The 52,025-nt window shown below is 43.5% G+C and overlaps 1 protein-coding gene across 1 annotated transcript; it reads left to right on the top strand.

Moving 5' to 3' along the window:
* Window positions 1-23,946: 23,946 nt before the first annotated feature.
* On the top strand, window positions 23,947-49,379 carry LOC121572337 (5-hydroxytryptamine receptor 3A-like). The gene is made up of 10 exons (XM_041884401.2): window positions 23,947-24,258; window positions 32,861-33,015; window positions 33,151-33,195; window positions 33,284-33,393; window positions 42,222-42,391; window positions 44,521-44,678; window positions 44,807-45,017; window positions 45,156-45,257; window positions 45,553-45,641; window positions 48,817-49,379. Exons 1-10 carry the CDS (start codon window positions 24,036-24,038, stop codon window positions 49,042-49,044), a joined length of 1,491 nt encoding a protein of 496 aa, XP_041740335.1. The 5' UTR covers window positions 23,947-24,035; the 3' UTR covers window positions 49,045-49,379.
* Window positions 49,380-52,025: the final 2,646 nt, after the last annotated feature.

Below are 52,025 nucleotides of genomic sequence, written 5' to 3'. Positions count from 1 at the left end.
AAAGAAGTCAAAGCATAGGGTAGGGCAGTGTGAGCAGGACCAGCAGTGTCATTTGACTTAACAAACGAGGATCGGATGTCGTCAACCTTCTTTTCAAAATGGTTGACGAAGTCATCCACAGAGAGGGGGGGATTCAGCAGGGAGGAGAAGGTGGCAAAGAGCTTCCTAGGGTTAGAGGCAGATGCTTGGAATTTAGAGTGGTAGAAAGTGGCTTTAGCAGCAGAAACAGAGGAAGAAAATGTAGAGAGGAGGGAGTGAAATGATGCCAGGTCCGCAGGGAGTCTAGTTTTCCTCCATTTCCGCTCGGCTGCCCGGAGCCCTGTTCTGTGAGCTCGCAATGAGTCGTCAAGCCACGGAGCAGAAGGGGAGGACCGAGCCGGCTGGGATGATAGGGGACATAGAGAGTCAAAGGATGCAGAAAGGGAGGAGAGGAAGGTTGAGGAGGCAGAATCAGGAGATTGGAGGGAGAAGGATTGAGCAGAGGGAAGAGATGATGGGATGGAAGAGGAGAGAGTAGCAGGAGAGAGAGAGCGAAGGTTGCGACGGCGCATTACCATCTGAGTAGGGGCAGAGTGAGTAGTGTTGGGGGAGAGCGAGAGAGAAAAGGATACAAAGTAGTGGTCTGAGACATGGAGGGGAGTTGCAGTGAGATTAGTAGAAGAACAACATCTAGTAAAGATGAGGTCAAGCGTATTGCCTGCCTTGTGAGTAGGGGGGAGTGGAAAGAAGGAGGCAGAGAGAAATGCGTCAAAGGTGGACGTAGGGAGGTTAAAGTCACCCAGAACTGTGAGGGGTGAGCCATCCTCAGGAAAGGAACTTATCAAGGCGTCAAGCTCATTGATGAACTCTCCAAGGGAACCTGGAGGGCGATAAATGATAAGGATGTTAAGCTTGAATGGGCTAGTGACTGTGACAGCATGGAATTCAAATGAGGAGATAGACAGATGGGTCAGGGGAAAAATATAAAATATATTTTGACTTTTTTAACACTTTTTTGGTTACTACATAATTCCATATGTTATTTCATAGTTTTGATGTCTTCACTATTATTCTACATTGAAGAAAATAGTAAAAATAAAGAAAAACCCTTGAATGAGTAGGTGTGTCCAAACTTTTGACTGGTACTGTATATTTTTAACCCGAATAAAAATAAGAGAAATCCACACAAAAAATGTGTATTATCTCCCCTGATTCAGAATATACCATTCTCCATGTCATGGCGTGCTTGGTTCAATAGCTATTGACAATAGATAACCGAATATCCAATACAAAACAAACTTACCTCAGTGCCGAACTGAACCATATACCTACCAGCTCTCTAAAAAGTAAACAATACTTTCCTGTGGATATTTGTCCCAAAAAAAAAGGACAAACCGCACAGACAACCAGTAGAGTAAGTTCAAGTGTAATTTTATTCAACATTCTGGCTTTTTGCACTCAAATGTTTCAGGCTGTACACAGTGTACAAAACATTAGGAACACCTGCTCTTTTCATGACATATACTGACCAGGTGAATCCAGGTGAAAGCTATGATCCCTTATTGATGTCACTTGTTAAATCCACTTTAATCAGTGTAGATAAAGGGGAGGAGACATGTTAAATAAGTATTTTTAAGCCTTGAAACATGGATTGTGTTTGTGTGCCATTCAGAGGGTGAATGGGCAAGACAAAATACTTGAACAGGGTATGGTAGTAGGTGCCAGGCGCACTGGTTTGAGTGTGTCAAGAACTGCAACGCTGCTGGGTTTTTCACGCTCAACAGTTTCCCATGTGTATCAAGAATGATCCACCACCCAAAGGACATCCTGCCAACTTGATACAACTGTGGGAAGCACTGGAGTCAACATGGGCCAGCAACCCTGTGGAATGCTTGACACATTGTTAAGTCCATGCCCCGACGAATTTAGGCTGTTTTGACGAAAAAAGGGGGTGCAACTCAATATCCTTGACAGCGTGCGAACTGATTGAGTTATACAAAGGGTACACTACATGACCAAAGTATGTGGACACCTGCTCGTCGTACATCTCGTTCCAAAATCATGGGTTGGTCCCCCATTTGCTGCTATAACAGCCTCCACTCTTCTGGGAAGGCGTCCCACTAGATGTTGGAACATTGCTGAGGGGACTTGCTTCCATTCAGCCAGAAGAGCATTATTGAGGTCGGGCACTGATGTTGGGCGATTAGGCCTGGCTCGCAGTCGGCGTTCCAATTTATCCCAAAGGAGTTCGATGGGGTTGAGGTCAGGGCTCTGTGCAGACCAGTCAAGTTCTTCCACACCGATCTCGACAAAGCATTTCTGTATGGATTTCGCTTTGTGCATGGGGGCATTGTCATGCTGAAACAGGAAAAGGCCTTCCCCAATCTGTTGCCACAAAGTTGGAAGCACAGAATCGTCTAGAATGTCATTGTATGCTGTAGCATTAAGATTTCCCTTCACTGGAACTAAGGGGCCTAGCCCGAACCATGAAAAACAGCCCCAGACCATTATTCCTCCTCCACCAAACTTTACAGTTGGCACTATGCATTGGGGCAGGTAGCTTTGTCCTGGCATCCGCCAAACCCAGATTCGTCCGTCAGACTGCAAGATGGTGAAGCGTGATTCATCACTCCAGAGAACGCGTTTCCACTGCTCGGGAGTCCAATGGCTGCGAGCTTTACACCACCTCAGCTGACACTTGGCATTGTGCATGGTGATCTTATGCTTGTGCGCGGCTGTTCGGCCATGGAAACCCATTTCATGAATCTTCCGACGAACAGAAGCTTAAAAAAAAACAGCAATATGTGTATCAAATCTTACAGTAGTGCTGTAAGATTTGATACACATATTGCTGTTTTTTTTTAAGCTTCTGTTCGTCGGAAGATTCATGAAATGGGTTTCCATGGCCGAACAGCCGCGCACAAGCATAAGATCACCCTTATTTCTTAGTGTTAAATACCTACAACATCTCCACCGGTGGACTTCTGGGTTCAACAGAAACAAATAAAACACGGGTTACAATGGAAAACTATTACTTGTGGTTTAATTTCTCCTGGACCAAGAGATGCAGCCAAGCAGTCACAAAGATTCACTCTGCGTTTTTATTTCATTTTTTTTCGCCCTCTCCAGACACATACAGATGCCCCTGGGAATACTATTGCTTTCAAAATAAAAGTCCCCAGGGAACAAAATAACAGTGCCTCAATACATTACGCCATAATAAAAGTAGTAAAAAAAGTAAAGCTACAGTGCATTTCTTTACGTTACAGCCTTATTCTAAAATTGATTAAATAAATAAAAAATCCTCCTCAATCTACACACAATACCCCATAAGGACAAAGCAAACACTGGTTTTTAGACACCGTAGGGATGGTGCCAGGTTTCCTCCAGACGTGATGCTTGGCATTCAGGCCAAAGAGTTCAGTCTTGGTTTCATCAGACCAGAGAATCTTGTTTCTCATGGTCTGAAAGTCCTTTAGGTGCCTTTTGGCAAACTCCAAGCGGGTTGTCATGTGCCTTTTACTGAGGAGTGGCTTCCGTCTGGCCATTCTACCATAAAGGCCTAATTGGTGGAGTGCTGCAGAGATGGTTGTCCTTCTGGAAGGTACTCCCATCTCCACAGAGGAACTCTAGAGCTCTGTCAGAGTGACCATCAGGTTTTTGGTCACCTCCCAGACCAAGGCCCTTCTCCCCCGATTGCTCAGTTTGGCCAGGCGGCCAGCTCTAGGATGAGTCTTGGTGGTTCCAAACCTTTTCCATTTAAGAATGATGGAGTCCACTGTGTTCCACTATATTGTCCTTCTGCATGTTTGATGTCTCGTTGGAGGTCGTAGCGGGCTTTCTTGTATGAGTTCATGTCCGTGTCCCGTTCCTTTTAAGCGGTAGCTCTAGCCTTTAGCCCAGCACGGATATTTCCTGTAATCCATGGTTTTTGGTTTGGATACATTCTTATAGTCACTGTGGGGACGACATTGTCTATGCACTTATTGATGAAGCCTGTGACTGTTGTGGTAAACTCCTAAATGCAATCGGATGAATCCCGCAACATATCCCAGTCTGTACTAGAAAAACAGTCTTGTAGCTTCGCGTCTGCTTCATCCGACCACTTCCGTATTGAGCGCATCTTTGTAAACAGGAAGCAGGAGAATGGAGTCATGGTCAGATATGCTGAATGGAGGACGAAGGAGGGCATTTTATGCATTTCTGTGGGTGGAATAAAAGTGGTCTAAAGTTTTTGCGCACCTAGTGGCGCAGGAGACGTGTTGGTAGAAGTGAGGTAGGACGGTGTTAAGTCTCCCTGAGTTAAAGTCTCTGCCCACCAGAAAACACTGCCTCTGGGTGAGTGGTTTCTTGTTTGTTTATGGCCCCATAAAGTTTGTTGTGTGTGGTGTTGGCTTGGGGCAGGATGTAGACAGCCGTGATAATTATGGATGAGAACTTTCTTGGTAGATAAAAGGGTCTGCAGCTTACCATGAGGTATTCAATACTGAACCAAAATATAACTGCAACATGTAAAGTGTTGGTCCCATGTTTCATGAGTTGAAATAAAAGATCCCAGAAATGTTCTGCACAAAAAGCTTATTTCTCTCAAATTTTGGCACACATTTGTTTACATCCCTGTTAGTGAGCATTTCTCTTTTGCCAAGATAATCCATCCACCTGACAGGTGTGGCATATCAAGAAGCTGATTAAACAGCATGATCATTATACAGGTGCACCTTGTGCTGGGTCCCGTGTGGCTCAGTTGGTATAGCATTGGCACTTGCAACGCCAGGGTTGTGGGTTCGATTCCCACAGGGGACCAGTTCAAAAATGTATAACTCACTACTTACTGTAAGTCGCTCTGGATAAGAGCGTCTGCTAAATGACGTAAATGTACAATAAAAGTCCACTCTTAAATGTGCAGTTTTGTCACACAACACAATGCCACAGATGTCTACATTTTGAGGGAACGTGCATTTGGCATGCTGACTGCAGGAATTGCCAAATGTTCATTTCTCTACCATATGCCGCCTCCAACGTCATTTTAGAGAATTTGGCAGTACGTCCAACCGGCCTCACAACCGCAGACCACAGACCCAGCTTCTTCACCTATGGGATCATCTGAGACCAGCCACACGGACAGCTGATGAAACTGAGGAGTATTTCTGTCTGTAATAAAGCCCTTTTATGGGGAAAAACGAATTCTGATTGGTTGGGCCAGGCTCACGCATGGCTAGTCATGTGAAATCCATAGATTAGGGCCTAATGAATGTATTTCAATTGACTGATTTCCTAATATGAACTGTAACTCAGTAAAATTGTTGAAATTTGAGCATGTTGTGTTTATATTTTGGTTCAGTATATATCAGGTGAACAAAAGTTTGAGATTTCCTTCACACTTGAAGCCGCACACCAGTTGTTATTTATGATAAATCACACTCCACCTCCTTTTGACTTCTCCAAAGTTGCTGTACGATCCTGCCACTGCATGGAGAATCCACCGCGTACTACATGCATAGCGTCATCATCCAGCCACATTTCAGCAAGACATATAATATTGCATCTTTTCAAATCTCTCTGATAGGAGACTCTCGAATGAAGCTCATCCATCTTATTCTCGAATGACTGGACATTTGCCAATAGAACGGAGGGGAGCGACGTTCGGTTTTCTCTTCGCCTCAATATCACCAGGACGCCACGTCATCTCCAGCGTCTACACCTTCTACGTTTTGGTAGCCCATGGAACAAAGGAATAAGGTATGAACAGTGGATCAGCTGAGTCGGAGTTGAAGTCGTATTTGAAATCGAGGTTAGTAACTATCGATCTGATCTCCAGAAATGCTTGGCGGTCATATGTGATAATAGTATGAACTTTCTGTAAAAAAAAAAGTAAAGATAAACACGATAAAAGTCACTATATAGCAGAGTGCCTTCAAAAAGTATTTACACCCCTTGACTTTTTCCACATTTTGTTGTGTTACAGCCTGAATTTGAAACGGTTTAAATTTAGATTTGGTGTCACTGGCCTACACATAATACCCCATAATGTCAAAGTGGAATTATGTTTTTAGAAATGTATACAAATTAATTAAAAATAAAAAGCTGAAACGTCTTGAGTCAATAAGTATTCAACCCCTTCGTTATGGCAAGCTTTAATACATTTAGGAATAAAAATGTGCTTAACAAATCACATAAGTTGCATGGACTCTGTGTGCAATGATATTGTTTAACATGATTTTTGAATGACTACCTCATCTCTGTACCCCATACAATTATCTGTAAGGTCCCTCAGTCAACACAGATTCAACCACAAAACCAGGGAGGTTTTCCAATGCCTGTCAAAGAAGGGCACCTATTGGTAGATAGGTAAAAAGCAGACATTGAATATCTCTTTGAGCATGGTGAAGTTATTAATTATACTTTGGATGGTGTATCAATACACCCAGTCACTACAAAGATACAGGCATCCTTCCTAAATCAGTTGACGGAGAGGAAGGAAACCGCTCAGGGATTTCACCTTAAGGCCAATGGTGACTTTAAAACAGTTACAGGGTTTAATGGCTGTGATAGGAGAAAACTGAGGATGGATCAACAACATTGTAGTTACTCCACAATATTAACTTAAATGACAGGGTGAAAATAAAGAAGCCTGTACAGCATAAAAATATTCCAAAACATGTATCCTGTTTGCAATAAGGCACTAAAGTAAAACTGCAAAAAATGTGGCACATAAATTAACTTTATGTCCTGAATACAAAGCATTATGTTTGGGGCATATCCAACACAACACATCACTGAGTACCACTCTTCATATATTCAAGCATGGTGGTGGCTGCATCATGTTATGTGTATGCTTGTCATCGGCAAGGACTAGGGAGTTTTTTAGGATAACAACAAATGGAATAGAGTTAAGCACAGGCAAAATCCTAGAGGAAAACCTGGTTCAGTCTTTTTTCCAACAGACACTGGGAGACAAATTCACCTTTCAGCAGGACAATAACCTAAAACACAAGGCCAATTATACACTGGAGTTGCTTACCAAGACGACATTGAATCTTCCTCCTTTGTGGCCTAGTTACAGTTTTGACTTAAATCGGCTTGAAAAGCTATGGCAAGACTTGAAATTGATTGTCTAGCAATGATCAACAATCAACTTGACAGAGCTTGAAGAATGTAAAAAATAATAATGTGGAAATATTGTACAATTCAGGTGTGCAAAGCTCTTAGATACCTCTGTATTACATTTTCAATAAATTTGCAAAAATGTCTAAAAACATGTTTTCACTTTGTCAGTATGGGGTATTGTGTGTAGATAGGTAAGTAAAAAAATAAATGTAATCCATTTTGAATTCAGGCTGTAACAACCAGGGGTTGGAACCAGTTCAGGGAACAGAACAGAAAACCGGACAAGAACAACATTTTTCAAAGAACAGAAACGGACCCTGGAATGAAAATGTACCATAATGTTCCGGAACAGAACCTTTATTTTAAAAGCATGGGAACCGGTTAATAAAGCTATTTTACATTCCTGTCATTTTTTTCTAGTCCCACAACAAAACCCAACAAAGCGCCTATGCAAAGCCCTCACTCTGTCACTGAAAATCTTTGCCAGTGTGTGTGCGTGTTTAGGTTGCTTGCCCCTCCCCCCTCCGAAGCATGGGCTACTGTACTGACGTTACAAGCGTGATTCAGAAGATAGGGAGATATTTTTAATTAGCTAGAGAAGAATGAATTAACTTTTTCAATGCTAATTAAGGATCCAACCCCTGGTAACAAGAAAATGTGGAATAAGTCAAGGGGATGAATACTTTCTGAAGGCACTGTAACTCTCTGTGTTGCATATTTTTACTTGGCCTGGATGTAACGGTGCCTGTACAGCACCTTTGCAATGGTCCCTACATACCTTGCATCATACTTTTTCTTTACAAAACCATTTTCTTAGTCAGAGCACAGCCAGTCATATCCCCATGACTCAAGGGTACGGGTGTAGTTTGACTGGCTTTTGTCTGGCTCTGTACTACTGACTGGTATGTGGCTGACTGAAGCTGACTCCGAGTCTGGACCCCTGACTGCTGGTGCAGGAGCTGCTCTGATGTCTGGCTCTGTACTACTACTGACTGGCCCTGTGCCTGACTCCTAGTCTGGACCCCTGACTGCTGGTGCTGACTTGCCTGGGACCCTGGCTGAGGCTCTCCATGATCTGGCTTGCTCTGACTGGAAAATGTCAAGGGATAACTAAGTCCACTCAAAAATACAACCTTTCATAACTTTCCTACTTTTTTAAAGTCTATTAACCCTTTCCAGCCAGAATGTTATAATTTTTTTGTTGGATCATGACCTCTGTGTGCATTAATTAGTATAATTGGCTGGTGTCAAACCATATATGAAAACATGATACAAATCGATGTTTTCTTCCCAAACAACTGCCATTTACACAACTGCACCTAAACAAATTACAAATAGCATTGAGTCATACATATGTTAAGGAAAGACATAAATGAGAAGAAGGCAGTGGGAAGGTAGGCCCCTAAATGGCATGCAATCCAAAGAAAGAAGACGAGTAGGCGGCTGGTAAGTTGCAATAAGCTTTAGTGAACTATTAACATAATATATTAACAAAATAATACATATGGGAGCAGTCAACCTAGTACATTAGGACACACAACTGCAACGCGTTTTGACTACTAGAGTTTTCCCCTGGCAGCTTGTGACATAAACAAGCAATATAATATTAATAAAACAATAACTTGATTGAAAGTATAAGGTTAGGGGAATACATTGTCTCATTCAAACCTGGAAAAAAGTTACATGATCGCTATCATAGCCATTACATTATATACATTTATCTCAATGATATTGCAGTGGCTAAGGTTCCAACTTTCTATAGAGGCTTTTACAGGTAGGTTCCAAAGTGTTTTCCCCATTAAAGTACTTGAGAGCAGCAGCTAATGTTAGCTAGCTAGCTAGCTGGTAACTATCAAGTGAATGTCATACACTCTGGAAATAATTTCATTGATTACATTTGAGTAAGCTAACTTGAGCTAAAATAGCTAGAACAACAATGAAAGCACCATAACGTAATGATAGCTTATAATGTTAGCTAGGGTAAACTAGCTAGCTAGCTACAACTTTAACAATTGGTGCCTCTGTAGCCATCTAACGGTAGCTAGCTTTGGTTAGCCAATTGCAAATTAAGTAATTACAGAGCATCATATAAACACTGGGTCAATACTGTGAGTCAAAGTTTTTTTTAAAAATCTATGATAATACAAGGTACTCGTTGCTTACCTTCTTGTTTCTAGTGTAGCTTTTGGAAGTCTTATCGAAATTCAAAGACGGTCTCGACTGTCTTCGGAGCTGCAACTGTGAAGACTCGACTGTGAGAAGGACCCAAGTTACAGTGCCTTCGGAAAGTATTCAGACCCCTTTACTTTTTCCACATTTTGTTTCATTACAACCTTATTCAAAAATGGATTAAATAAAATAAAATCCTCAACAATCTACGCACAATACCCCATAATGACAAAGCAAAAACAGTTTTTGAGATTTTTTTGCAAATGTATATATATATAAAAAACTGAAATAGCTTATTTACATAAGTATTCAGACCCTTTGCTATGATACTCGAAATTGAGCTCAGGTTCATCCTGTTTCCATTGATCATCCTTGAGATGTTTCTACAACTTGATTGGAGTCCACCTGTGGTAAATTCAATTGATTGGACATGATTTGGAAAGGCACACACCTGTCTATTTAAGGTCCCACAGTTGACAGTGCATGTCAGAGCAAAAACCAAGCCATGAGGTCGAAGGAATTGTCCGTAGAGTTCTCAGACAGGATTGTGTCGAGGCACAGATCTGGGGAAGGGTACCAAAAAATATCTGCAGCATTGAAGGTCCTCAAGAACACAGTGGCCTGCAACATTCTTAAATGGAAGAAGTTTGGAACCACCAAGACTCTAACTAGAGCTGGCCGCCTGGCCAAACTGAGCAATCGGGGGAGAAGAGCCTTGGTGAGGGAGGTGACCAAGAATCCGATGGTCACTCTGACAGAGCTCTAGAGTTCTTCTGTGGAGATGGGAGAACCTTCCAGAAGGACAACCATCTGCAGCACTCCACCAATCAGGCCTTTATGGTACAGTGGCCAGACGGAAGCCACTCCTCAGTAAAAGGCACATGACAGCCCGCTTGGAGTTTGGCACCTAAAGACTCTATGACCATGAGCAACAAGATAATCTGGTCTGATGAAACCAAGATTTAACTCTTTGGCCTGAATGCCAAGCATCACGTCTGGAGGAAACCTAGCACCATCCCTACGGTGAAGCATGCTGTGGGGATGTTTTTCAGCGGCAGGGACTGAGAGACTAGTCAGGATTGAGGCAAAGATGAATGGAGAAAAGTACAGAGAGATCCTTAATGAAAACCTGCTCCAGAGCGCTCAGGACCTCAGACTGGGGCGAAGGTTCACCTTCCAACAGGACAACGACCCTGAGCACACAGCCAAGACTATGTCCTTGAGTGGCCCAGCCAGAGCCCGAACTTGAACCCGATCGAACATCTCTGGAGAGACCTGAAAATAGCTGTGCAGCAACGCTCCCCATCCAACCTGACAGAGTTTGAGAGGATCTGCAGAGAAGAATGGGAGAAACTCTCCAAATACAGGTGTGCCAAGCTTCTAGCGTCATACCCAAGAAGACTCGAGGCTGTAATCGCTGCCAAAGGTGCTTCAACAAAGTACTGAGTAAAGGGTCTGAATACTTATGTAAATATTTCCGTTCTTTTTTGTAATGTACACTACCGGTCAAACGTTTTAGAACACCTACTCATTCAAGGGTTTTTCTTTATTTTTACTGTTTTCTACATTGTAGATGAATAGTGAAGACATCAAAACTATGAAATAACATATATGGAATCATGTATTAACCAAAAAAGTGTTAAACAAATATATTTTATATTTGAGATTCTTCAAATAGCCACCCTTTGCCTTGATTTCAGCTTTGCACACTCTTGGCATTCTCTCAACCAGCTTCACCTGGAATGCTTTTCCAACAGTCTTGAAGGAGTTCCCACATATGCTGAACACTTGTTTGGTGCTTTTCCTTCACTCTGCGGTCCGATTCATCCCAATCCATCTCAATTTGGTTGAGATCGGGGGATTGTGGAGGCCAGGTCATCTGATGCAGCACTCCATCACTCTCCTTCTTGGCAAAATAGCCCTTACACAGCCTGGAGGTGTGTTGGGTCATTGTTCTGTTGAAAAACAAATGATAGTCCCATTAAGCCCAAACCAGATGGGATGGCGTATCGCTGCAGAATGCTGTGGTAGCTATGCTGAATATGTGTGCCTTGAATTCTAAATAAATCACAGACAGTGTCACCAGCAAAGCACCATCACACCTCCTCCTCCATGCTTCACGGTGGGAAACAGATATGTGGAGATCATCCGTTCACCAACTCTGCATCTCACAAAGACACGGCGGTTGGAACCAAAAATCGCAAATTTGGACTCATCATACCAAAGGACAGATTTTTACCGGTCTAATGTCCATTGCTCATCTTTCTTGGCCCAAGCAAGTCTCTTATTCTTATTGGTGTCCTTTAGTAGTGGTTTCTTATCAGCAATTCGACCATGAAGGCCTGATTCACGCAGTCTCCTCTGAACAGTTGATGTTGAGATGTGTCTGTTACTCTTACTCTGTGAAGCATTTATTTGGGCTGTAGTTTCTGAGGCTGGTAACTCTAATGAACTTATCTTCTGCAGCAGAGGTATCTCTGGGTCTTCCATTCCTGTGGCGGTCCTCATGAGAGCCAGTTCTATCATAGCGCTCGATGGGTTTTGCGACTGCACTTGAAGAAACTTTCAAAGTTCTTGAAATGTTCTGGATTGACTGAACTTCATGTCTTAAAGTAATGATGGACTGTCATTTGCTTATTTGAGCTGTTCTTGTCATAATATGGACTTGGTCTTTTACCAAATAGGCCTATCTTCTGTATACCCCCCCTACCTTGTCACAACACAACTGATTAGCTCAAACGCATTAAGAAGGAAAGAAATTCCACAAATTAACTTTTAACAAGGCACACCTGTTAATTGAAATTCATTCCAGGTGACTACCTTATGAAGCTGGTTGAGAGAATGCCAAGAGTGTGCAAAGCTGTCATCAAGGCAAAGGGTGGCTATTTGAAGAATCTCAAATATAAAATATATTTTGATTTGTTTATCACTTTTTTGGTTACTACATGATTCCATGTGTGTTATTTCATAGTTTTGATGTCTGCACTATTATTTTACAATGTAGAAAATAGTAAAAATAAAGAAACTCTTGAATGAGTAGGTGTGTCCAAACTTTTGACCGGTAGTGTAAATTAGCAAAAAAATCGAAAAACCTGTTTTTGCTTTGTCATTATGCGGTACTGTGTATAGATTGATGAGGGGGGGGGAAATCAATGTATTCAATTTTAGAATAAGGCTGTAATTTAACAGAATGTGGAAAAGGTCAAGGGGTCTGAATACTTTCCGAAGGCACATATGAAGGAAGGACACAATGATCAAGGACGGGCATTGGCCAATAAGAATTGAGACATCTGAGTGCCTACCAGTGAGCGGTGCTTCGGAGCGCAACGATTGGAAAGAGTAGTGTGAATTTCACTGGCAGCCAGCCATGAGAATTATAATTTTTACATTCAGCCCAAGGGCACAACGGTCACTTTGGCCACAAGGAATACATTTTTTGGAGAGGCATTAAGGCCACATAAGAGGGCGGGAAATTCGAGGCCTGGTCCTCACTGACCATCCCTCACCAGTTGTCCTATGGGCAGAAGATTCCTTTGAACTTCGTTTAACTTCGCCAGTGCCATTCTCTGGTCGTACTCTGTAGACGGGTAGATCAGGCATCTTGGTGACTACAACATGCGGTTCAGGTTTCCATCTGAGATCTTCGTCTTCCCTGGTCCTCCCCAGTATCGGATCAGCACTCTGTTGTCCACCTGGAGCAGCATTCTTCAGCATGATTTTTCGACGAACGCACCGCACACAGGTTTCAACGTAGTTTCCGATTTCTTGGTTCATCTCTGGCCAGTAGATCCCATCTTTCACCAGAGTTGTTGTTCTCCCAATGCCCATGTGCCCCATTTCATCAGGCAGTGCTGGCATGACCAGGGTAAGGTATTTTTCAGGTAGCACCCAGTAACCCAGTACTCTACTTCCCATTTCAGTTCATATCAGTCCCATTCCTTCAAGTACAGAGGGAGATCATGGAGGTTCCTCTGTACTGAGCTGTTGGGTGCTTGGTGGAGGAGTGCCTCCCACACTGTCTGAAATACAGGGTCACTGTGTTGTGCTTGAATGAGGTCTGCTTCCTTCCAGGGCACCCAGGAACCGGGAATGGAGTTTGGCGGTACCCCAAGTAATTTTGCCACATGTGCTGGCAGGTCTTCCTCATGCAACTTCTGACAAACTCTGGTGACTTCCTTGGCCGGTACTGACACCTTGTCTTCAGGGCTGGATAGTGAATTGGTTCTCTTTGAAAGGATATCAGCGTCAATGTTGATCTTGCCAGGGCAGTACTGGAGACTGAAGTTGTAGTTGGCTAGGCTGGCCAACCACCTGTGCCCAGTGGCATTGAGTTTGGCTGTGGTCAAGACGTAGGTGAGGGGATTGTTGTCAGTACACGCAACAAAACTGGCCCCAGAACATGGAACTTGTCCACCACCGCCCAGGGGCGGACTGGGAACAGAAATTGGCCCTGGCATTTCTAACACACCAACCCATTTTTTCCCTTGAGGCCTACACACCAGTCAATTATTTTCCTCAAGGCACCCATTTAGTCAGATAATGATCATTTTGAGTAAAAACAAAACAAGTTGGACAAGTTGGTAGTTCACACACACCCTTATGGCACCATTTTTCTTTCTGGCCACCACAATAGGAGAGGCATAGGGACTTCGTGACAGAAATTATTCCAGTCACCAACAGCTCCTTCAGGTGCCTTCTCACATCCTCAATGTTCGCTAGTGCAAGCCTTCGAGATCGCTCTCTGAAAGGCCTGGAGTCTGAAAGCCGGACGCTATGGATCACATCCTTGGCTAGTTATAGGGGAATCTCCTAAATCAAAGTTCATGGGGTTCACGGCAGGCTGAGACACTGAGGATGGAGGTGTGGAGGAGGGCAGAATTTCAACGGTTAACACATTGGCCAAAACTGTCTCTTTGCCAGTACTATTTCTTTCTTGGTAGCATTACGTACTCTGATAGACAACACGCTGTCACTCCGGTCCTCCACTTCAGTAACTCTTGGCTGAACTAAAAAAAAAACGGACAACGTGTCTTCTTCTGTGGCCTCAATCAGTAGACACCCCTTATCTGGACAGGATAAGAGCCCCACACTGCAGGGAATGTCTACCTCGGAGTCAGTTGGAATAGTTAAAGCCTCTGGCCCCACCCACTTCACTTCACCATGCTGGCTCGTCATACAGTCCCGGTTTCTGAAGGGCCTTGGAGAACATAGGGAGGATGGTCAGTACGTTGACATACTCTCTTCCTGCGGTCTCTTCACACAGCTGACTCAGGCCCTTAAAGAGATTGGTCTCTGGACCCCAGCTACCTCCTCAGGGAATTCTAGCTCAATGACTACATAGCCACGATAAGGGTAACTACTGTCACTGAGTCCCCATATAGCTAAACCCTCTACTGGCTTCCAGGCAAGTGCCCCAAGTGTGCTTGGAACCAGTCCTCGAAAATTATAGTAACTTAGGAGCCACTGTCTAACAATGCTTCACAAGACTATGACTACTATGACTATGACAAATGACTCAAATGTAAATGTAAAAAGACTACCCATTGATTTTAAATGGAACGACAGTAGCTGGCCCGACAAGCCCCTGGGGCAGCGGAGCTGAAGAAGTCAAACTGGGAGAGGCCTTCAAGGTGGAGCAGTTTTCTACAGTGGGGGCCACAGTCTGCTCAGTTACTGTGCCCCATTGGCATTTCCCAATGTTATCCACACACAGTGGCGTGTATTCATTGATACCAAGGGAAGCCAGGCGTCCCCAAAAAATTGACCAAGAAAAAAACCATATAAAATCATTTATCTTTAGTCTCTCTGTGTTTTCATAGTTGTATCTCACTGGAGAAAGCATCCGAGCGAGCGAAACAGCGCCCCTCTGTCTCTGTATGTGTAGGCCATCTATCTGATGCTGTCTGGTCATAAAGAGTATGACATTGTAGCATTGAATGCAAGGGAAGCCAGCGAGCATTTGACTTCTCTTGATAATTTATAAAAATAAAATAATAGCCAATCAGCGTTGAGCTAAACTTCAACTGTGAATGGTCCTGGCACACCCAATTTATTTTTGAAGGGAAGCCAGTTTGGATTTGGCATTCTCTCCTATCACATCTCATCAAGAGAAATCTGTCATTGACAGAAACAACTTGAATTGTTGCATCTCGTTGTGTTGTTGTCCTCCGGTGGCTAGGTAGCTAGCTAAAATTGGCCAATTCCTAAATTAGCCATGGATGGAGATAGGGATTTGGATTTGTGGTTTTACTTAATTCTCTGTGCTGGCCAATGATTATAACAGTGATTCTGATCCAACCATAAATTCATACATTGTGCCCCTGGACTGAGAGGATGGAAATTCAATATGTAGCTAGATGTGGAAGGCTAATATTAACTAGCTAATGTTGCCCATGAAAATAAGTTAGGCTAGCAAGCAATCATTTTAGCCAGGTAGCCTAGGATAACAAAAAATAAAAGTGTGTACTGTATGACAGTCATCGACCGTTTCATCAACATGAAAGAGAGGGAGGACATCATTGGCGTTTCTCTACAAGTAGGGTGAGTCAACATGTTTTTTCTACTTGTATGAACACACGCACGCACGCACACAAACCAGAACCATGGACAGCCACATCATATATAGCTTATGTTGATTGGACTAAATAGTTTTTGGTATCTTTTAGTTGTCGCTGTATTAGACTAAGCATAGGTGATTTGATGATGTTGAAGTTTACATGGTGCAGGAATAGTGGAGGCAGCTCCTGTTTTCTTTGCGACTTGCAGTAACTCTCCATGGTTTTAAATCAATAGTGTCACGAACCGGCTCAAGTTCGTAACAAAAGGGAGACACGTGGAGACAAGGAGTACTCAAAGTATATATTTATTAATTAAAGTAAACTAAATCAAATAACAATGGTGTGTGTAATCAGTAATCAGTAGTGTACGTGAGTGTTTGCATGCATAAATGTAATATGGAAAAGTGTTGAAAAGTGCCAAAGCAAACAACCCAAAAAGGCCTCAAAAATATCACAACCAAGATCAAAGTAACTGCCTGGAGAGAGTCTCCCTAATGAATGTGGAAGAGGTCCATTTATCCTGGGACACACCCGGCCCAGGTGTTTCCCATGTAGCTGACGACCCTCCCAACTCCGCCCACCGGCATCCTAACAAGGAAACAAGAACAAAGAGAGAATACGGCAGACAGAGTGGGAGGGTCGTCACACCCCCCCCCCATAAGACCGGGGACCAACAAGGACCCCGGACCAACGTACCAGCCCCTGCGTCCCAAACTGACAAATTGTACATGTTCACACCTCCACTTGCCCCACCCATCATCCTCCCTCTCCAGACCTCAGCAACCTTTACACAGGAAGCAACCTTTAAGAGGAAAGAAGAACACAAGACTAGGAGGGGACAAACAGGAAAGATAGAACATGACAAAATCAAACAATGGTCGGTCACATCAATATTCATGAACAGGGCGCACGTCACCCTGCCCAACCACCTTTCCAAGGTATACCACAGTCGCCTGAGCAAACTCACATTCAGCCAAATTCATCGTGAGGCGACCCGCAGCCAGACGTCCGAACAAGGCCTGAATACGGGACAGATGCTCCTCCCAAGCATCTGCATATATCACTACATCGTCCAGATAAACAGCGCAACCGGCCAGACCAGAGACAACCCTGTTCATAAATCGCTGAAAAGTGGCAGGCGCATTACGCAGTCCGAAACTCATAACCGAATACGAGTACAGACCAACAGGTGTAATAAAGGCAGAGATTTCACGTGCCCTACTCATCAGTGGCACCTGCCAATACCCCTTTAACAGGTCAAATTTGCTCACAAACGTAGCTGCGCCGACTTGACCAACGCAGTCCTCCATCCGAGGAAGAGGAAATGAATCCGGCCCAGTGACATCGTTTACCTTACGGTAGTCCGTACAAAATCTATTTGTTCCATCCGATTTACTGCCCAAGATACAGGGAGAAGCCCAACTGGAGAACGAAGGATCTGCTATTTTACTCTCCAGCATGTACCTGACCTCAGCATCCAGACAACGCAGTTTCTCTGAAGAAACTCTATAGAACCGTTGACGAATGGGGTCAGCATCTCCAATGTCAATATCATGTTCTATTAAGTTTGTACGTGTAGGTGTATCCGAAAACAACCCTGGAAATCTCCGAATCAAACCAACCCTCTCTTTCCGCTCATCAACAGGTAGATGAGTAAGAAGGCTATCTACAATCTCCAGTGTCTCTGAATTTTTCAATCTACCCTGCAGTATGCAATCGTCAGGACCAGAAACATCTTCCTGCTCCTGCACAGACCTAGCATGACCAGAACTCAGGGAATAAACAATATCAGCCAAAAGAACAGCCTTACCGTCCTCTGTAGACTCCCCCTGTTCAGTCTCAGAGGAACGTGCATAATAGGGTTTTAACAAATTTACATGGCACAGTTGGTGTGCTTTCCTCCGTTCTGGAGTGGCAACTAGATAATTTTGCTCAGTGTACTGGCGCACCACTGTATATGAACCTTGAAACTTGGCTTGAAAAGGAGAACCAACAATTGGCAGCAGAGCCAGAACCTGATCACCTGGACTAAAGTGATGAGGCTCAGCTCGGCGATCATATATGCTCTTCATCCTGTCCTGTGAAGATGATAGCTCCTCTTTAGCCATTTCACCAGCGGCATACAAGCGTCGCCGAAAATCACCCACATATGATAACAGGGACTGAGGAGGCTCGGGGAGACTTCCAGTCATCCTGGAGAACAGATAAAAGCCCACGCACCCGATGTCCAAACACTAGGTCATTTGGGCTAAAACCCGTGCTCTCCTGTGAAACCTCCCTAGCAGCTAACAGTAACCAAGGCAACCCCTCCTCCCAATCCTTATCCATCTCAGTACAATAAGCTCTCAACAAAGACTTAAGTGTTTGATGGAAACGTTCCAGTGCTCCTTGACTTTGGGCATGATAAGCGCTAGACAAGTTGTGTTTAATATGGAGTTGTTGGAGAACCTGTCCAAAGAGATTAGAGGTGAAATTAGATCCTTGATCACTTTGAATGACCTTAGGGATTCCAAACAGTGAGAGAAACTGAGTCAAAGCTTTTAACACAGCCTTAGTCGTGATAGACCGGAGAGGGTAGGCAACAGGAAACCTAGTGGTCTGACACATCACAGTCAACAAATAATTACTACCCTTTCTAGAACGAGGCAGAGGACCAACACAGTCAATAATCAAATACTCAAAAGGTTTACTGAGTACAGGAATAGGGAACAGTGGTACCGGCTTAATAGCTTGATTAGGTTTACCAGTTAATTGACAGGTGTGACAAGTTTTGATGAAATCAGAAACATCCCTCTTTAATCTTGGCCAAAAAAAATGTCGTAATATGCGATTGTAGGTTTTTCTCACACCCATATGCCCAGCAACGTCGTTGTGAGAAGTTGTCAGCACCAACTCACGAAGCCTAACTGGTACCACAACCTGACTAATCGCCTCCCCCAGAAAACAACTACCATGAGACATCCACTTCCTCATCAGGACCTCCTCTTGGAGAAAATAGCCCTGTGCGACATCTCCCAACTGTTCTACAGGCACAATCTGGTCCCGCAACTCTTCTAATGTAGGGTCAGCCCGTTGCGCCGATTAAATCGGAGCGGGATACGGATAACGGGATAACAGGGAAAACAGTAACAGACTTCTTTATGGTATTCTCGTTAGCCAGTTCCGTGACCAAGTCATCAGGGATCATAGAACGCGTGTCACTGCACACGCAGAAAACACCTCTGGGAAATTCTGCGCACTCTCATCAGGAATCCCTACAATTGAAGGCTTAGTAGAAACCGCTAAAGATGGAAACACGATAGGCCACACACGCTCCCCAGCCAAGTTATTTCCAAGGATCACGCCAACACCCTCAATAGGCAATGAAGGACGCACCCCCACAACAACCTCACCTTTCACCAGTCCACAATCCAACATCAGTTTATGCAATGGAACTGACAGAGTGTTCAAACCTATTCCCCTAATTAGAACACTATTCCCCGAATCAGTCTCCGCAGAGAAGGGTAACACAGATTCCAACACAAATGATTCAGAGGCACCTGTATCTCTTAGGATCTTTACTGGCACTAGGTTCTTACTTCCTACCATAGACACAAAACCCTCCGTAACAAAAGGTAAATAGTCGGGATCAATATAGCCCTTCACATGGCTCTGAGCATGAGACAATGCGTCAGGAGTGAACTGATGTGGAACAGGCGCTGCTAACGCTATAGGCCTCGATTTACCATAAGCACCTGTACTGAATTTACCCTAGACCTAAGAATCGGACATTCATTTTTCCAATGACCTAATTCTCGACAGTAGTGACACTCTTGACCAAAGTCAGTTTTACCACGGGTATCAGGCTCAACCCCAGTTGAATGAAACTCTGCCCGGGAACCGAAGTATCTCGGCGAGCGAGGCCCAAATCTCTGCAAACACCCCCACTCACTCCGAATACGGGGTTCTGCAAAAAATGTGTGTGAGTCAACACATATTCATCTGCCAAAACCGCAGCTTCAGCGACAGTCTTTATTTTTCGTTCGTTAATGTACGTCGCTATACGATCAGGGATTGTGTCCTTAAATTGTTCTAACATAATCAGATCACACAGCCCTTGGAAAGTCATAACTGCAGAGGCGGAACACCAGCGATTGAACTGTGAAGATAATATTCGCGCAAACTCAACATGAGTCTGCTGATCATCCCTTTTTAAAGTTCTAAATCGTTGGCGGTAAGCCTCAGGGACCAATTCATAACTCTGTAACACAGCCGTTTTAACCTTCTCATAACTAACACTGTCTGCTACACTAAGAGCTGAATATGCTTCTTGCGCTTTACCAGTCAGCACACACTGCAACATCAAAGTGCGATCAGAATCAGGCCAACTCCTAGCGTCAGCAACACGCTCAAACAACGAAAAGAATGTCTCCGGGTCCTTTTCATTAAACTGGGGCAACAACCGTAAATTCCCAACAATATCAAATGTGTCTGGATTACGACCAAAAGAGGAACGACCCCTAGGTAACTCTGGGTCATCTTCCCAGAGCAAACTCTCCCCTGAGAGCTTTCCTTCCCTAACCAACTCTAGTCGCTCTTGTTGCAGCTTGATTTTAGCACGCTCCATATCCTGTTTAAATTCCAATTCCCTTTCATATTTTACACGATCATGCTCCATTTTAGCTTGTTCATGCTCCATTTGTAACAGAAGCAGTTCCTTCTGCTGTTCAAAAAGAAGACTACTATGACTAACCGATGGAGCGGTCATTGTAACATATCGGGGAGACAACGTGTCCTCAGCAGAGGCTGCCCCAGTGGTAACATCCAGAATACCACTCTCCATCAAATTGGCCTTCAATATTAACCTAATAGAATTTTTTTAGACGTTTATCACTAATTTCAACCTTGTAGTGTTCAGCAACCTTCAACAGCTGTTCTTTAGTACATAATTCTAACAGTTCTTCTGATGGAAAGCGAATGAACTCGTCTACATTAGACGCCATAATCAGGGAAAAAAATTTAAATATATATATATCATAATTATCTTTCTCAACCCCTCTGCTGAGCACACCAGACACAAGAGAAATACAATCACACCGAGCACCACAGAAAAGAGCTGGGATATGGAGCTTCCCCAAAACCTACAATAACTCAACCCTAGTCTTCGTGCAGATTTGCGGTGGGTAATTACGCACTGTAGCCCGCTGGCAAGGAATTAAACCCCCAGCACGCTGGTAGATTTCCCCAAGCCACGGATGTGCCCCCGAGACAACTGCTCAGTCCACTGACACCACACAAAAATAACAAACATTTAACCATGCCCAACGTATCCCAAAACAAAACACGTCACTAAGCCTATCAGGGGAAAAAAGCTATAGCTCCGGGTAGCAAATGTCACTACCCTACCCAATCTCCCACTGAGGTACACAGCCGATTGTACTCACCTCAGACCGATGTCCCAACAGCGAGTAGAGCAAGAGTTTCCAGGCTGGGCAGGGACTGGAAACTAACCAATGTACTCTCTCCAACGCAGTACAAAACCCAAAGGCAACCAATACTGGCCTATCAAACTCAAACAAACTAACAAAATTTACAAAGAAAAACCCTACAGAATTGGACATTAACTCCACGTTCTCCCAAACACAACCAGTTCAAAATCCCGGACGAGGCCCCCACTTGTCACGAACCGGCTCAAGTTCGTAACAAAAGGGAGACACGTGGAGACAAGGAGTACTCAAAGTATATATTTATTAATTAAAGTAAACTAAATCAAATAACAATGGTGTGTGTAATCAGTAATCAGTAGTGTACGTGAGTGTTTGCATGCATAAATGTAATATGGAAAAGTGTTGAAAAGTGCCAAAGCAAACAACCCAAAAAGGCCTCAAAAATATCACAACCAAGATCAAAGTAACTGCCTGGAGAGAGTCTCCCTAATGAATGTGGAAGAGGTCCATTTATCCTGGGACACACCCGGCCCAGGTGTTTCCCATGTAGCTGACGACCCTCCCAACTCCGCCCACCGGCATCCTAACAAGGAAACAAGAACAAAGAGAGAATACGGCAGACAGAGTGGGAGGGTCGTCACAATAGTTGTTTAGTAGTCCGAAAATTTCAGAAACATTAACTTGCTTGACCATGCAGTAGGTCATGTAACTGTGTTACATGCAATATGCTTTGTGGACGTCACCGGAGAGCGGTTGCTCTCCGGTTTTGTGATGAAATAATGGTGTGGTTGAATTTATTCTGCCACTGTGTCTTCTTATTGTCTTGGCCTTAGGCCTATATGTCACAGTCGCAAGGCATATGTACTAACAGGTTATAGAACAAACAACGCAATTACCACCACACATAGGTTGTAATAAATTATGGCATTTTTTTCTGGATTGGGTTCCCCAGTGATTTTACCCACGCACCGCTACTGTCCACATGTGCCTGCAACAGTTGAAGTTGTTGACTGAGTGTGGCCTATTCCTGTCTCTTACTACCACTCTGTAATGTGTACGCTGGGAAGCAAGTACAGGGAGTGAATTTAATTATAAATAATACATGGAACAAAACAAGAAACACGAGTAGCGTACAGACATGAAACACAGGAACAGAATCAATAACGCCTGGGGAAAGAACCAAAGGGAGTGACAGATATAGGGTATAGGGGAGGTAATCAGGGAGGTGATGGAGTCCAGGTGAGTCTCATGACGCGCAGGTGCGCGTAACGATGGTGGCAGGTGTGTGTAATGGTGAGTGAACTGGCGACAACGAACGCCAGAGAGGAGGAGCGGGAGTAGACGTGACAGTACCCCCTCCCTGATGCGCGGCTCCAGCCGCAGGACGAAGCCGACCAGAGGGACAGTCCCGAGGACCAGGAGCGGGCCGGTCGCTTCTGCTGAGGTGCGGGAACCTGTTGAGCCAGCTGAGGCATGGAAGCCTGACGAGCCAGCTGAGGCATCGGAGCCTGACGAGCCGGCTGAGGCATGGGAGCCTGACAAGCCGGCTGAGGCCTAGGAGCCTGACGAGCCGGCTGAGGCATGGGAGCCTGATGAGCCGGCTGAGGCCTGGGAGCCTGACGAGCCGGCTGAAGCCTGGGAGCCTGACGAGCTGGCTGAGGCCTGGGAGCCTGACATGTTGACCGGTTGTTGACTCAACACAAACCCATCTTGGACAGCTGGTTTAGAAGGGGCTGTTGCCGGGGGTGGTCGGTTCATATTACTGTAAGTGTTCCTATAATGATTTCTCCCTCCTTTCCTCCTCTATTGTGGGATATGGCCGGCTGTGCTCTGGTGACTCTTGCTCCTCTGCTGTTTGTTTTGACTGAGATCATCCCCAATTGTAGATCCCGGAGCTGGTTACGCATTTCCTGGATAGTAGAGGTTTTTCTACTCACCCCTTCCTTCAGCTGAACCACGCTAGCTGAGACTGATGGGGACCGAGAGTTTATTTACATATTGGTCATTTAGCAGATGCTCTTATAACACATTAGTGCCATCAGACTTTTGATACCAATGCAGCAAATGTGGTGATAGGGGGCGAAAAATACAAATTCAAGTATCTTTTTCCAAAATACATTGGATTGTAGTTCAGGTCAGTGAAATACAAATGATAAAATACTTTAAAGTAATCGAAATACGTATTTCAAATACATGTCAAATAAATACCTCCCATCTCTGCACACACACACACAAACACACAGTCATGCTGACTGGTTGTTGACTCAACACAAACCCATCTTGTACATCTGGTTTAGAAGGGGCTGTTGCCGGGGGTGGTCGGTTCATATTACTGTAAGTGTTCCTAGAATGATTTCTCCCTTCTTTCCTCCTCATCCTTTATTCCTCTGTATGAGCAGGATGATGTTTCTCTTACCAGACATTGATATCAGAATGGTCTGTGTCCCAAATGGCACCCTATTCCCTGTATAGTGCGCTGCTTTTGACCAGAGCCCCATGGGCCCTTTTTGGATCCATGTTTACGGGTAGCTGCAGCCCATTTGGGATACGGACTCTGTCTCTCTGCAGTGTCTAAACCCATCTCTCACTCAGACCACCCTAAACCAATCAAAAGTCACTCTAATCATTTTAAACCAATCAGAGTTTTGCTGGCCCACACAATCCAATCAGTGTGTCCGCCAGCCCCGGTCAAGTGTCTTAAAGCCCCTCCTCATCTGTCTCTTCTTTCTTTTCTCCCTCCTTACCCCATTCCCCCCCTCTCTCTCTCTCCCTATGGTGTCATTGCAGGTGAAAATGGATGACTGTCATTTCTGGCACCTCTCTGCACACACACACAGCACGCACACTCACAGACACGCCTGCACATTGGACTCTTGTCTCACACACACAGAGACATAAAGTCACACACTCTGACTGTCCTGCTGTTTCACACACACTCTCTCTGTGTCACCGTTCCACTCACACACACATGGCTGGTGTCATGCTCTGGGTTGCTCTACTCTGTCTACTCTTTCTTTCAGGTGAGTAGTTTTGATACTTTTTGTAGCCTTGGGAGCACTCTCACGTACACTGCAGTAAGAAAATATGTTGATTAAACAGGATGGCGAGTTTGTTCAACATTTGGGCATATAGCTAAACCAACACACATTCTCAAGTTGAATTGTATGTTCACTGAACTTAGAATTTTAGGTTGAGTGAACATACAATTCAACTTGAGAATTTATTCTACTTTATTTGCATATTTCCCAGTGTGACTTGCCTTTAGAGTGAATTGTAGTTACCACCCATGACTGTATTTGTTAGCTACAGAGACATGGTTGTTGTATTCAATGGCTTTCGCTTCTGTAGCCTTCACCAAGTGAGTGTCTAAGTGAAAATGTTATCTTTAAAATTAAACTCTTCATGGAAATACATTACATATGTGACGCGCTCTATCATAGTCATTCGGAAGTCGTTATGGCTAATTTGCATATGTGTTTTTGTCAAAATGTAGATTTTTCGCTGTTTGTGGGTTTCATCTGGTGTTAACAAAACGATGTCTTTGCTTTCATAATCTGTATGTTTTATTGCCAAATTCAGAATATAAATATAATTATTAATCTGATGAAACATAGCAACGGAGCACTTTCACATCAATTCGGTGGATGCTAGATTGTAACACATCACATCAGGCTTTCGCGGCACTAATTTCTCTGCACTATCAAACCCCCGTCTATTCCGAAATCATTAATGAATTGTAAACTAGCTAGCTACATACTTTGAATCAAACTGCAATAGGCTATTTAACCGGATGATTTTCCTGTTAGCCCAATCAAAGCTACTGTAGCGTATCATCCGGCAACACCAGAATGGGAACCCAACGCACCCTAATCACCTCCAGCGCACCTGCACCTCATCATCTCATCACCACCCCTATTTAGCCCTGGACTGTTCTGTATGATGTTATGTGTGATTGTTAAGCTTCGTGTCGTTTACTCTATCTTTGTTATTTCTCTTGCTAATTGTTAAGTAAACCTTGACCTTGTTAATTCCTGCGTCTGCATCCTGCCTCTTCGTATACTCAGTACGTGTCACACCGATGTCACTTCTAGGACGAATCCCTGGATTTAATAGGGCAGACATTCGGGTGTGACATTTGAAAGTCCTCTGTGTGGCGCAAGTACAAAACCTTTTGACCAATCAATCAATCAAATTAATTTATAAATCCCTTTTTACATCAGCAAAACCCAGCCTAAAACCCCAAAGAGCAAGCAATGCAGATGTAGAAGCACTGTGGCTAGTAAAAACTCCCTAGAAAGGCAGGAACCTAGGAAGAAACCTAGAGAGGAACCAGGCTCTATAAGAGTACATGGCCATTAAGGCCAGATTGTTCTTCAAGATGTTCAAACATTCATAGATGACCAGCAGGGTCAAATAATAATCACAGTGGTTGTAGAGGGTGCAACAGGTCAGCACCTCGGGAGTAAATGTCAGTTGCCTTTTCATAGCCAAGCATTCAGAGGTCGAGACAGCAGGTGCGGTAGAGAGAGAGAGAGAGGTTCAAAAACAGCGGTTCCGGTACAAAGTAGCACGTCCGGTGAACAGGTCAGGATTCCATAGCCGCAGGCACAACAGTTGAAACTGGCGCAGCAGCACGACAAGGTAGCACGTCCGGTGAACAGGTCAGGGTTCCATAGCCACAGGCAGAACAGCAGAAACTGGATCAACAGCACGGCCAGGTGGACTGGGGATGGGGACAGCCAGGAGTCGTCAGGCCAGGTAGTCCTGAGGCATGGTCCTAGGGCTCAGGTTCTCTGGGAGGGGAGGGTATAGAGAGAGCCAGAGAGAGAGAGATGGGAGAATTAGAGGGAGCATATGTAACAGTGTTGCTTCCGACCCTCTCCTCGCCCCTACCTGGGCTTGAACCAGGGACCCTCTGCACACAATCGACAACAGTCACCCTCGAAGCACCGTTACCCGTCGCTCCACAAAAGCCGCGGCCCTTGTAGAGCAAGGGAAACAACTACTTCAAGGTCTCAGAGCAAGTGACGTCACCGATTGAAATGCTACTAGCGCGCTCCGCTAACTAGCTAGCCATTTCACACCGGTTACACTCACCCCCCTTTGACCTCCTCCTTTTACCGCAGCAACCAGTGATCCGGGTCAACAGCATCAATGTAACAGTGTTGCTTCCGTCCCTCTCCTCGCCCCTACCTGGGCTCGAACCAGGGACCCTCTGCACACATCAACAACAGTCACCCTCGAAGCACCGTTTCCCGTCGCTCCACAAAAGCCGCAGCCCTTGCAGAGCAAGGGAAACAACTACTTCAAGGTCTCAGAGCAAGTGACGTCACTGATTGAAATGCTACTAGCGCGCACCACTAACTAGCTAGCCATTTCACACCGGTTACACATACTTAAGATCACACAGGACACCAGATAAGACAGGAGAATTACACCAGATAGGACAGACTGCCCCTAGCCCCCGGCACATAGACTATTGCATCATAGATACTGGAGACTGAGACAGGGGTGGTTGGGGGACACTGTGGACGAACCAGGCAGGATATAACCCCACCCACTTTGCCAAAGCACAGCCCCCACACCACTAGAGGGATATCAACAGACCACCAACTTACTACCCTGAGACAGGACTGAGTATAGCCCATGAAGATCTCCCCCACCGCACGAGCCAGAGGGGGCGCAAATCCGGACAGAAAGATCACATCAGTGACACAACCCACTCAAGCTGAGTATAGCAAAAAAAGCCTGGCACGACGTGATGCACCCCTCCTAGGGACGGCATGGGAGAGCACTAGTAAGACAGTGACTCAGCCCCCGTAATAGGGTCAGAGGCAGAGAATCCCAGTGGAGAGAGGGGAGCTGGCCAGGCAGAGACAGCAAGGGTGGTTCGTCACCCCAGTGCCTTGCCGTTCACCTTCGCACCCCTGGGCCAGACTACACTCAATCATAGGACCTACTGAAGAGATGAGTCTTCAGTAAAGACTTAAAGGTCAAGACTGAGTCTGCATCTCTCACATGGATAGGCAGACCATTCCATAAAAATTTAGCTCTATAGGAGAAAGTCCTGTCTCCAGCTGTTTGCTTAGAAATTCTAGGAACAATAAGGAGGCCTGCATCTTGTGACTGTAGTGTACGTGTAGGTATGTACGGCAGGGCCAAATCAGAGAGATAAGTAGGAGCAAGTCCATGTAATGCTTTGTAGGTTAGCAGTACAACCTTGAAATCAGCCCTAGCCTTAACAGGAAGAGTAATATGATTTGGGGGTTGTAGTCAAGATTCTACCAGCCGTATTTAGCACTAAGTGAAGTTTATTTAGTGCTTTATCCAGGTAGCCGGAGAGTAGAACATTGCAGTAGTCTAATCTAGAAGTGACAAAAGCATGGATTAGCTTTTCTCCATCAGTTTTGGACAAAAAGTTTCAGATTTTTGCAATGGCACGAAGATGGAAAAAAGCTGCCCTTTAAATGTTTTTGATATGTTCGTCAAAAGAGAGATCAGGGTCCAGAGTAACGCTGAGGTCCTTCACAGTTTTATTTGTGATAACCATCAAGATTAATTGTCAGATCAAACAGCATATCTCTTTGTTTCTTGGGACCTAGAACTAGCATCTCTTTTGTCTGAGTTTAAAGTCAAAGTAAAAAGTACAAGAATTGTCGCCTTCAACTTCATTATGTCTGAAACACAGGCTTCCAGGGTAGGCCATTTTGGGGCTTCACCATGTTTCATCGAAATGTACAGCTGTGTGTCGTCTGCATAGCAGTGAAAGTTGACATTGTGTTTCCGAATGACATCACCAAGAGGTAGAATATATAGTGAAAACAATAGTGGTCCTAAAACGGAACCTTGAGGAACACCAAAACATACCATTGATTTGTCAGGTGACAAACCATCCACAGAGACGAACTGATATCTTTCCGACAGATAAAATCTAAACTAGGCAAGAACTTTTAGTGAGTTTGGTATACAACCGGAGGATAGAGAGCCATTTTATTATGTTCAACATAGGAGGGCCAAGCACAGGAAGTAGCTCTTTCAGTAGTTTAGTTGGAATAGGGTCCAGTAGGCAGCTAGAAGGTTTAGAGGCCATGACTATTTTTGTGAATGTGTCGAGAGATACAGGATTAAAAAACTCAAGTGTCTCCATTGCTCCTAAGTCCTGGTAGTTTTGTGCAGACTCAGGACACCTGAGTTTTGGAGAAATACGCATATTCAGAGAGGAGTCTGTCATTTGCTTTCAAATTATCATGATTTTTTTGTCGAAGAAGGTCATGAATTCATCACTGCTGAAGTGAAGGCCATCCTCACTTGGGGAATGCTGCTTTTTAGTTAGCTTTGTGACAGTATCAAAAATACATTTTGGATTGTTTTTATTCTCCTCAATCAGGTTGGGAAAGTAGGCTGATCGAGCAGCAGTGAGGGCTCTTCGATATTGCACGGTACTCTCTTTCCAAGCTAGTCGGAAGACTTCCAATTTGATGCAGTGCCATTTCCATTCCAATTTTCTGGAAGCTTGCTTCAGTGCTCGGGTATTTTCAGTATACCAAGGAGCTGTTTTTAGAGGTTAGACTGCATCTAGGGTATTACGCAAGGTTAAGTTTAGATCCTAAATTAGGTGGTTAAATGATTTTTACTCCAACGTCCTTGGGTAGGTGGAGGGAGTCTGGAAGGGCATCTATGAATTTTTGGGTTGTCAGAGAATTTATAGCGCACCTTTTGATAATCCTTGGTTGGGGTCTGAGCAGATTATTTGTTGCGATTGCAAACTTAATAGAATGGTGGTCCGATAGTTCAGGAGTATGAGGAAAAACACAGATCCACAATATTTATTCCATGTGACAACACTAGATCCAGGGTATGATTGTGGCCGTAGGTTCCGAGACATGTTGGACAAAACCCACTGAGTCAATGAAGGCTCCGAAAGCCTTTTGGAGTGGGTCTGTGGACTTTTCCATGTGAATATTATCTGCCATGACTGACGAGGTCCGATTGGAATTCAGGGAACTCAATGAGGAACACTGTATACGGCCCAGGAGGCCTGTAAACAGTAGCTATAAAAAGTGATTGAGTAGGCTGCATAGATTTCATGAATCAAAGTTCAAAAGACGAAAATGCAACAACAACAAAAATGTGTACATTGACATTTTCTGTCATAAATGTTAGCAACACCTCTGCCTTTGCAGGATGCGTGGGGGATATGGTCACTAGTGTCACCAGGAGGAGAGGCCTCATTTAACACAGTAAATTCATCAGGCTTGAGACATGTTTCAGTCAGGCCATGTTTCATTCAGATTGAGGTATTATCACAATCTCTTTCAATAATGACAGGAATGAAGGTATTTATTCCAGTGAGATTGCTAAAGCGAACACCACCAGGTTTAGTTTTGCCCGACCTAAATCGAGGCACAGACACAGTCGCAATTGGGAAAACTCAGCTGACTACACTGTCTGTGCTAGGGGTAGACTCCACTAAACTGGTAGGCTGGCTAACAACCTGCTGCCTGGCCTGCACCCTATCTCATTGTGGATCTAGAGTAGTTAGAGCCCTGTCTATGTTGATAGATACGATGAGAGCACCCCTCCAGCTCTGATGGAGTCCATCACTCCTCAGCAGGCCAGGCTTGGTCCTATTTGTGGAGAAGTCCCAGAAAGAGGGCCAGTTATCTACAAATTCTATATTTTGGGAAGGGCAGAAAACAGCATTCAACCAGCGATTGAGTTGTGCGAGTCTGCTGTAGAGCTTATCACGCCAACCTAACACTCCACCTAATTGGGAGGGGGCCAGAGACAATTACTCGATGCCAATACATCTATCTAGCTAAGTCACACACTGAAGTTATGTTGCGCTTGGTGACCTCTGACTGTTTCATCCTAACATCGTTGGTGCCGACGTAGATAACAATATTCCTATACCATCTACACTCGCCAGTTTTAGCCTCAGCCAGCACTATCTTCAGATTAGCCTATACGTCGGTAGCCCTGCCCCTTGGTAAACAAATGTATGATCGCTGGATGATTATTTTTATGTCTAATATTTTTCACATTTATCCGAGCTAATGGTGGGAGGCTTTGGCGGCTCAGACCCCATAACGGGTGTAGGAGAGACCTGATAAGGCTTGGGCTCTGACGCCAATCTCCTTGCTTAGTGGGGAAAACCGGTTGAATGTTTCTATCGGCTGAATGAGCGACACTGGTTGAGCATGCCGACAGCATTTCTTTCCAGAAAATTGTCTGGCTGTGGGGACTGTGCAGTGGGATTAACACTAATACCTGTATTTACTGGTGGCACAGACGCTGTATCATCCTTTTCTACACTTAAATTGCCCTTGCCTAACGATTGCGTCTGAAGCAGAGCTTGCAACTCGGCTATCCTCACCATAAGGCGATAGTTCTCCTGTCTATTATGAGTACAGCGACTGCAATGAGAAGGCATAATGTAATTGAGCCTTTTCGTCCGGAGGACGAAACCCGGACGACGCTGGGCCAATTGTGAGCCGCCCTACGGGACTCCCAATCAAGGCCGGATTGTGATACAGCCTGGAATCGAACCAGAGTCTGTAGTGACGCCTCTAGCATTGAGATGCAGTGCCTTAGACCGCTGCGCCACTCGGGAGATCCTGCAAATCTACGTCCAGATAAAGCGGGGTGACAAAGTTGAATTTAGAAAGTTGTGTGAGGACAAAACCAAAACAAAGACGTTGGTAAACTTGTTAAATACAGAGTTTGATTAAATGGTTATTAAGAGTAAACAGCGAAAAAGTTTGGCAGGTAGCCAAGAAGCAACAAACAGCACAGCAACACAGAGACAACGCGGAAATGCGTTGCGACACCACGTTGTGTTTTCCTAAATCTTGATACTTATATTTGTATCAAACGTTCAACAGCTCAAGCCAGTAGACGAACGGCAAAGGCTCTAACCAAAGCCCACATGAATCAGATCCAAAGAGATGGTCAGTCCTTACTCTCTTGTGACGTTTGTGTGTGTGAGGTCATATTTTCTTTAACATTTCTAATTTTAGTTGCTGCTTAGAGAGAGACCAGAGCTTACTCTGACCCTTTTTAGCTTTCAACCCCTCCCCAGTTTTAGCTCTTTTCAGATATTGTTTACTCTGTGTGACTGTCACAAAAGTTCAGGTCCTGGGTTTGTGAGAGGGTTGCGTTGGCACATCAACATACTGTATGCTGTACCCAGGGACGTGTTAGACGACACATTGTTTTTTGAGTAAAGCCTATACACGTTCTCTGTGACATGTATTTATAAGAGGTGTTATTTATCCGAATGGAATTTGAAAACTAAGGGTCACAACCATGATATGTGCGAGGACTACATCGGATGGCATGAACATGTACAGTGTGAGAGTGTTTCTCTGTCATACATATGTATGTGCACGCACATGTGCACGTGAAAATAAGTGAATGTAGCCAATACATTATTTTGCTTGTATGTGTACAAATGTGTGCACGTGTACATGTGCACGTATACATGTGCACGTGTATGCATTTACGTGCACGTGTGTGCGCGACAATGATGCACACAGACACTGGGTGTGTGTGTGTAAGAAGAACAATATGGCTGTCAATGGATTTCATGTATTGTGTTTTGTATTAAGCAAATAGTTGTTATTCATTATTTGAATAAATGTCTTAAAAGTAACTGCAAACTTTGACTGGTTGGTGACACTCAGCGTGCAATGGCACGTAACTCGCTTGATATTTGGAGTAGAGAGATCATTAGAAAGCTAACAGATTGGATTAGTTCATGCAAAAACACAGGTATTGAAACTATTCTGAAAATCAACCTGCAATAGACCATGCTGGGAAATAAGATAATGATGGGTGTGGTTTTGAGCAAACATGAAGTTGTAATTTTACTCAACAAGCTTGTTCAAATTGACTAAACAAACTAACACATTATCTCAAATTACTGTCCTTTTGAAGTACACTCAACTCACTGTTAAAGCTGATTAAGCAATTGGTTGAGTTGCCCTTTTTACAGTGCAAGACTATACTTTTTTGTGGTGCACATGAACATGTTTTTCTAGTTTGGACCAAATTGTTCTCTAGCTCTTTTACTCAACAACATCTTGTTGCAATAGCCTCTTATGATAGTGTGCACTAACCCTGAGCATGTAGTTATCAGGAGCAATTAAAAATGATGTTATTGAATAAGGACTGGAAGGCCTGCACAGACTGTACGATTTTAGCTATCTTCTGATACAATTATGCCGCCCCGGACTACATTTCCACGTCGTGGGCAAATTCTTAGATCTTAAACGATTGTCGGACATCAGTTTCTTCCATTTGCAGATAGATTTTTAGTCTTGGCCCCAAGCCAAAGTAAACAGTATCATGGCGAAGGGACCTGTAAGATGTTTAGAGAAAGACTATAATCTAATACTGTAAATCTGACAGAGAGGTGGCTACTAGGAAATTAGTAAATAAAGGAAATTATTGTCATCAATTAATTATTAGCGCTCAATCAAACCCTGATCATGGACATTTTCTCAGACGGTTGTACTGATGTTCAATCTTAATGCCTGAACATGTGTGTGTCTCACTGCCCCTATAGTTACAGTCTCACCTGAGAGTGTGTATGAAGTGTGTGTCTGTCTGTCCTTCCAGGTACACCTGAGAGGGTGTGTAGTTACCAGGATGTTCTGGACCACCTCAACCTGACCAGAGGAAACGATGTGTTCACCTCCACGCGGCCTGTGCTCGACCACACACACCCAACCATGGTGCACCTGGATGTTTACCTTTACGCTATCCTCGCCGTGGTCAGTGTGTGTGTGTGTTTGTGTGTGTGTGTGTGTGTGTGTGGAAGGGGAGGTAAGTTTGTGTGTGTGTGTGTCTAAGAGAGATAGAGTGGTTTGTGTTATCTGGTGATATTTACATGGTGTGTGTGTTTCCAGATTGAGAAGTCCCAGACCTTTGTTCCCTTCATCTGGATAGAACTGGTGAGTTCTTCTCTATTTTACACTGTTATGTTCCACTCATTTTCCACTGATCCACCCCCCTGCTTCTCCTGTCCTCTCCTCCCTCCAGACCTGGAATAATGAACGGATCTGGTGGGATCCTAGTCAGTTTTGTGGAATATCCAGGGTCTCCGTTCCCAAAGAGATGTTGTGGATACCAGACCTCTTCATCTACGAGATGTGAGTATCAAAAGCACTCACGCGCACACTCGCCATTCGAGTGGTCAATACGGTAGGCTATCAACGCATTGCCCACCACCCATCTGAGCTGGAGGCAGTTTGCTTGTTTAAAACATATTTAATTTTAGGAAAACTGGACGTTTTACCTTATATTAGGAGCCATGTCTTACATTGCTTCAAAGTAGCCTAGCCAAAATCTGACCAGAAACACTGAGGGAAACATTTCGTAAAGACATTTTGACCTCATTTGCCATTGAAACCAGCATGTTCAATTCGTTTTAATATCAACTTTCCTTCATTGTCCACAAGCTAAAAGCACAATCCTATAAGCAACCCATCCTAGTTGTTGCATCTTTAGATTTCCCCTCTTTCTAAGTTTCTAACTGAGATTTTCATCTCTGTCACATGAAGATTATGTTTTAGCCTACATTGGCTGCTTTATTACAGTAGTTGTATGTTCAATAATATAGCCTCTTGGCTGAGACAATAGGCTTGCTATTGTCGCATGTTTCAATTAAGCTCAATTAAAAATGTCAGTTCCTTGTGGGCCTACGCATACATAGTAATTTCTGTTGGTCACACCATTTTACTGTTTGGAACTAATTTAACCGGTTGTTAACGGGTTAATGGGGGTCGGTTAGTCGGCAGCAACATTTACCAAAATGTGCATCCCTAAATGCATCTCAATTGGAAAATAATGTTTTTACACAATGTAGAAACAGAACATTCCACAAATTACATTGTATTTTCAATAACAAGTATTTGTATAATTGTTTTTGCTTTTTATAATAAACAAATGTATTTATCGGGTTACATATATATTTATAGGGCATAACATGTAGCTAGAATACATATAGGCCCAATATAGACTATATCTCAATCGATTTAAAAATATATTTTCCGGTGCTCTTACATTTTTTGTTGTGCTCCTAACTTTAATAAGTTGGGAGCACCAGTGCACCAATGAAAACATTACATTTAGAGCCATGCTCTGAGCACATGGTCACAGTCATATATGCTACTTCTATAAATCATGTTTAGTGTGTTGTGGACTGTTCTTCATTACACCTCCAGATAGTTTAAGGCCATAATGCATTCCATGTGGACAACAGAACTGTTTAGCTGACAGGGCTGCATTTGTTCTAGATCACCTTCGACACTATCCTTTTCTTACCTGGGGTCAGAGATAGTACCACCAGGAAGAGTAGCTGTTGCTTTAGGGATGAGGCTAAGGCACATGTGTCAAACTCATTTCACGGAGGGCCAAGTGTCCGCGCGTTTTCTCTCCACTCTTGTCCTTGATTGATGAATTAAGGTCACTAATTAGTAAGGAACTCCCCTCACCTGGTTGTCTAGGTCTTAATTTAAACGAAAAAACAAAAACCTGCAGACACTCAGCCCTCCGTGGAATGAGTTTGACACCCCTGTGCTTAGGGAATGGCAAACAAATCTGGCAACACAGCAGACTGGCAAACATAGAGTAAATTGAGAAATCACGTAACTAAACAAAAAGAAGAAGAAACTATTGGCAAACATAGAGTTATTTGAGAAATCACGTAACTAAACTAAACAAAAAGAAGAATAAACTATACCATGGAACAAATAAATGAATGATAGTAACAAGCTCTGGAGTACCTTAAATGAAATTCTAGACAGGAAAGCTAACTCAGCTCTATCCTTCATTGAGGCAGATGGATCATTCAGAACAAACCCCTTTGATATTGCCAACCACTTAAGTTTGTTGACAAGACTAGCAAACATGCAAACAACAAATGCTGAGCCTTCATATTCATGCATAACGGACCAAATAATGAAAGACAAGCACTGTAGCTTTGAATTCCACAGTTAGTGTGGAAGAGGTAAACAAATTATTGCTATCTATAAATAAGGACAAAACACCTGGAACTGACAACCTGGATGGTAAATTACTGAGGTTGGTAGCGGAATGCATTGCAACTCCTATTTGCCACATCTTCAATCTAAGCCTAGAAGACGAAGTTTGCCCTCAGGCCTGGAGGGATGCAAAGGTCATTCCGCTGCCCAAAAATAGCAAAGCATCCTTTAATGGTTCAAACAGCCTGTTACCTTTGGAAAAAAATGGTGTTCGACCAAATACAGACTTTCAGCATGCTTCTAGAGAAGGGCACTCAACATGCTTGAACTGACACAAATGGCTGATGATTGCTGAATGAAATTAATAAGAAGAAGATTGTGGGAGCTGTTTTGTTAGACTTCAGTACAGCCTTTGATATCATTGATCATAACATATTGCTGAAAAAACTAGGTGTTATGGATTAACATCCTCTGCCTTATCATGGATGGACAGTTACCTATCCAATAGAACACAGAGGGTTTTCTTTAATGGAAGCCTGTCTAATGGAAGTTCGGTGGAGTGTGGCCAGCTTGGACCATTGTTATTTTCTGTGTTTACTAATGACCTTCCACTGACCTTGAATAAAGCCTGTGTGTCCATGTATGCTGACAACTGAACAGTATACACTTTGGCTGCAACAGTAAACTTAAAAACTGACACCCTGAACATAGAGCGCCAGTTAGTTTTAGAATGGGTAACTAGCAATAGGCTGGTACTAAAGATCTAAAAAAAATAAAAGCATTATTTTTGGGACAAATCACTCGCTCAACCCTAAACCTCATCTGGATCTTTTTAAATGTTTTTATTTAACCTTTATTTTAAAAGGGAAGACATATTGAGACCTAAGTCTCTTTTTCAAATGCACCCTTTGTAATACAACATAAATATACACATTATACACAAAATATACTGAACAAAAATATAAATGCAACATGTAAAGTGTTGGTCCCCTGTTTCATGAGTTGAAATGAATGATCCCAGAAATGTTCTATACGCACAAAAAGCTAATTTCTCTCAAATGTTGTGCACAAATTTGTTTACATCCCTGTTAGTGAGCATTTCTCCTTTGCCAAGATATTCCATCCACCTGACAGGTGTGGCATATCAAGAAGCTGATTAAACAGCATGATCATTACACAGGTGCACCTTGTGCTGGGGACAATAAAAGACCACTCTAAAATGTGCAGTTTTGTCACACAACACAATGCCACAGATGTCTCAAGTTTTGAGGGAGCGTGCAATTGGCATGCTGACTGCAGGAATTTCCACCAGAGCTGTTGCCAGAGAATTTCTACCATAAACCGCCTCCAACGTCGTTTTAGAGAATTTTGCAGTACGTCGAACCAGCCTCAGAACCGCAGAACACATGTAACCACACCAGGCCAGGACCTCCACATCCAACTTCTTCACCTGCAGGATCGTCTGAGACCAGCCGCCCAGACAGCTGATGAAACTGTCGGTTTGGACAACCAAATAATTTTTGCGCAAACTGCCAGAAACTGTCTCAGGGAAGCTCATCTGCGTGCTCGTCATCCTCAACAGGGTCTTGACCTGACAGCAGTTTGGCGTCATAACTGACTTCAGTGGGCAAACGCTCACGCTGGAGAAGTGTGCTCTTCACGGATGAATCCCGGTTTCAACTGTACCGGGCAGATGGCAGACAGAGTGTATGGCATCGTGTGGGCGAGTGGTTTGCTGATTTCAACGTTTTGAACAGAGTGCTCCATGGTGGCTGTGGTTATGGTATGGGCAGGCATAAGCTACGGACAACAAACACAATTGCATTTTATCGATGGCAATTTGAATGCACAGATATACCGTGACGAGATCCTGAGGCCCATTGCCTTGCCATTCATCTGCCGCCATCACCTCATGTTTCAGCATGATAATGCATGGCCCCATGTCGCAAGGATCTGTACACAATTCCTGGAAGCTGAAAATGTCCCAGCTCTTCCATGGCCTGCATACTCACCAGACATGTCATGTTTAGGATGCTCTGGATTGACGTGTACAACAGCGTGATCCAGTTCCCGCCAATATCCACCAACTTAGCACAGCCATTGAAGAGGAGTGGGACAACATTCCAGAGGCCACAATCAACAGCCTGATCAACTCTATGCGAAGATGATGCTGCATCAGGCAAATGGTGGTATGTATTACCAGTCATGTGAAATCCATAGATTAGGGCCTAATTAATTTATTTCATTTCACTGATTTCCGTATTTGAACTGTAACTCAGTAAAATCGTTGAAATTGTTGTATGTTGCATTTATATTTTTGTTCAGTTATACACAGTACCAGTCAAAAGTTTGGACACACCTACTCATTCCAGGGTCTTTATTTATTTTTACTATTTTCTATATTGTATAATAATAGTGAAGAAATCAAAACTTTGAAATAACACATATGGAATCATGTAGTAACCAAAAAAGTGTTAAACAAATCAAAATATATTTTATATTTGAGATTCTTCAAAGTAGCCACCCTTTGCCTTGATGACAGCTTTGCACACTCTTGGCATTCTCTCAAACACCTTCACTGGAATGCTTTTCCAACAGTCTTGAAGGAGTTCCCACAAATGCTGAGCACTTGTTGGCTGCTTTTCCTTCACTCTGCCGTTCGACTCATCCCAAACCATCTCAATTTGGTTGAGGTTGGGGGATTGTGGAGGCCAGGTCATCTGATGCAGCACTCCATCCCTCTCCTTCTTGGTAAAATATCCCTTACACAGCCTAGAGGTGTGATGGCTCATTGTCCTGTTGAAAAACAAATGATAATCCCACTAAGATCAAACCAGATGGGATGGCATATCACTGCAGAATGCTGCACATGCAGAGATCATCCGTTCACCCACACTGCATCTCACAAAGACACGGCGGTTGGAACCAAAAATCTCCAATTTGGACTCCAGACCAAAGGACACATTTCCACCGGTCTAATGTCCATTGCTTGTGCTTCTTGGCCCAAGCAAGTCTCTTCTTCTTATTGGTGTCCTTTAGTAGTGGTTTCTTTGCAGCAAATCGACCATGGCCTGATTCACCTCTGAACAGTTGATGTTGAGATGTGTCTGTTACTTGAACTCTGTGAAGCATTTATTTGGGCTGAAATTTCTGAGGCTGGTAACTCTAATGAACTTATCCTATGCAGCAGCGTTGCAAAGAAAAAAACTGTCTGAGATATGGCTTTTTCTTTGCAACTCTGCCTAGAAGGTCAGCATCCCGGAGTCGCCTCTTCACTGTTGACGTTGAGACTGGTGTTTTGTGGGTACTATTTAATGAAGCTGCCAGTTGAGGACCTGTGAGGCGTCTGTTTCTCAAACTAGACACTCTAATGTATTTGTCCTCTTGCTCAGTTGTGCACCGGGGCCTCCCACTCCTCTTTCTATTCTGGTTAGAGCCAGTTTGCGCTGTTCTGTGAAGGGAGTAGTACACAGCGTTGTACGAGATCTTCAGTTTGTTGGCAATATCTCGCATAGAATAGCCTTAATTTCTCAGAACAAGAATAGACTGACGAGTTTCAGAAGAAAGTTATTTGTTTCTGGCCATTTTGAGCCTGTAATCGAACCCACAATTGCTGATGCTCCAGATACTCAACTAGTCTCAAGAAGGCCAGTTTTATTGCTTCTTTAATCAGCACAACAGTTTTCAGCTGTGCTAACATAATTGCAAAAGGGTTTTCTAATGATCAATTAGCCTTTTAAAATGATAAACTTGGATTAGCAAACACAACGTGCCATTGGAACACAGGACTGATGGTTGCTGATAATGGGCCTCTGTACGCCTATGTAGATAATCCATTAAGAATCAGCCGTTTCCAGCTACAATATCCATTTACAACATTAACAATGTCTACACTGTATTTCTGATCAATTTGATGTTATTTTAATGGACAAAATTTCTAAGTGACCCCAAACGTTTGAATGGTAGTGTATATACACTGCTCAAAAAAATAAAGGGAACACTTAAACAACACAATGTAACTCCAAGTCAATCACACTTCTGTGAAATCAAACTGTCCACTTAGGAAGCAACACTGATTGACAATACATTTCACATGCTGTTGTGCAAATGGAATAGACAACAGGTGGAAATTATAGGCAATTAGCAAGACACCCCCAATACAGGACTGGTTTTGCAGGTGGTGACCACAGACCACTTCTCAGTTCCTATGCTTCCTGGCTGATGTTTTGGTCACTTTTGAATGCTGGCGGTGCTTTCACTCTGGTGGTAGCATGAGACAGAGTCTACAACCCACACAAGTGGCTCAGGTAGTGCAGCTCATCCAGGATGGCACATCAATGCGAGCTGTGGCAAGAAGGTTTGCTGTGTCTGTCAGCGTAGTGTCCAGAGTATGGAGGCGCTACCAGGAGACAGGCCAGTACATCAGGAGACGTGGAGGAGGCCGTAGGAGGGCAACAACCCAGCAGCAGGACTGCTACCTCCACCTTTGTGCAAGGAGGAGCAGGAGGAGCACTGCCAGAGCCCTGCAAAATGACCTCCAGCAGGCCACAAATGTGCATGTGTCTGCTCAAACGGTCAGAAACAGACTCCATGAGGGTGGTATGAGGGCCCGACGTCCACAGGTGGGGGTTGTGCTTACAGCCCAACACCGTGCAGGACGTTTGGCATTTGCCAGAGAACACCAAGATTGGCAAATTCGCCACTGGCGCCCTGTGCTCTTCACAGATGAAAGCAGGTTCACACTGAGCACGTGACAGACGTGACAGAGTCTGGAGACGCCGTGGAGAACGTTCTGCTGCCTGCAACATCCTCCAGCATGACCGGTTTGGTGGTGGGTCAGTCATGGTGTGGGGTGGCATTTCTTTGTGGGGCCGCACAGTCCTCCATGTGCTCGCCAGAGGTAGCCTGACAGCCATTAGGTACTGAGATGAGATCCTCAGACCCCTTGTGAGACCATATGCTGGTGCAGTTGGCCCTGGGTTCCTCCTAATGCAAGACAATGCTAGACCTCATGTGGCTGGAGTATGTCAGCAGCTCCTGCAAGAGGAAGGCATTGATGCTATGGACTGGCCCGCCCGTTCCCCAGACCTGAATCCAATTGAGCACATCTGGGACATCATGCTTTAGTCCAGGTCTGGGAGGAGATCCCTCGGGAGACCATCCGCCACCTCATCAGGAGCATGCCCAGGCGTTGTAGGGAGGTCATACAGGCACGTGGAGGCCACACACACTACTGAGCCTCATTTTGACTTGTTTTAAGGACATTACATCAAAGTTGGATCAGCCTGTAGTGTGGTTTTCCACTTTAATTTTGAGGGTGACTCCAAATCCAGACCTCCATAGGTTGATAAATTTGATTTCCATTGATAATTTTTGTGTGATTTTGTTGTCAGCACATTCAACTATGTAAAGAAAAAAGTATTTAATAAGATTATTTCATTCATTCAGATCTAGGATGTGTTCTTTTAGTGTTCCCTTTAGTGTCCCCTTGCGCAATATTAGGCTTTCTTAGTTGAGTGACAACCAATGTAATTAGCTAGGTTATCTTTATCAAATGTGCTGTTGAAAATGGTGTTTTACCGGAATAAGAGTAGCCTAAGCTACCGCTGGAGACAACTCTCATCTGGCTATATGCTGATCCGGGCTTAGCTGATATTGGATGTTATTTCGATTGTTCAGGTTTACCATCAGCAATAGTTTTGGTAGTTTTGCTTGAAACAATCAGTATTTATGGTCATTTTAGATATACATGGTAAAGTTAATAACTAGGAGCAATCACTTTTACTACCCGCACTGCATGGTAGAAGCAGGAGAAGAAGAGAAGCTCACTCTGAGTCCGTCAAAAATTCCAAACGGTCGATACCCCTCAAACTCAACTCTGGACCTCGAAGCCAGGTCCACTGTGTTTTTTCATTGTGCCCCTCTAATCAGGGACTGATTTATACCTGGGACACGAGGTGAGTGCAATTAATTATCAGGTTGAACAGAAAATCAGTAGGCTCCGGACCTCATAGGGTAAGAGTTGAATACCCCTGGTCTAAACCATTAAATTATTAGACAGGGGTGAAATCCAAAGTTGTGCTATATATCCATTGGCTATGTCATAGCTAATTTTAAAAGAAAAATATTGATACATTACTAGCTCTAACACTTTTAATCTGCAAAAATGACAAATTAATTAGTGGTGATGACTGATAGTGGGGTGGTAGATGCCCAGTTTCCCTTATGGCTCAGCTCAGGTGCCTACATACACCATAGACTTATACATCATTTACACACAAACAGAAGTCAGCTCAGATAACTCCAGCTCAGAGAGGCCCAGCTCATGAGCTCCATCAGCAGCAGATTTGAATTAAAAATGGAAAATGAATGTGTTTATGCAACAAATGTTAGTGCATCGAATCGTATCGCATCGAACCAAATCGCATCGATTCGTTCCTCTAATAAAATCTCAGACTAAAGTATGTAGGTATGTATCGAATCGTCTTGAAAGGGAAATATGTACATCCCAATTCAGTACATAAATACGTAATAGAACGTTCAATTGAATGGAAACGGTGCTGTACTGAATGACCAGTTGAAAAACGGGGAGGGTTTGGGTTGTGGGTTCAAAATGCACCGCTGCACTTTAAGTACGTCACTCATTGCTTCAAGACATACCCCGGCACACCCACCGAACAGAGCAAACGTATCTCAGTCTGTTCAAGAATGTACGAGAACGTTTTGGGAAAACCTGTCGTTCAATACAAACCGTTATGCAATGTAGCAAACGTTAAAGCAAACTGAAAGCACCCCAGATCTTTTGCCCAATTATGGGCAAAAGATCTGATCTGATTGGTCAAAAGACCAATTAGTGGCAAAAAGATCAGAATTGGGCTGCCTGGGAAAAACGCAGCCAGAGTAGATCCCTTCCCTGCCCCTACTAGCGCACACACACTGTTAACTAGCTAGTGAGTCCACATCAACTACGTGTGTGTAAGTGTTTGTTGTCTCAGGACAGAGAAGCATGATGCCCCTCCCAGCCCATACCTGTATGTGTCCCATGATGGGATCGTCTTATTGGAGGAAGAAATTAAGGTGGTCAGCACCTGTAAGATGGACGTCCACAAGTTCCCCTTCGACACACAGAGATGTAACATCACATTCAGCTCCGCCATACACATTGGTGAGTGGTAGGGTTTAATATTTTCCAGGTATTTTACAAATGTTCCATCCTGAGAATAAATTACTTTTCTCCCAGGTAACCCGGTATTTCCCGCCAAAACCGGAAGTGTCATTCAAAAGCATCATAAAGCATATAAATAGGCCTATGTCTGGATTGGATTAGAGTTTTGATCGAAAATTCAATTCTGATGCTACCTGAGCCTGATGAGCCATACATTAAATACATTTTATGAGCCCTACATTAAAGACATTTATTGAGCCCAAGCCCAAAAAAGCCCAAATGATTGTGACGTTATCCAATACATAAATATATGATATAGGCTACTGCACATTACGCACAACAGAAAAACATAAAAGCCAATAGATGTAGCTAGATATATGCTCTCTTGGGTAAATACATTAAACTAGCTACAGTAGGCTAATCTTTTTGCGCGTGAACTGTATTACTTTACTGTATTGTATTATACTGTATTATATGGACTGGAATTACGCACATCGTTCAAACCATGATAAAGCAGGGAGAGAACATGCGATTCTGGTGCAGCACATTCGGCCTACAAAGTTACAAGTATAGGCTAGGGAATTTGATTTAATTTAGAAATATAATAGGGCCTATTTGTATAATTAGTAGACTGACACATATATACCTTGCATCATATTTCCCCTAATGTTATTAGCCTACCACCTCTTTCTCTCTCTATTGTTGCTTCATTCCTTCCTCGCTTTCAACAGAAATGAAATACATTTCGTTGTCCTTATCTTCATCATTCTAATGACATCCATAAATAATATAGGACTAGAATTAGATGCAGAAGGCTTTCACTTCTCTTCACGAAGATTTAATGGTAATGGGTCTGAATAAATAACTGCTATAGCCTACCGCCATCGCGCGTTTGCTCTTCTTTCAAACTACCCGTGAGTTCTATTGGCTGCTGTATTTAACATTCAGCAAACAAGAGCTTGTGTCCCTCTTCGAATAGTCTATTGGTATAAGAAATACTAAAATAATAATGTCCAGCTAGCTATTCTAGTCTAGCTTTTCCTGCATGGGACTCCAATATCTAAGGAGCGTTTTTTAAGGAGAGAGGCCAGCGGAGCACAGGTGTGTTCGTATTGCGCAAGAGACAGAGGCTATTAGTTAGAAAGTTATTATGCATAACACATCATTCATTAGCTAAATATAAGGCTAATACTACATGAATTTATTACCTGAAAGAGGTAGGCTAGAACATCTATATATTGGGCTATATATCAATCTAGAACAGGATGATCTATTTTAAAAGCAATTTGAATGGAGTTGATGGAGAGAGAAAGACTGTGAGAGAGTGCTCATGCGTGCACTGATTTAAAGCAAAGATATTCCAGTGATGGGCTGTTTTTAAAACTGCAGCTGCAATAAATAAATAAAACATCTTTACAATGAAAATAAGGTGACCCCCGAAAGCCAGATGGAGATGGGTAAATTGGACGCACATTCAGTATTTATATTACTGTAGCATAGGCTATGCTGCAGCAAATGCAGGCCTACCTGTCACAAGAAAAAAAGTTACCATGAAATGCTAGGTCTACATGCATTGTGAACTGCGCTCCATAGTGAGATGGGCTGCCTGTCCCCACCCTGAGCGTTGATGATTCATCATGCAGAAGCCGTAGAGAAGCCAGATTTTGACATCGCATATAATTTAACAGTATCATTTCGCGCCATGCTGTTCATATAAATAATTTATTTTGTTTTGTTTTCCGCAGTTATTTATCCCGGGAAAAGGGAGTGGTTTTGGGCGGTAAATCCCGGTAACCGGGTTCCCGCAATTGTGTGTGTTCATGTGAGTGTGTGTTCATGTGAGTGTGTGTGTAAGGTATAGGGGGCTTTAGGGGAAAGGGAGAGGGGCATGTGTGTGTGTGAGTGTGTGTAAGGGGTGGGTTTAGTGGTGAAGGGAGAAGGGGGGTTGTGTATATCCTAAACAAACAGAGGTTTAGTGCAATTGGCGTGCTGCATCTGCTGTCTTCATCAAATCATCATACTATGTATGCACACACACGCACAACAACACAAATATGGATGAGTGACTTCTCTTCACCTCTCCTTCTCCGTCTATTCCTATCTTCCTCTCCCTCCTTTCCTTCCCTCAGTGACAGATATACAGCTCATCCCTTTCTCTAACTCGTCCCGGGCCACCCAGGCTTCTCGTGAGGTCATGCAGACGCAGGGAGAGTGGGAGTTCCTGGACATGACCGTCTCCAGGGGCAAACTAATTTTCAATCGCGAGTGGGACCAAATCTCATACACTGTACGTCTGAAGCACGCACGCACACACACACACTCCATATAGCTGGATCTATGACCAGGCCAGACATTACTATGCCACATATGACATCACTGTCATATCCTTCTTCCTGGCTCATCTCTTTTCCTTAGATAACCATGAGGAGGAGGCCCCTCCTCCACGTCATCAACTTTATGCTTCCCATCCTGTTCTTCCTGTGTCTGGATCTGGCCTCCTTCCTGATCTCAGACCAGCGGGGGGAGAAACTGGGCTTTAAGGTCACCGTGCTGCTTGCCATCTCTGTTCTGCTGCTCATCCTCAATGACATACTGCCCTCCATGTCAAACAGGACCCCTCTCATAGGTTACACACAAAACCACAAACATCTAGTATATATGCACAGTCACACACAGAGTATCTGTGTCCAACGGATGTGTTATCTCCCACAATGTGGCCTGTGTAGTGATCTTCTATTGTCTGTGTGTGTGTTCTCCCTCACAGCGACCTACTGTATAGTGATCTTTGCCTTCATGTTGCTAAGCCTGTTGGAGACCATCTTAGTGACTCACCTGATGGAGAGAGACTCCGTCCACCAAGAGACAGGTATAGACCATGCCCCCGCATACGACTGACAACAAACCAGACCACACCCCTTGTCACACCTGTGACCCAGGTACGCCACTGACACAAGTGCCTCTCTTTGTGCTGTCGTTTGTAGGCAGGGCAGTTTCCTACAGAGGGGGAAATATAACAGGTGATGAGTAAAATCATCATGACTGCACTACTTTTGACCAGAGCCTAGTAGTGCACCATGTAGGGTATAGGGTGCCATTTGGGATGCAGCCCATGACATGATACAACTGATAATGTCAGTGACAGAGCTGTCGATTGGTTTCAGAGGAGGAGAGGAGGCGTGGTTGCTGTGCCTGTATCTGTGCTGTGGCTGGAAGAAAAGCTCCATGTGAACCATTGCCTGTTGCAGAAGAGGTTAGATTACCTACTTTATTTTGGTTGCGTCTCAAATGGCACCCTATTCCCTATATGGTGCACTGCTTTTGACCAGGGTCTAAAGGGAAAAGGGTGCCATTTGGGACGCACACATCTATAGCAACGTTCTTCAATATTGGTCCTAGGTATCAAAAGGGTGCAACATAATTTGCTCTAGCCATGCACTAAGAGATTCCTAACTACACTGAACAAAAATATGAACACAATATGCAACAATTTCAAAGATTTTACTGAGTTACAGTTCATATAAAGAAATCAGTCAATTGAAATAAATTAATTAGGCCCTAATCTATGGATTTCACATGACTGAGAATACAGACCTGCATCTGTTGGTCCAAGATACCTTAAAATAAAAGGTAGGAGCGTGAATCAGAAAATCAGTCAGTATCTGTTGTGACCACCATTTGCCTCATGCAGTGCGACACATCTCATTCGCATAGAGTTGATCAGGCTGTTGTGGCCTGTGGAATGTTGTCCCACTCCTCTTCAATGGCTGTGCAAAGTTGCTGGATATTGGCAGGAACTGGAACACGTTGATCCAGAGCATCCCAAACATGCTCAATGGGTGACATCTGGTGAGTATGCATGCCATGGAACTGGGACATTTTCAGCTTCCAGGAATTGTGTACAGATCCTTGTGACATGGGGCCGTGCATTATCATGCTGAAACATGAGGTGATGGCGGCGGATGAATGGCATGACAATGGGCCTCAGGATCTCGTCACGGTATCTCTGTGCATTAAAATTGCCATCGATACAATGCAATGTGTTCGTTGTCCGTAGCTTATGCCTGCACAAACCATAACCCCACCGCCACCATGGGCCAGTCTGTTCACAATGTTGACATCAGCAAACCGCTCACCCACACGACATACACATGCTATCTGCCCGGTACAGTTGAAACCGGGATTCATCCGTGAAGAGCACACTTCTCCAGTGTGCCAGTGGCCATCTAAGCTGTGCATTTGCCCACTGAAGTCGGTTACGACGCCGAACTGCAGTCAGGTCAAGACCCTGTTGAGGACGACGAGCATGCAGGTTTCTGACAGTTCGTGCAGAAATCCTTCGGTTGTGCAAACCCAGAGTTTCATCAGCTGTCCGGGTGGATGGTCTCAGACAATCCTGCAGGTGAAGAAGCCAGATGTGGAGGTCCTGGGCTGGCGTGGTTACACGTGGTCTGCGGTTGTGAGGCTGGTTGGACATACTGCCAAATTCTCTAAAACAACATTGGAGGTGGCTTATGGTAGAGAAATGAACATTAAATTATCTTGCAACAGGTCTGGTGGACATTCCTGCAGTCAGCATGTCAATTGCACGCTCCCTAAAAACGTAAGCCATCTGTTGCATTGTGTTGTGTGACAAAACTGCACATTTTAGAGTGGCCTTTTATTGTCCGCAGCACAAGGTGCACCTGTGTAATGATCATGCTGTTTAATCAGCTTCTTGATATGCCACACCTGTCAGGTGGATGGATTATATTGGCAAAGGAGAAATGCTTACTAACAGGGATGTAAACAAATTTGTGCACAACATGTTAGAAAAATAAGATTTTTCTGGGATCTTTTATTTCAACTCATGAAACGTGAGACCAACACTTTACATGTTGCGTTTATATTTTTGTTCAGTATTCTTTGGCAAAAAAAGTGTTTTACACGTGTAGAGTTCCCTTTTCTCTCATGTTAATGATCTCACAGGCTTTTGCTCCAGCCTAGCACTACTAGTATACAGTGTCTTCGGAAAGTATTCAGACCCCTTGACTTTTTCCAAATTTTGTTAGGTTACAGCCTTATTCTAAAATGGATTAAATTGTTTTTTCCCCCCTCATCAATCTACACACAATACTCCATAATGACAACGCAAAAACAGGTTGTTAGTTTTTTATATAAATTAGCAAAAGTTTCAAACTTTTTTTTTTTACATAAGTATTCAGACCCTTTACTCAGTACTTTGTTGAAGCACCTTTGGCAGCAATTACAGCCTCGCGTCTTCTTGGGTATGACGCTACAAGCTTGGCACACCTGTATTTGGAGAGTTTCTCCCATTATTCTTCAGATCCTCTCAAGCTCTGTCAGGTTGGATGGGGAGCGTTGCTGCACAGCTATGTCTCTCAGAGATGTTTGATCGGGTTCATGTCCGGGCTCTGGCTGAGCCACTCAAGGACATTCAGAGACGTTGTCCTGTTGGAAGGTGAACCTTCGCCCAAGTCTGAGGTCCTGAGCGCTCTGGAACAGGTTTTCATCAAGGATCTCTCTGTACTTTGATCTGTTCATCTTTGCCTCGATCCTGACTAGTCTCCCAGTCCCTGCCGCTGAAATACATCCCCACAGCATGATGCTGCCACCACCATGCTTCACCGAAGGATGGTGCAAGGTTTCCCCCAGATGTGTCGCTTGGCATTCAGGCCAAAGAGTTCAATCTTGGTTTCATCAGACCAGATAATCTTGTTTCTCATGGTCTGAGAGTCTTTAGGTGCCTTTTGGCAAACTCCAAGTGGGCTGTCATGTGCCTTTTACTGAGGAGTGGTTTCCGTCTGGCCACTCTACCATAAAGGCCTGATTGGTGGAGTGCTGCAGAGATGGTTGTCCTTCTGGAAGTTTCTCCCATCTCCACAGAGGTACTATAGAGCTCTGTTAGAGTGACCATCGAGTTCTTGGTCACCTCCCTGACCAAGGCCTTTCTCCCCCAAATGCTCAGTTTGGCAGGGCGGCCAATTCCTTCCACCTCATGGCTTGGTTTTTGCTCTGACATGCACTGTCAACTGTGGGACCTTATATAGACAGGTGTGTTTCTTTCCAAATCATGTCCAGTCAATTGAATTTACCACAGGAGGACTCCAATCAAGTTGTAGAAACATCTCAAGGATGATCAATGGAAACAGGATGCACCTGAGCTCAATTTCGAGTCTCATACCAAAGGGTCTGAATACTTTGTTTTTTATTTTGAATACATATGCAAACATTTCTAAAAACCTGTTTTCACTTTTTCATTATGGGGTATTGTGTATAGATTGCTGAGGATTTTTATTTATTTAATCCATTTTAGAATAAGGCTGTAACGTAACAAAATGTGGAAAAAGTGAAGGGGTCTGAATACTTTCCGAAAGCACTGTAAATAGTACTAATACTAATAATAATCTCACGTTGATAATCTCCAGGTCATCAATGTTGTGCGAACACCAGGAGAGTCTTGCCTGCTGCTGTTGATTCTGGAGGACCTACGGGTGGTGGAGCGGACATTAGCTCTGTTCGCCAGCGGCAGGAGGGAGGGGAAACCCGGCTATTGGACCAGAGTGGCACGGCGCCTCAACGCTGCCTTCTTCACTTTCTACCTCATCTCTGTCATGCTCTTCATAAGCCTCATGTGTAAGGAGTGGCTAAATTAGACCTAGAATACGAATTGGAAATGCAATTGGGTAATTTAGACGTCGGAGCATGTTTGTGAACTTTATGTTAACGTCCCATTTTCTCCGTTCTATTCCATTATGTGCAGTGCCAGTGTCGATGGGTTTTTTGAAAGGCACTTTCTTTTGCTCATGTGCATAAAATATAAACATTTATATATATTTATATATATTTACCATATTCAAACTCTATGGAAAGAGTACTTATGTTACTTTGTTCCTTCTTAACTGGTTATGATAAACTGTGTGTGCTTTTCATTTCATATATCATGTTAATGAAACTAAACAATTTAATTGTAGACTACGTTTAACACCAAATAAAGAAATAACTGAAAGACCTTCCAGTGTGTGTGTGTGCATGCTTGAAGTGAGATAGATGGAGGGAGGGGGAGAGAGAGATAAACTTGCCAGTTGCTTCTTCAAGCTGTAGGTGGCGATATGCTCTGAAATGTCGCATCATTGTCACACCGCCAACAGGACAGCTCGAGTTCAATCAATGACGTGGATTTTCTTTGTAACCACTGCAGCCTCACTACTGCCACACAAATTAGAGATTTGTCAGCGATTTAATTGCATTGTACGACTATTTTGCTAACTCTCTTTAAAGTAGAGAATATTGTAGTATTTATTAGTAGGAAAAAAAGGTTGGCGACGCTTGAAAACGCCTGTGATTTCTCAGTGAAACCGGTGAGTAGATTAGATTAACTCCCAAATAAACTTTACTTAGTTACGCTGTAGCAACTGTAGCACGCTGGAAGAAAAGTGTACATTTGTAGCCTGCTTAGTTATAGCTACAAAGTGGTGTTGCAATCATTGACAGTAATAGAATAACACCCTGGCTATACCGGCCACGTTGCATGTGTCAAAGAGCGTCTGCTTTGCCGAATGCTAAAACAGAACTTGGTTCTATTTGAGATGCACGACAGGCTGCAAGTCCCACCTCTCCCATTTCCTTATTGGTTTTCACAAAGATACAAACCCCCATGGGGTGGCTTAAAAGACAAATGAGGAGGCTAATTACAGACAGTCAGTGGACAGGCTGAGTTATGGCGGAAGCAGAAGCAAATGTGGATCAAATAAAATAAAATGTATTGGTCACATACACATGGTTAGCAGATGTTATCCTTTGTCCCACCCGCCATACATGCGGAGACCGATGTCGTATCGCGTAAGTGCTGGCAATTATTGCTGATAAACAAAGGAGTCCGCTCATACTGAACTTTGATCATAAGGTTTATTCGTATCACAAGCTTTCAGCATAAGTTACAGGTGACATGCCCACCCGGAGAGCGACGCCTCAGATTGCAATGGCCGCTCTGCCTTCTCTTTGTCTAGCCCCTACTTATAAACAATGCAAAAAGATGGGTGCTCCCTCTTCTGGCCAATCACCAGTCTCCCCTGGGGCGTCACCCCACAAACGCCACATTTGACCTAACATAAACAACATTCCATTTCTTCATGAAAAACATTTAACAAAGGCATAATCCTAATACACGACATTTCCCCCTTCGAGACTAAACAGTCTCGAAAACAAACAGAATAGGATTATGACAAGTGACAATTTATCTTATTGAGTATCTTTAACATTAAACCAAAAACATTCTTCTCTAGAGTGTAAATACCTTTCTATGAAATATGAATAACTGTTTATGAAGTGTGAATACATTACTATGAAATATGAACAAATCTTTATGGAGTGTGAGAGCGAAAAACTGTCCGGCAACCTTCGTTCCAAATCCATCCATCAATCAAGACAGTAAAATTCTCTCACGGTCCCTCTGCCCCAGGCAACCACCTAGATACTCCAGATAAACTCATAAACCATGTAAATGCATTTGAAACTATGATGCAATTAAATACACATGTAAGCCCCTGCAAACAAAATACTATCCAAAAAATATCCACTCTAAGGCTGGTCAACCCATTGGACCCTACAGTGGACCTCTCCCTGCCTAGACTCCCTGTCCCTAAGCATTCACGAAATAAACAAAAACATCTAAGTTCCCCACATGTATCCAATAACATCAAACATCATTCTACAAAAATTAATACCTAAGAATATGAAACAATTATGCATTATACATGCAAATATGTCTATATTTTATTGCAGACACTGGAATGTAGTCCACTACACTTCATCTCCCCGTAGTCTCGACTTCCAATGGATTGTTGATGATGGAATCGGAATCTCTCCACACCTTTCTTGTTTCATCTCCTCCAGTCATTGTCCTTTCATATTGTCCCTTCATATTGTCCTTGTTTGAGTATTTCAATCTCCACATGTTCCCCCAAATGCTTCTGGAAGAAATGAAAAGACCAAACAGTATCTTTTGCAAAACAACACTTTCAAATTAAACATCAATATCAACTAAGAATATAAAAATGATATATAAATGATGTATGAATCACATTAACCCACTTCCCCCCTTTGATTCATAAAATCATACTAAAATCACACTAATATCGAAAAAAAAATTGAAAAATGATCAAAACATCAAAAATGATATTTATCCATTCAGTTCCACTTGTCCATCTTCATCCAGAACAGGAACAGTCAACACCGGCATCTGAGTGTTGTCTCCAGGCATCACTCTCCAACCTATCTCAATATCATAGCTTTCTCAAAGGTCAGTAACAAATTACAAACATCACACACAGTGCTATCAAAGCTGCAACTAAAATCTGAACCATCACTGCCCCTACTGGGCCTACCTGATCTTGCAACCAAGTCTTCGCTGACTTCCGCTCCTTCAGATCTACCAAATGCATCCCTTATATTCTTCAATGCATATATAACCCTAGTGATAATATCTGAACTATCTGGACTCAAAGTATAACTAACATTATCAATATGATCTTCCCAAATGTTACACCATACCATGGAAAAAGTCCCCCCTTCTCCCTTAGATTTATCCTTCAATGATAGGCTTGAAGACTATGACATGTCTCTTTTCACCCTTTTA

This window comes from Coregonus clupeaformis, chromosome 17 (genome assembly GCF_020615455.1).
Source record: "Coregonus clupeaformis isolate EN_2021a chromosome 17, ASM2061545v1, whole genome shotgun sequence".
Lineage (NCBI taxonomy): Eukaryota > Metazoa > Chordata > Actinopteri > Salmoniformes > Salmonidae > Coregonus > Coregonus clupeaformis.
Note: the sequence above shows the minus strand (reverse complement) of the source record. Positions and strands in the feature narration are given on the sequence as shown.

Bases quoted from the DNA above. Each gene is read 5' to 3' on its own strand.
- LOC121572337 (XM_041884401.2), top strand. From the start codon at position 24,036: ATGACTGTCATTTCTGGCACCTCTCTGCACACACACACAGCACGCACA. The intron at 45,018-45,155 runs GTTACACACAAA...TCTCCCTCACAG, and splicing joins AAACAGGACCCCTCTCATAG to CGACCTACTGTATAGTGATC. The intron at 45,642-48,816 runs GTTAGATTACCT...GATAATCTCCAG, and splicing joins CATTGCCTGTTGCAGAAGAG to GTCATCAATGTTGTGCGAAC.